Below are 67983 nucleotides of genomic sequence, written 5' to 3'. Positions count from 1 at the left end.
CTGCGTACTCTTGTGCCGGATGGTCTGAATGAGCAGCAGAATTATTGCTGCTTCCTATGATGCAGTGGTCTATTATCACTAGCCAGTCTATGTATTTGGATATGTTTATCCGCTATTTATCATTATTATTATTTATCTGCTTTATTTATATTTTGTTTGTAGTACCTGGTTGGGTCTCCATATGGTATTTTTATTAGCTATATGTTGTTGTGTGTGAGCAATACTATTGGGATGTTTGGTGTAGGAGCCTGTTTATCTATGTATGGCGTATTAGCGTTTGTTTCCCATCGGCCCTCTAATTGGTGTTGCTATGTGTGGGTAATTTGTGTGGCGCTACAGCGTTCATTGAGTCTTTGCGCCTGCGCATGAGATACACCGCTTTTGAGGTCTTTTGGCCTCTGCTGTTTGGCGCTTGCGTATTCGTCCGCCGCCTGTCAGCGTTACCATTTGGTATGCACTTGCGCACTAGCCTTTTATCGGCCTCTATACCTACTGCTTTTCAGCGCGTGCGCCGTGGTGGGTGGGGGTGTGTTCTACCCCATCTCGGACGCCTGCGTACTCTGTATTTGCTGCTCCACTTTCTATCTAGCCCACAGCGCATGCGCCGTTTCGGGTGGTTTCTCTGTCGTAGCTTCCGCTTTATTCGGCGGCTAGAGCGTGAGAGTGTGTTCTCTGGTATATGGGGGCCTCCTTGTCCTCCTCTTTTATGGAGGCGCGATGTAAGTCCTCATGCGCCTGTGGCCTTATGGTCTGTCTGCGGTGCTTTCATTTTGGTATACCATGAAACAGGAAACCATCATGCTAGGGCGGATGTTTAAAAACGGGACCCACAGGTAATTTACTGCAGCCCTATCTTTTCAATCAATCACTGCCATGTTGTTATCTGGTCTCTCCTGATGAACCCAGTTCTGTTTGGGGGAAACGCGTCGAGAGGTTTTTTGGAGATGTTGTCAGCGCGGTTATCGTTATTCTGGCCACTGCATCTGGATTGATCTTCAGCTGTGGACTATTTAATACAGTAGATGAGTATATCATTTTTGTCTTTACTATGTTGTACATTAGCTGTATTGTTCACACTGTCGAAAGTATCTAGGTGTCATGTATCTAGATGTATGTGGTAGCGCGACTCTATTTATCTATATGGTATACATGTATTATTTTTAATCAGTCCTGAGCATTTACTGTGTATCTGGTATTACAGCATTTGCTATGTATTATGAATTATAGCACTGGTAGATTTATTTTGTTTCTTCTATAGTATTTGCGCTTAATGTGTGTATAGTTCTATCCCTTGGTCTCACATCACATTTGAGGGGAGGGCCTGTATTATTGGGATCACATATCTCCACAAGTTATTTACAGCCATCTGGCCTTCTGTTTCTATACCTATCTCTTATAGGGAGTAGATAGGAGACCAGGGATAGTCATCGTACGAGCGGGGGCGCCATTCTCGATATTTCTTAGGGTGCCAACCTCCGCACCTAGGTAGGATCAGCGCGTAGATATTCTGTATAGCCTGTAGGGACATTTTCACCTACATCTATTCACCCTTACAGTTGCTTCTTTATATCACAAATTGCTGCGTTACACATCTATTAGGCTATTTGTATTCTACCAGTGTATATTTAGGTTATCTGTAGGGCATTATAGTCCTTTTCTTTTGAGGACTGTATATATTGGATAGGGGTTTTTTGTAGGTTTTTATACTTACTTTTTCTATTTTTGGTAATTTAATAAAGTATATATCTTTTTATGGGGGTTTTTTCTAGTTGTTAAACTACGTTATTCTGCACCAGCAAAATGGTAGAAAATTTGTAACGAACACTCAAAATTTGCTCGACTTTGCATTTTGTATTCAAATGAGCCATGTAAAAAAGTGCAAAGGTAAACTCTATCCATAGTTTACTAAAAATGTAGCTGTTTCCAATTTCCTTTTAAAGGTTCATTTTTGGCGAATGGTGTTTCACATCTGGTGAGATTTACAGTTGACATTTGTTTGACGCTAGGTAAATACTGTATTCCTGGAAGCACAGAGCATCACTGATCATAAGTGATTCTTTCTAGGGGTGGTGCCACGAGTTTACCGCAACAGAGAGGAGCCAGAAGACCGCAGCATCTGATTTCTCCTACTTCTGCACTGAATAGATGTACTTCACTTTCATATTAAATGTTGTAAATTTCTTTTGGCAGTGCAGGGGTTAATCTGCTCTGTTGAGAACTCCTGGATGTTTAGGTTCTCAGCTGTGCATTGTTGGCCATTTCCTATATCATCTGGGCCGTGGCTAGCACTCATTGTCAGAGTTAGCTTATGCTGCATGGCTGAAGGTTGTTTTTGTTTATTTTTGGAGAAGGCGTTTGGCGGATTTATCTGTGACTGTTGCTAGGTTTTGAGAGTGTGATAATTCCCTCTCTTCTCCACCCTCCACTCCCCGATGTTTACCCGATGTTGTATGTGTGTATATTTGCATGATTGGTATTTTCCTTTATCCCTGTTCGTATTACCTTGTTAAGTCTGGTTGTTGTATTACGGTACACTACTACTCCCCTCTTCCCTGGGTGGGGGGGAAGGGTACAGACTGAGGGCGGATTCACAAGCTAAGTCAATGTACGTGGCCCTGGCGTCTTCACCATTAGAAGTAATCTGTGGAGCAAGGCAAGCTAGGGCGCTCCCTAGCATTAGGGACAGAAAAGGAACCCATGGTCCCGGGACACCCAACAACATAGTCATGACAGCTGGCATATACCATAAGAGGCACTCCTTACCTCTTATATCTACCTCTTCTACCGTCTCTTGGGAATCAGTGAGTTCGGTGCTCTTGTGATCAGTGGGACTCCCAAGTTATCACTTATACAGGTCCTTCTCAAAAAATTAGCATATAGTGTTAAATTTCATTATTTACCATAATGTAATGATTACAATTAAACTTTCATATATTATAGATTCATTATCCACCAACTGAAATTTGTCAGGTCTTTTATTGTTTTAATACTGATGATTTTGGCATACAACTCCTGATAACCCAAAAAACCTGTCTCAATAAATTAGCATATCAAGAAAAGGTTCTCTAAACGACCTATTACCCTAATCTTCTGAATCAACTAATTAACTCTAAACACATGCAAAAGATACCTGAGGCTTTTATAAACTCCCTGCCTGGTTCATTACTCAAAACCCCCATCATGGGTAAGACTAGCGACCTGACAGATGTCAAGAAGGCCATCATTGACACCCTCAAGCAAGAGGGTAAGACCCAGAAAGAAATTTCTCAACAAATAGGCTGTTCCCAGAGTGCTGTATCAAGGCACCTCAATGGTAAGTCTGTTGGAAGGAAACAATGTGGCAGAAAACGCTGTACAACGAGAAGAGGAGACCGGACCCTGAGGAAGATTGTGGAGAAGGAGCGATTCCAGACCTTGGGGAACCTGAGGAAGCAGTGGACTGAGTCTGGTGTGGAAACATCCAGAGCCACCGTGCACAGGCGTGTGCAGGAAATGGGCTACAGGTGCCGCATTCCCCAGGTAAAGCCACTTTTGAACCATAAACAGCGGCAGAGGCGCCTGACCTGGGCTACAGAGAAGCAGCACTGGACTGTTGCTAAGTGGTCCCAAGTACTTTTTTCTGATGAAAGCAAATTTTGCATGTCATTCGGAAATCAAGGTGCCAGAGTCTGGAGGAAGACTGGGGAGAAGGAAATGCCAAAATGCCTGAAGTCCAGTGTCAAGTACCCACAGTCAGTGATGGTGTGGGGTGCTGTTATGTCTGCTAATGAAAGGTGTAATGAAGGCAATCCAGAGACACAGTGTGCCTAGCGATCAGAGCGCACACAGTGATCTGACAAATACCCAAAAACAAAAGAACGAGCTCTGAGACGTGGAAACTCTGTAGACTGCACACCTGATCCTATCCTAAACACAACTAAAAGTGGCTGTGGATTGCGCCTAACCACTACCTATGCAACTCGGCACAGCCTAAGAAACTAGCTAGCCTGAAGATAGAAAAATAGGCCTGACTTGCCCCCAGAGAAATACCCCAAAGGAAAAGGCAGCCCCCCACATATAATGACTGTGAGTAAGATGAAAAGACAAAACGTAGGGATGAAATAGATTCAGCAAAGTGGGGCCCGATATTCTTAGACAGAGCGAGGACAGTAAAGCGAACTTTGTAGTCTACAAAAAACCCTAAAGCAAAACCCACGCAAAGGGGGCAAAAAAGACCCACCGTGCCGGACTAACGGCACGGCGGTACACCCTTTGCGTCTCAGAGCTTCCAGCAAAACAAAAGACAAGCTGGACAGAAAAAAGGCAACAAAATAGCAAAAAAGCACTTAGCTATACAGAGCAGCAGGTCACAGGAACAATCAGGAGAAGCTCAGATCCAACACTGGAACATTGACTAGGAGCAAGGATAGCAGCATCAGGTGGAGTTAAGTAACGAAGCAGCTAATGAGCTCACCAGAACACCTGAGGAAGGAAGCTCAGAAGCTGCAGTACCACTTGTGACCACAGGAGTGAATTCAGCCACAGAATTCACAACAGTACCCCCCCCTTGAGGAGGGGTCACCGAACCCTCACCAGAGCCCCCAGGCCTACCAGGATGAGCCGCATGAAAGGCACGAACAAGATCGGGAGCATGAACATCAGAGGCAAAAACCCAGGAATTATCTTCCTGAGCATAACCCTTCCATTTTACCAGATACTGAAGTTTCCGTCTAGAAACACGAGAATCCAAAATCTTCTCCACAATATACTCCAATTCCCCCTCCACCAAAACCGGGGCAGGAGGCTCAACAGATGGAACCATAGGTGCCATGTATCTCCGCAACAATGACCTATGGAATACATTATGTATGGAAAAGGAGTCTGGGAGGGTCAGACGAAAAGACACAGGATTGAGAACCTCAGAAATCCTATACGGACCAATAAAACGAGGTTTAAATTTAGGAGAGGAAACCTTCATAGGAATATGACGAGAAGATAACCAAACCAGATCCCCAACACGAAGTCGGGGACCCACACGGCGTCTGCGATTAGCGAAAAGTTGAGCCTTCTCCTGGGACAAGGTCAAATTGTCCACTACCTGAGTCCAGATCTGCTGCAACCTATCCACCACAGAATCCACACCAGGACAGTCCGAAGACTCAACCTGTCCTGAAGAGAAACGAGGATGGAACCCAGAATTGAAGAAAAATGGAGAAACCAAGGTAGCCGAGCTGGCCCGATTATTAAGGGCGAACTCAGCCAACGGCAAAAAGGACACCCAGTCATCCTGATCGGCAGAAACAAAACATCTCAGATATGTTTCCAAGGTCTGATTGGTTCGTTCGGTCTGGCCATTAGTCTGAGGATGGAAAGCCGAGGAAAAGGATAGGTCAATGCCCATCCTACCACAAAAGGCTCGCCAGAACCTTGAAACAAACTGGGAACCTCTGTCAGAAACAATATTCTCAGGAATGCCATGCAACCGAACCACATGCTGAAAGAACAAAGGTACCAAATTAGAGGAGGAAGGCAATTTAGCCAAGGGCACCAGATGGACCATTTTAGAAAAGCGATCACAGACCACCCAAATGACTGACATCTTTTGAGAAACGGGAAGGTCAGAAATGAAATCCATCGAAATATGTGTCCAAGGCCTCTTTGGGACCGGCAAGGGCAAAAGCAACCCACTGGCACGAGAACAGGAGGGCTTAGCCCTAGCACAAATCCCACAGGACTGCACAAAAGTACGTACATCCCGTGACAGAGATGGCCACCAGAAGGATCTAGCCACTAACTCTCTGGTACCAAAGATTCCAGGATGACCAGCCAACACCGAACAATGAAGTTCAGAGATAAGTTTATTAGTCCACCTATCAGGGACGAACAGTTTCTCCGCTGGACAACGATCAGGTTTATTCGCCTGAAATTTTTGCAGCACCCGCCGCAAATCAGGGGAGATGGCAGACACAATGACTCCTTCCTTGAGGATACCCGCTGGCTCAGATAAACCCGGAGAGTCGGGCACAAAACTCCTAGACAGAGCATCCGCCTTCACATTTTTAGAGCCCGGAAGGTACGAAATCACAAAGTCGAAGCGGGCAAAAAATAACGACCAACGGGCCTGTCTAGGATTCAAGCGCTTGGCAGACTCGAGATAAGTCAAGTTCTTATGATCAGTTAATACCACCACGCGATGCTTAGCTCCTTCAAGCCAATGACGCCACTCCTCGAATACCCACTTCATGGCCAGCAACTCTCGGTTGCCCACATCATAATTACGCTCAGCGGGCGAAAACTTCCTGGAAAAGAAAGCACATGGTTTCATCACTGAGCAATCAGAACCTCTCTGTGACAAAACCGCCCCTGCTCCAATCTCAGAAGCATCAACCTCGACCTGGAACGGAAGAGAAACATCTGGCTGACACAACACAGGGGCAGAACAAAAACGACGCTTCAACTCCTGAAAAGCTTCCACAGCAGCAGAAGACCAATTGACCAAATCAGCACCCTTCTTGGTCAAATCGGTCAATGGTTTGGCAATGCTAGAAAAATTACAGATGAAGCGACGATAAAAATTAGCAAAGCCCAGGAACTTTTGCAGACTTTTCAGAGATGTCGGCTGAATCCAATCCTGGATGGCTTGGACCTTAACTGGATCCATCTCGATAGTAGAAGGGGAAAAGATGAACCCCAAAAATGAAACTTTCTGCACACCGAAGAGACACTTTGATCCCTTCACAAACAAAGAGTTAGCACGCAGGACCTGAAAAACCATTCTGACCTGCTTCACATGAGACTCCCAATCATCTGAGAAGATCAAAATGTCATCCAAGTAAACAATCAGGAATTTATCCAGATACTCACGGAAGATGTCATGCATAAAGGATTGAAACACTGATGGAGCATTGGCAAGTCCGAACGGCATCACTAGATACTCAAAATGACCCTCGGGCGTATTGAATGCAGTTTTCCATTCATCTCCTTGCCTGATTCTCACCAGATTATACGCACCACGAAGATCTATCTTAGTGAACCAACTAGCCCCCTTAATCCGAGCAAACAAGTCAGATAACAATGGCAAGGGATACTGAAATTTAACAGTGATCTTATTAAGAAGGCGGTAATCAATACACGGTCTCAGCGAACCATCCTTCTTGGCTACAAAGAAGAACCCTGCTCCCAGTGGTGATGACGATGGGCGAATATGTCCCTTCTCCAGGGATTCCTTCACATAACTGCGCATAGCGGCGTGTTCAGGCACGGATAAATTAAATAATCGACCTTTAGGGAATTTACTACCAGGAATCAAATTGATAGCACAATCACAATCCCTATGCGGAGGTAGGGCATCGGACTTGGGCTCTTCAAATACATCCTGATAATCAGACAAGAACTCTGGGACCTCAGAAGGGGTGGATGACGAAATCGACAAAAATGGAACATCACCATGTACCCCCTGACAACCCCAGCTGGATACCGACATGAAATTCCAATCCAATACTGGATTATGGGTTTGTAGCCATGGCAACCCCAACACGACCACATCATGCAGATTATGCAACACCAGAAAGCGAATAACTTCCTGATGTGCAGGAGCCATGCACATGGTCAGCTGGGCCCAGTACTGAGGTTTATTCTTGGCCAAAGGTGTAGCATCAATTCCTCTCAATGGAATAGGACACCGCAAAGGCTCCAAGAAAAACCCACAACGTTTAGCATAATCCAAATCCATCAGATTTAGGGCAGCGCCTGAATCCACAAACGCCATGACAGAAAACGACGACAAAGAGCATATCAAGGTAATGGACAGAAGGAATTTGGACTGTACAGTACCAATGACGGCAGACCTAGCGGACCGCTTAGTGCGCTTAGGACAATCAGAAATAGCATGAGTGGAATCACCACAGTAGAAACACAGCCCATTCAGACGTCTGTATTCCTGCCGTTCCACTCTGGTCATAGTCCTATCGCACTGCATAGGCTCAGGTTTAACCTCAGGCAATACCGCCAAATGGTGCACAGATTTACGCTCGCGCAAGCGTCTACCGATCTGAATGGCTAAAGACAAAGACTCATTCAAACCAGCAGGCATAGGAAATCCCACCATGACATCCTTAAGAGCCTCAGAGAGACCCTTTCTGAACAAAGCTGCCAGCGCAGATTCATTCCACTGAGTGAGTACTGACCATTTCCTAAATTTCTGACAATATACTTCTATATCATCCTGACCCTAGCACAAAGCCAGCAAATTTTTCTCAGCCTGATCCACTGAATTAGGCTCATCGTACAGTAATCCGAGTGCCAGGAAAAACGCATCGACACTACTCAATGCAGGGTCTCCTGGCGCAAGAGAAAATGCCCAGTCTTGAGGGTCGCCGCGCAAAAAAGAAATAATAATCAAAACCTGTTGAATAGGATTACCAGAAGAATGAGGTTTCAAGGCCAGAAATAGCTTACAATTATTTTTGAAACTTGGAAACTTAGTTCTATCTCCAAAAAAAACAAATCAGGAATAGGAATTCTTGGTTCTAACATAGATTTCTGATCAATAGTATCTTGAATCTTTTGTACATTTATAACGAGATTATCCATTGAAGAGCACAGACCCTGAAAATCCATGTCCACACCTGTGTCCAGAAACACCCAAATGTCTAGGGGAAAAAAAAAAAAAAAGTGAACACAGAGCAGAGAAAAAAAAAAAAATGATGTCAGAACTTTTTCTTTCCCTCTATTGAGAATCATTAGTTGGCTCCTAGTACTGTTATGTCTGCTAATGAAAGGTGTAATGAAGGCAATCCAGAAACACAGTGTGCTTAGCGATCAGAGCGCACACAGTGATCTGACAAATACCCAAAAATACAAGAACGAGCTCTGAGACGTGGAAACTCTGTAGACTGCACACCTGATCCTATCCTAAACACAACTAAAAGTGGCTGTGGATTGCGCCTAACCACTACCTATGCAACTCGGCACAGCCTAAGAAACTAGCTAGCCTGAAGATAGAAAAATAGGCCTGACTTGCCCCCAGAGAAATACCCCAAAGGAAAAGGCAGCCCCCCACATATAATGACTGTGAGTAAGATGAAAAGACAAAACGTAGGGATGAAATAGATTCAGCAAAGTGGGGCCCGATATTCTTAGACAGAGCGAGGACAGTAAAGCGAACTTTGCAGTCTACAAAAAACCCTAAAGCAAAACCCACGCAAAGGGGGCAAAAAAGACCCACCGTGCCGGACTAACGGCACGGCGGTACACCCTTTGCGTCTCAGAGCTTCCAGCAAAACAAAAGACAAGCTGGACAGAAAAAAGGCAACAAAATAGCAAAAAAGCACTTAGCTATACAGAGCAGCAGGTCACAGGAACAATCAGGAGAAGCTCAGATCCAACACTGGAACATTGACTAGGAGCAAGGATAGCAGCATCAGGCGGAGTTAAGTAACGAAGCAGCTAATGAGCTCACCAGAACACCTGAGGAAGGAAGCTCAGAAGCTGCAGTACCACTTGTGACCACAGGAGTGAATTCAGCCACAGAATTCACAACAGGGTGCCATGCCAGCTGCTGGTGTTGGTCCACTGTGTTTCATCAAGGGCAGGGTCAATGCAGCTAGCTATCAGGAGATTTTGGAGCACTTCATGCTTCCATCGGCTGAAATGCTTTATGGAGATGAAGATTTCATTATTCAGCACGACCTGGCACCTGCTCACAGTGCCAAAACCACTGGTAAATGGATTACTGACCATGGTATTACTGTGCTCAATTGGCCTGCCAACTCTCCTGACCTGAACCCCATAGAGAATCTGTGGGATATTGTGAAGAGAAAGTTGAGAGACGCAAGACCCAACACTCTGGATGAGCTTAAGGCCGCTATTGAAGCATCCTGGGCCTCCATAACATCTCAGCAGTGTCACAGGCTGATTGCCTCCATGCCACGCCGCATTGAAGCAGTCATTTCTGCCAAAGGATTCCCGACCAAGTATTGAGTGCATAACTGAACATTATTATTTGATTGTTTTTTTGTTTGTTATTAAAAAACACTTTTATTTGATTGGATGGGTGAAATATGCTAATTTATTGAGACAGGTTTTTTGGGTTATCAGGAGTTGTATGCCAAAATCATCAGTATTAAAACAATAAAAGACCTGACAAATTTCAGTTGGTGGATAATGAATCTATAATATATGAAAGTTTAATTGTAATCATTACATTATGGTAAATAATGAAATTTAACACTATATGCTAATTTTTTGAGAAGGACCTGTACAAACTTTTTACAACCTCCTTTAACCTTCATATACTGAAAAGTTTTACAACTTCCTAATGTTTTTCATTTTTCATTTTTTCGCATTTTTCAACATCTATGCTTCCAATCAGTGAATGCCAAGATTTTTGCCGCTACTTTCTTACGTACCCCTTAAATTTCATATGTTCTTACACCATCGTTTTAGGTTACCATTGCTGAAAGGATATTGAAGCTGAGGTTTGATATTCCTGACCCCTCCTGGGCTTCTCATTGAGGCCCGACCGAAAATACTTCCCTGGTTCATAGACCATTGAAGGCCGATATTCACAATGACGTACAAATGGAAATCACACTGACCTAAAATCAATAACATATACTAAATATAATCACATTCCCTACCCTGGTCGTCTAAATATATATTTATTCTTATACCGTCCATCACTATATTTTTAAGAATTAAATCATTCTGTGCAGCTGTATTTCACCGTTGGGTTTCCAATGTAATGCATTGGTATATCCAACAGGTGGCGATGTTGTTGGCTGCAAATTGCTTAGTCCGTGAAAAAGTCTCTTGGTATTTATGCCATTAATATTTTTATTTTTTCACCCCAGGACAGGAGGGATTTTTTTTTTTAAATACTTGTGATGAGTAATTTTTTTAAGGGGTGGGCTGATTGTCGATTGCGATTGGGCTAGACTTTACCTTTCTTTACAAATTCACTGACGATGATCATTTTTAGCTTGTACGTGTGACCTAGGACTGATGTGTCGTGATTGTAAAACTAAAACTACGCTGATCAACATTCAATTTGCAACGCCAAGAAAGAAATGTGGAGTTATTGAAATCACAGTAGGGAGATGCGTTACTGATCTGCAAGTTATGGAAGAATGGAAGCAAAAGGTTCAAAACCTCTGGATTTATTCAATCTGGAGTATGAGCCGAATGCACTTAAAACATCGGCCGCTATAACTGAGGTTATTAATGGTCATCCGAGGAAGGTTCTGCCGCCCTGAATGAACTTGGAAAAATCATCAAGATCCCCTGCAGGCATCAACTTTTGCAGATGTGCTCTATGGAGACAAGTCTGGAGATGCGGCAGCCATGAATCATAGAATGTTAGAGTTGGAAGGGACCTCTGGGGTCATTGTGTCCAACCCCCCTGCTCAATGCAGGATTCACTAAACTGTCCCAGACAGATGACTGTCCAGACTCTGTTTGAAGACTTCCATTGAAGGAGAACTCACCACCTCTCGTGGCCGCCTGTTCCACTCATTGATCGCTTTCACTGTCAAAACGTTTTTTTCCTAATATCTAATCTGTATCTTCTCCCTTTTAGTTTCATCCCATTGCTTCTCGTGTTTCCATGTGCAAATGAGGATAATGATGATCCCTCTACACTGTGACAGCCCTTCAGATATTTGTAGACCGCTATTACGTCTCCTCTTAGCCTCCCTTTTTGCCAGCTAAACATTCACAGATCCTTTACCTTTTCCTCGTAGGACATGAGATGATGCTGAGGCCAGGCAGACTGCTCCCGAGACACTTTGGAGAAAAGGCTGCTCCTCCGGTTCCACCACCAAATCAATATAATGCTGACCTGTTAGTGGGCTGGAATGAAGACTAGAGAGGTCTGGCCACTGCCCTATGTGCCACCCCACACCATAATACCATGAGTAGGACCAGTGTGCCATTTCCTTGTGAAGGACACTTCATGACGTTGTCCACGAGGTCTACAGACCAATCTCCGGCTATCATTGCATCCAATACAAAAGTGGACTCCTAGCTAAAGAGGACAGACCTCCATTCCAGCCTCCATTGCGCCGTCTGGCCACTGCTCTATGTGCCACCCCACACCATAATACCATGATGAGTAGGACCGGTGTGCCATTTCCTTGTGAAGGCCACTTCATGACGTTGTCCACGAGGTCTACAGACCAATCTCCGGCTATCATTGCATCCAATACAAAAGTGGACTCCTAGCTAAAGAGGACAGACCTCCATTCCAGCCTCCATTGCGCCGTCTGGCCACTGCCCTATGTGCCACCCCATACCATAATACCATGAGTAGGACCGGTGTGCCATTCCCTTGTGAAGGCCACTTCATGACGTTGTCCACGAGGTCTACAGACCAATCTCCGGCTATCATTGCACCCAAGACAAAAGTGGACTCCTAGCTAAAGAGGACAGACCTCCATTCCAGCCTCCATTGCGCCATTTCTACTTCTGGTCTCAATTAGGAAATGTACCGTAATCACTGACTGGAGCACATTCTTGTGGGGTAAATTATGATGACTTTGCTGGGCAGCACGTCATGTCCTTTCTCACTAAGCTCCACTCACTTTTCAAAAAATCTGGCCACAAAAATGGCAAAAGTCGTTGCATACAAATACTATTTAATTTAAAAACTATAACACCAGTTTTTTACTTTGATACTTTTAGTTCCATTTAGTCTTAAAAAAAATCTAGGATCCCCTTTATAAAAATCACAGGTCCAATCTGGCTGGATGTAAAAGGAAATGCTAGAAAAAAAAAGTTCAGTATTCAAAGGGCGAGAAGAGGAAATTCACAGGTCTGTGGACCAGCAGCCATAAAGTACAAAAGTGGATCCGGGTCCCGTGAATCTTGTTCTCGGCTCCTGTGCGACTTCATTTACCGTATTTTTCGGACTATAAGACGCACCAAACCATAAGGCGCACCCCAAATTTGGGGTGAAAATTGCAGAAAAAAAGATTTTTTATAAGATTGGGGTCCGTCTTATTGTCCGAATTTACAGTATCTTACCTGAGGGCTGGCGGTGGCAGAGCAGGGTCACAGGACGCATGGTGTCGGCAGAGGTGGGGAGGTGCTGGGATGAGGAGGTGCTGGGATGAGGAGGTGCAGTGAGAGGTATGGTGTGAGAGAGGTCCCTTTCCCCGGTATGGTGATGCAGCAGCCCGGTAAGCAGCAGAGCCGGTTGAATCCTGCGGTGGCAGAGGTGCGGCGGCAGAGGAGGCGCAGTAAGCGGGGTCCCTTTCTCCGGTGAGGTGATGCAGCAGCCCGGTAAGCAGCAGAGCCGGGTGAATCCTGTTGTTATCGGTGGGGGCGGCCATCTTCCTGAGGCCGCGCGTGTGCAGATGAATCGCTCTGCTTCCTGGGGCTTCAGGAAAATGGCCGCGGAAGGCCGCGCGTGCGCAGATGGAGATCGCGGCGGCCATTTTCCTGAAGCCCCGGGAAGCAGAGCGCTCCATCTGCGCACGCGCGGCCTCGGGAAAATGGCCGCCACCACCGATAACAACAGGATTCACCCGGCTCTGCTGCTTACCCGGCTGCTGCATCACCTCACCGGAGAAAGGGACCCCGCTTACTGCGCCTCCTCTGCCGCCACACCTCTGCCGCCACACCTCTGCCACCGCACCTCTGCCACCGCACCTCTGCCGCCACGGTAAGCCTGCATTGCGACTATTAGACGCACCCCCCATTTTCCCCCCTTTTTTTGGGGGGGAAAAGTGCGTCTTGTAGTCCGAAAAATACGGTAGTAACACTGGCTACAAATGGTATATTAGTTATGTAATCCAAAAAGTTCTTTTTTTTCCCCCTATTTTCTTATAATGTTCCTGTAGTGGAAGAAAAAAAATCTCTTAATAAATAGACAAATCCGCTTTGTTGAAAACATCTGTGTGTTTTGTCACGACGCAGTCCTGTGGTGTCTGGGAACACATGGTGGAGAACGCAGGGTGTCGAGCGGATGGGGGTGGGCGGCAAGACTTTGCTTTTACAGCATGTGCAATGAATTCTCAGTAAAGATTAGAGACAGATGGAAGTTTTTGGGAAAAAAAATGAATTGTACGGGTAATGTTCTAGCTGAGAATTCGTGTTTTTTTTTATTTTATTTCAGGGAACTATAATTTGCACACTATATATATATATATATATATATATATATATATATATATATATACATATATATATATATATATGTGTGTGTATATATATATATATATATGTGTGCAAATTATATATATATTGCTCAAAAAAATAAAGGGAACGCTAAAATCCCACATCGCAGATATCAGTGAATGAAATATTCCAGTTGTAAATCTTTATTCTTTACATAGTGAAATGCGTTGAGAACATTAAAACCTAAAAATGATCAATGTAAATCACAACTAATATTCTACGAAGGTCTAGAGTTGGAATGATGCTCAAAATCAAAGTGGAAAATCAAATTACAGGCTGATCCAACTTCAGTGGAAATGCCTCAAGAGAAGGAAAAGATGCTCAGTAGTGTGTGTGGCCTCCATGTGCCTGTATGACCTCCCTACAATGCCTGGGCATGCTCCTGATGAGGCGGCGGATGGTCTCCTGACGGATCTCCTCCCACACCTCGACTAAAGCATCCGCCAACTCCTGGACAGTCTGTGGTGCAACATGACACTGGTGGATGGTGCGAGACATGATGTCCCAGATGTGTTCAATCGGATTCAGGTCTGGGGAACGGGCGGGCCAGTCCATAGCTTCAATGCCTACATCTTGCAGGAACTGCCGACACACTTCAACCACATGAGGTCTGGCATTGTCCTGCATTAGGAGGAACCCAGGGCCAACTGCACCAGCATATGGTCTCACAAGGGGTCTGAGGATCTCATCTCGGTAGCTAATGGCAGTCAGGCTACCTCTGGCGAGCACATGGAGGGCTGTGCTGCCCTCCAAAGAAATGCCACCCTACACCATTACTGACCCACTACGAAACCGGTCATGCTGAAGGATGTTGCAGGCAGCAGATCGCTCTCCATGGCGTCTCCAGACTGTCACGTCTGTCACACGTGCTCAGTGTGAACCTGCTTTCATCTGTGAAGAGCACAGGGCGCCAGTGGCGAATTTGCCAATCCTGGTGTTCTGTGGCAAATGCCAAGCGTCCTGCATGGTCTTGGGCTGTGAGCACAACCTCCATCTGTGGACATCGGGCACTCAGACCATCCTCATGGAGTCAGTTTCTAACCGTTTGTGCAGACACAGGCACATTTGTGGCCTGCTGGAGGTCATTTTGCAGGGCTCTGGCAGTGCTGCTCCTTGCACAAAGGCTGAGGTAGCGGTCCTGCTGCTGGGTTGTTTCCCTCCTACAGCCCCCTCCACGTCTCCTGGCGTACTGGCCTGTCTCTTTGTAGTGCCTCCAGCCTCTGGACACTACATTTACAGACACAGCAAACCTTGCCACAGCTCGCATTGATGTGCCATCCTGGATGAGCTGCACTACCTGAGCCACATGTGTGGGTTGTAGTATCTGTCTCATGCTACCACGAGTGAGAAAGCACAATGAACATTCAAAAGTGACCAAAACATCAGCCAGAAAGCATTGGTACTGAGATGTGGCCTGTGGACCCCACCTGCAGAACCGCTCCTTTATTGAATGTGTCTTGATAATTGCCAATAATTTCCATTTGTTGTCTATTCTATTTGCACAACAGCATGTGAAATTGATTGTCAATCAGTGTTGCTTCCTAAGTGGACAGTTTGATTTCACAGAAGTTTGAAAGTTTGATTTACTTGGAGTTAGATTCTGTTGTTTAAGTGTTCCCTTTATTTTTTTGAGCAGTGTACATATATATACAGTGGGGCAAAAAAGTATTTAGTCAGTCAGCAATAGTGCAAGTTCCACCACTTAAAAAGATGAGAGGCGTCTGTAATTTACATCATAGGTTGACCTCAACTATGGGAGACAAACTGAGAAAAAAAAATCCAGAAAATCACATTGTCTGTTTTTTTAACATTTTATTTGCATATTATGGTGGAAAATAAGTATTTGGTCAGAAACAAAATTTCATCTCAATACTTTGTAATATATCCTTTGTTGGCAATGACAGAGGTCAAACGTTTTCTGTAAGTCTTCACAAGGTTGCCACACACTGTTGTTGGTATGTTGGCCCATTCCTCCATGCAGATCTCCTCTAGAGCAGTGATGTTTTTGGCTTTTCGCTTGGCAACACGGACTTTCAACTCCCTCCAAAGGTTTTCTATAGGGTTGAGATCTGGAGACTGGCTAGGCCACTCCAGGACCTTGAAATGCTTCTTACGAAGCCACTCCTTCGTTGCCCTGGCGGTGTGCTTTGGATCATTGTCATGTTGAAAGACCCAGCCACGTTTCATCTTCAATGCCCTTGCTGATGGAAGGAGGTTTGCACTCAAAATCTCACGATACATGGCCCCATTCATTCTTTCATATACCCGGATCAGTCGTCCTGGCCCCTTTGCAGAGAAACAGCCCCAAAGCATGATGTTTCCACCACCATGCTTTACAGTAGGTATGGTGTTTGATGGATGCAACTCAGTATTCTTTTTCCTCCAAACACGACAAGTTGTGTTTCTACCAAACAGTTCCAGTTTGGTTTCATCAGACCATAGGACATTCTCCCAAAACTCCTCTGGATCATCCAAATGCTCTCTAGCAAACTTCAGACTGGCCCGGACATGTACTGGCTTAAGCAGTGGGACACGTCTGGCACTGCAGGATCTGAGTCTATGGTGGCGTAGTGTGTTACTTATGGTAGGCCTTGTTACATTGGTCCCAGCTCTCTGCGGTTCATTCACTAGGTCCCCCCGCGTGGTTCTGGGATTTTTGCTCACCGTTCTTGTGACCATTCTGACCCCACGGGGTGGGATTTTGCCTGGAGCCCCAGATCGAGGGAGATTATCAGTGGTCTTGTATGTCTTCCATTTTCTAATTATTGCTCCCACTGTTGATTTCTTCACTCCAAGCTGGTTGGCTATTGCAGATTCAGTCTTCCCAGCCTGGTGCAGGGCTAAAATTTTGTTTCTGGTGTCCTTTGACAGCTCTTTGGTCTTCACCATAGTGGAGTTTGGAGTCAGACTGTTTGAGGGTGTGCACAGGTGTCTTTTTATACTGATAACAAGTTTAAACAGGTGCCATTACTACAGGTAATGAGTGGAGGAAAGAGGAGACTCTTAAAGAAGAAGTTACAGGTCTGTGAGAGCCAGAAATCTTGATTGTTTGTTTCTGACCAAATACTTATTTTCCACCATAATATGCAAAACAAATGATAAAAAAACAGACAATGTGATTTTCTGGATTTTTTTTCTCAGTTTGTCTCCCATAGTTGAGGTCTACCTATGATGTAAATTACAGATGCCTCTCATCTTTTTAAGTGGTAGAACTTGCACTATTGCTGACTGACTAAATACGTCCTAGATTCAGCAGAACTGTCCTGATTTGAGGGCTCAGTCCTGCATTCTGTCACATCAGTTCTTTTTTCCCGGCTTCTGCAACCCCTGGCAAAAATTATGGAATCACCGGCCTTGGAGGATACTCATTCAGTTGTTTAATTTTGTAGAAAAAAAAGCAGATCACAGACATGACACAAAACTAACGTCATTTCAAATGACAACTTTCTGGCTTTAATAAACACTAAAAGAAATGAAGAACAAAAAATGTTGTAGTCAGTAATGGTTACTTTTTAAGAACAAGCTGAGAGGAAAAATTCAATTATGTGCGAAAAAATTATGGAATCATGAAAAACAAAAAAACCCTCCAACACATCACTTGTATTTTGTTGCACCACCTCTGGCTTTTATTACAGCTTGCTGTCTCTGAGGCCTGGACTTAATGAGTGTCACACAGGACTCTCCATCAATCTGGCTCCAACTTTCTCTGATTGCTGTGGCCAGATCAGCTTTGCAGGTTGGATTCTTGTCATCGACCATTTTCTTCAACTTCCACCAAAGATTTTCAATTGGATTGAGATCTGGACTATTTGCAGCCCATGACATTGACCTTGTGTGATTTTTTTCAAGGAATGTTTGCACAGTTTTTGCTCTATGGCAGGATGCATTATCATCTTGAAAAATGATTTCATCATCCCAAAACATCCTTTTAATTGATGGGATAAGAAAAGTGTCCAAAATATCAACATAAACTTGTGCATTTATTGAAGATGTAATGACAGCCTTCTCCCCAGTGTCTTTACCTGACATGCAGCCCCATATCATCAATGACTGTGGAAATTTGCATGCTCTCTTCAGGCAGTCATCTTTATAAATCTCATTGGAACGGCCCCAAAGTTCTAGTATCATCACCTTGCCCAATGCAGATTCGCGATTCATCACTGAATATGACTTTCATCCAGTCATCCACAGTCCACGATTGCTTTTCCTTAGCCCATTGTAACCTTGTTTTTTTCTGTTTAGGTGTTAATGATGGCTGTCGTTTAGCTTATCTGTATGTAAATCCCATTTCCTTTAGGCAGTTTCTTACAGTTCGGTCACAGACGTTGACTCCAGTTTCCTCCCTTTCGTTCCTCAATTGTTTTGTTGTGCATTTCCTGTTTTGGAGACATATTGCTTTACGTTTCCGGTCTTGACACTTTGATGTCTTCCTTGGTCTACCAGTATGTTTGCCTTTAACAACCTTCCCATGTTGTTTGTATTTGGTGCAGATTTTAGACACAGCTGACTGTGAACAACCAACATCTTTTGCAACATTGCGTGATGATTTACCCTCATTTAAGAGTTTGATAATCCTCTCCTTTGTGCCAATTGACATCTCTGGTGCTGGAGCCATGATTCATGTCAGTCCACTTGGTGCAACAGCTCTCCAAGGTGTGATCACTCCTTTTCAGATGCAGAATAACGTGCAGATCTAATTTGATGCAGGTATTAGTTTTGGGAATTGAAATTTAGAGGGTGATTCCATAATTTTTTCCCACATAATTGAGTGAGTCCATAATTTTTTCCGTCTGCCTGTTCTAAAAAAGTCACCATTACTGTCTAAAACATTTTTTGTTCTTCATTTCTTTTAGTGTTTCTTAAAGCCAGAAAGTTGCCATTTGAAATGACTTTAGCTTTGTGTCATGTCGGTGAGCTGCTTTTTTTTTTTTTTTAAATTAAACAACTGAATGAACATCCTCCAAGGCCAGTGATTCCATAATTTTTGCCAGGGGTTGTATACTTGCTCTCTTCTGTCAGATGTCTTCATTGTTCTGTAACTCCTCCTCAGGGAGTGGGCCGCATCTCTCTGCTTAGTGCATAAATTAAAAAAAATATTCACTGCTTCCCCCTCCTGTCTTTCGGTCACCCCAGACCCGAACTCGCATCTCCATGTTTTCATGCTTTTTCTCTATCTAGGTGCCATAGCCCACAATGCTTTAGAGTGGAGAATTTGGTAATGTTATCTTCTATTGCAGGCAGTGAACCCAGAAGCAGATTATACATATTCATAGAGATATATTGTGTATAACAATGTATTTCTATGGTCCCTGTATGCTGAGGAGAACAAAAATATATTTTTTGCTTCTTTAAGGCCCCGTTCACACGTTCAGTGTTTGGTGAGTTTTTCACCTCAGTATTTGTAAAGCCAAAATCCAGAGTGGAACAGTCAGAGGAAACTTTTAATAGAAACAAGTCACCGCTTCTGCATTTTTCACCCACTCCTTTTCTTTTTTTATATGAATCTCCCCAGTATTTGAACCCATTCCCTTAACATTACAGATAGGAGGTTAAACTACCGAGCCACAAACTCTGCTTATGTAATGGGGAGAATTTTGTGTACCTGATCTGTGCTGCAGGCTCTGACTCCACAGGCAGATTATAAAGATACATTGTACTCGGCTCACCTGCGTTGTATACTAGGTTACAAGCACAGTGGATGTGGTTTCTAGAAATCTCATTCCCACTGTGCTTCTATTTGAGCTGCGTAAACTCACCCGCGGTGCGGGATTACGAGCTGTGTCATGTCAAGTGGAGATGCTAGTGTCCAATGTGTAGTCTCACACATAGCCAATCATTAGAAGTGGTGAATCTGCATGGTTTACTAAACACATGCAGATTTACCTACCTGATTAGAACGCAGCATAATACAGGATGTAACACAGGATCAGTAATGTAATGTATGTACATAGTGACTGCACCAGCAGAATAGTGAGTGCAGCTCTGGGGTATAATACAGGATGTAACACAGGATCAGTAATGTAATGTATGTACACAGTGACTGCACCAGCAGAATAGTGAGTGCAGCTCTGGGGTATAATACAGGATGTAACTCAGGATCAGTAATGTAATGTATGTACATAGTGACTGCACCAGCAGAATAGTGAGTGCAGCTCTGGAGTATAATACAGGATGTAAATCAGGATCAGTAATGTAATGTTTGTACATAGTGACTGCACCAGCAGAATAGTGAGTGCAGCTCTGGGGTATAATACAGGATGTAACTCAGGATCAGTAATGTAATGTTTGTACATAGTGACTGCACCAGCAGAATAGTGAGTGCAGCTCTGGAGTATAATACAGGATGTAAATCAGGATCAGTAATGTAATGTTTGTACATAGTGACTGCACCAGCAGAATAGTGAGTGCAGCTCTGGGGTATAATACAGGATGTAACTCAGGATCAGTAATGTAATGTTTGTATACAGTGACTGCACCAGCAGAATAGTGAGTGAAGCTCTGGAGTATAATACAGGATGTAAATCAGGATCAGTAATGTAATGTATGTACACAGTGACTGCACCAGCAGAATAGTGAGTGAAGCTCTGGAGTATAATACAGGATGTAACTCAGGATCAGTAATGTATGTACATAGTGACTGCACCAGCAGAATAGTGAGTGCAGCTCTGGAGTATAATACAGGATGTAACTCAGGATCAGTAATGTAATGTATGTACACAGTGACTGCACCAGCAGAATAGTGAGTGCAGCTCTGGAGTATAATACAGTATGTAACTCAGGATCAGTAATGTAATGTATGTACATAGTGACTGCACCAGCAGAATAGTGAGTGCAGCTCTGGAGTATAATACAGGATGTAACACAGAATCATTAATGCAATGTATGTACATAGTGACTCCACCAGCAGAATAGTGAGTGCAGCTCTGGAGGATAATACAGGATGTAACTCAGTATCAGTAATGTATGTACACAGTGACTGCACCAGCAGAATAGTGAGTGCAGCTCCGGAGTATAATACAGGATGTAACTCAGGATCAGTAATGTAATGTATGTACACAGTGACTGCATCAGCAGGATAGTGAGTGCAGCTCTGGGGTATAATACAGGATGTAACTCAGGATCAGTAATGTAATGTATGTACACAGTGACTGCACCAGCAGAATAGTGAGTGTAGCTCTGGAGTATAGTACAGGATGTAACTCAGGATATGTAATGTAATGTATGTAGACAGTGATTGCACCAGCAGAATAGTGAGTGCAGCTCTGGGGTATAATACAGGATGTAACTCAGGATCAGTAATGTAATGTATGTACATAGTGACTGCACCAGCAGAATAGTGAGTGCAGCTCTGGAGTATAATACAGGATGTAACTCAGGATCAGTAATGTAATGTATGTACATAGTGACTGCACCAGCAGAATAGTGAGTGCAGCTCTGGAGTATAACACAGGATGTAACTCTGGATCAGTAATGTAATGTATGTACACAGTGATTGCACCAGCAGAATAGTGAGTGCAGCTCTGGAGTATAATACAGGATGTAACACAGGATCAGTAATGTAATGTATGTACATAGTGACTGCACCAGCAGAATAGTGAGTGCAGCTCTGGGGTATAATACAATATGTAACTCAGGATCAGTAATGTAATGTATGTACACAGTGACTGCACCAGCAGAATAGTGAGTGCAGCTCTGGAGTATAACACAGGATGTAACTCTGGATCAGTAATGTAATGTATGTACACAGTGATTGCACCAGCAGAATAGTGAGTGCAGCTCTGGGGTATAATACAGGATGTAACACAGGATCAGTAATGTAATGTATGTACACAGTGACTGCACCAGCAGAATAGTGAGTGCAGCTCTGGAGTATAATACAGGATGTAACTCAGGATCAGTAATGTAATGTATGTACATAGTGACTGCACCAGCAGAATAGTGAGTACAGCTGTGGAGTATAATACAGGATGTAACTCAGGATCAGTAATGTAATGTATGTACACAGTGACTCCACCAGCAGAATAGTGAGTGCAGCTCTGGGGTATAATACAGGATGTAACTCAGGATCAGTAATGTAATGTATGTACACAGTGACTGCACCAGCAGAATAGTGAGTGCAGCTCTCGAGTATAACACAGGATGTAACTCTGGATCAGTAATGTATGTACACAGTGATTGCACCAGCAGAATAGTGAGTGCAGCTCTGGAGTATAATACAGGATGTAACACAGGATCAGTAATGTAATGTATGTACATAGTGACTGCACCAGCAGAATAGTGAGTGCAGCTGTGGGGTATAATACAATATGAAACTCAGGATCAGTAATGTAATGTATGTACACAGTGACTGCACCAGCAGAATAGTGAGTGCAGCTCTGGAGTATAACACAGGATGTAACTCTGGATCAGTAATGTAATGTATGTACACAGTGATTGCACCAGCAGAAAAGTGAGTGTAGCTCTGGGGTATAATACAGGATGTAACACAGGATCAGTAATGTAATGTATGTACATAGTGACTGCGCCAGCAGAATAGTGAGTGCAGCTCTGGAGTATAACACAGGATGTAACTCTGGATCAGTAATGTAATGTATGTACACAGTGACTGCACCAGCAGAATAGTGAGTGCAGCTCTGGAGTATAATACAGGATGTAACTCAGGATCAGTAATGTAATGTATGTGCATAGTGACTGCACCAACAGAATAGTGAGTGCAGCTCTGGAGTATAATACAGGATGTAACTCAGGATCAGTAATGTAATGTATGTACATAGTGACTGCACCAGCAGAATAGTGAGTGCAGCTCTGGGGTATAATACAATATGTAACTCAGGATCAGTAATGTAATGTATGTACACAGTGACTGCACCAGCAGAATAGTGAGTGCAGCTCTGGAGTATAACACAGGATGTAACTCTGGATCAGTAATGTAATGTATGTACACAGTGATTGCACCAGCAGAATAGTGAGTGCAGCTCTGGGGTATAATGCAGGATGTAACACAGGATCAGTAATGTAATGTATATACATAGTGACTGCACCAGCAGAATAGTGAGTGCAGCTCTGGAGTATAATACAGGATGTAACTCAGGATCAGTAATGTAATGTATGTACACAGTGACTGCACCAGCAGAATAGTGAGTGCAGCTCTGGAGTATAATACAGGATGTAACTCAGGATCAGTAATGTAATGTATGTACATAGTGACTGCACCAACAGAATAGTGAGTGCAGCTCTGGAGTATAATACCAGATGTAACTCAGGATCAGTAATGTAATGTATGTACATAGTGACTGCACCAGCAGAATAGTGAGTGCAGCTCTGGAGTATAACACAGGATGTAACTCTGGATCAGTAATGTATGTACACAGTGATTGCACCAGCAGAATAGTGAGTGCAGCTCTGGAGTATAATACAGGATGTAACTCAGGATAAGTAATGTAATGTATGTACATAGTGACTGCACCAGCAGAATAGTGAGTGCAGCTCTGGAGTATAATACAGGATGTAACTCAGGATAAGTAATGTAATGTATGTACATAGTGACTGCACCAGCAGAATAGTGAGTGCAGCTCTGGAGTATAACACAGGATGTAACTCTGGATCAGTAATGTATGTACACAGTGATTGCACCAGCAGAATAGTGAGTGCAGCTCTGGAGTATAATACAGGATGTAACACAGGATCAGTAATGTAATGTATGTACATAGTGACTGCACCAGCAGAATAGTGAGTGCAGCTGTGGGGTATAATACAATATGAAACTCAGGATCAGTAATGTAATGTATGTACACAGTGACTGCACCAGCAGAATAGTGAGTGCAGCTCTGGAGTATAACACAGGATGTAACTCTGGATCAGTAATGTAATGTATGTACACAGTGATTGCACCAGCAGAATAGTGAGTGTAGCTCTGGGGTATAATACAGGATGTAACACAGGATCAGTAATGTAATGTATGTACATAGTGACTGCGCCAGCAGAATAGTGAGTGCAGCTCTGGAGTATAACACAGGATGTAACTCTGGATCAGTAATGTAATGTATGTACACAGTGACTGCACCAACAGAATAGTGAGTGCAGCTCTGGAGTATAATACAGGATGTAACTCAGGATCAGTAATGTAATGTATGTGCATAGTGACTGCACCAACAGAATAGTGAGTGCAGCTCTGGAGTATAATACAGGATGTAACTCAGGATCAGTAATGTAATGTATGTACATAGTGACTGCACCAGCAGAATAGTGAGTGCAGCTCTGGGGTATAATACAATATGTAACTCAGGATCAGTAATGTAATGTATGTACACAGTGACTGCACCAGCAGAATAGTGAGTGCAGCTCTGGAGTATAACACAGGATGTAACTCTGGATCAGTAATGTAATGTATGTACACAGTGATTGCACCAGCAGAATAGTGAGTGCAGCTCTGGGGTATAATGCAGGATGTAACACAGGATCAGTAATGTAATGTATATACATAGTGACTGCACCAGCAGAATAGTGAGTGCAGCTCTGGAGTATAATACAGGATGTAACTCAGGATCAGTAATGTAATGTATGTACACAGTGACTGCACCAGCAGAATAGTGAGTGCAGCTCTGGAGTATAATACAGGATGTAACTCAGGATCAGTAATGTAATGTATGTGCATAGTGACTGCACCAACAGAATAGTGAGTGCAGCTCTGGAGTATAATACCAGATGTAACTCAGGATCAGTAATGTAATGTATGTACATAGTGACTGCAGCAGCAGAATAGTGAGTGCAGCTCTGGGGTATAATACAATATGTAACTCAGGATCAGTAATGTAATGTATGTACACAGTGACTGCACCAGCAGAATAGTGAGTGCAGCTCTGGAGTATAACACAGGATGTAACTCTGGATCAGTAATGTAATGTATGTACACAGTGATTGCACCAGCAGAATAGTGAGTGCAGCTCTGGGGTATAATGCAGGATGTAACACAGGATCAGTAATGTAATGTATGTACATAGTGACTGCACCAGCAGAATAGTGAGTGCAGCTCTGGAGTATAATACAGGATGTAACTCAGGATCAGTAATGTAATGTATGTACACAGTGACTGCACCAGCAGAATAGTGAGTGCAGCTCTGGAGTATAATACAGGATGTAACTCAGGATCAGTAATGTAATGTATGTACATAGTGACTGCACCAGCAGAATAGTGAGTGCAGCTCTGGAGTATAATACAGGATGTAACTCAGGATCAGTAATGTAATGTATGTACATAGTGACTGCACCAGCAGAATAGTGAGTGCAGCTCTGGGGTATAACACAGGATGTAACTCTGGATCAGTAATGTAATGTATGTACACAGTGATTGCACCAGCAGAATAGTGAGTGCAGCTCTGGGGTATAATACAGGATGTAACACAGGATCAGTAATGTAATGTATGTACATAGTGACTGCACCAGCAGAATAGTGAGTGCAGCTCTGGAGTATAACACAGGATGTAACTCTGGATCAGTAATGTAATGTATGTACACAGTGATTGCACCAGCAGAATAGTGAGTGCAGCTCTGGGGTATAATACAGGATGTAACACAGGATCAGTAATGTAATGTATGTACATAGTGACTGCACCAGCAGAATAGTGAGTGCAGCTCTGGGGTATAATACAATCTGTAACTCAGGATCAGTAATGTAATGTATGTACACAGTGACTGCATCAGCAGAATAGTGAGTGCAGCTCTGGGGTATAATACAGGATGTAACACAGGATCAGTAATGTAATGTATGTACATAGTGACTGCACCAGCAGAATAGTGAGTGCAGCTCTGGGGTATAATACAATCTGTAACTCAGGATCAGTAATGTAATGTATGTACACAGTGACTTCATCGGCAGAATAGTGAGTGCAGCTCTGGAGTATAATACAGGATGTAACTCAGGATCAGTAATGTAATGTATGTACACAGTGACTTCATCGGCAGAATAGTGAGTGCAGCTCTGGGGTATAATACAATCTGTAACTCAGGATCAGTAATGTAATGTATGTACACAGTGACTTCATCGGCAGAATAGTGAGTGCAGCTCTGGAGTATAATACAGGATGTAACTCAGGATCAGTAATGTAATGTATGTACACAGTGACTGCACCACCAGAATAGTGAGTGCAGCTCTGGGGTATAATACAATCTGTAACTCAGGATCAGTAATGTAATGTATGTACACAGTGACTTCATCGGCAGAATAGTGAGTGCAGCTCTGGAGTATAATACAGGATGTAACTCAGGATCAGTAATGTAATGTATGTACACAGTGACTGCACCACCAGAATAGTGAGTGCAGCTCTGGGGTATAATACAGGATGTAACTCAGGATCAGTAATGTATGTACACAGTGACTGCACCACCAGAATAGTGAGTGCAGCTCTGGGGTATAATACAATCTGTAACTCAGGATCAGTAATGTAATGTATGTACACAGTGACTGCATCAGCAGAATAGTGAGTGCAGCTCTGGGGTATAATACAGGATGTAACTCAGGATCAGTAATGTAATGTATGTACACAGTGATTGCACCAGCAGAATAGTGAGTGCAGCTCTGGAGTATAATACAGGATGTAACTCAGGATCAGTAATGTAATGTATGTACACAGTGACTGCACCAGCAGAATAGTGAGTGCAGCTCTGGGGTATAATACAATCTGTAACTCAGGATCAGTAATGTAATGTATGTACACAGTGACTGCATCAGCAGAATAGTGAGTGCAGCTCTGGGGTATAATACAGGATGTAATACAGGATCAGTAATGTAATGTATGTACATAGTGACTGCACCAGCAGAATAGTGAGTGCAGCTCTGGGGTATAATACAGGATGTAACTCAGGATCAGTAATGTAATGTATGTACACAGTGACTGCACCAGCAGAATAGTGAGTGCAGCTCTGGAGTATAATACAGGATGTAACTCAGGATCAGTAATGTAATGTATGTACACAGTGACTGCACCAGCAGAATAGTGAGTGCAGCTCTGGAGTATAATACAGGATGTAACTCAGGATCAGTAATGTAATGTATGTACACAGTGACTGCACCAGCAGAATAGTGAGTGCAGCTCTGGGGTATAATACAGGATGTAACTCAGGATCAGTAATGTAATGTATGTACACAGTGACTGCACCAGCAGAATAGTGAGTGCAGCTCTGGGGTATAATACAGGATGTAAGTCATTATCAGTAAGTAATGTATTTGTGCTTTGTATGTATATGGTGTTCGGGGAGCTTATGCTGTGGCAGAGTATCAGTGTTGATGCATTATGTTCCCAGTGATTTCTCCCAGCTTTCGGGTTGCGTGTTACTCTAGGTCCAGGACCTGTAACTCTGCAGCATTTGTAGTGTAAATCTTATCTCTGAGTTACTTTATAAGTCGGAACTTCTCTGACCCAGTTTTGACGATTGAATATTAGCATTCATGTCATCGCGTTACTGTTCATGGCAGAAATCATGACTTCGGATAAATGATAGATTCGGCTCTAATGAGAGCGCTCGCTCAGCGCAGGGCGCAGTCATGCTCATGTGTTGTGCCTGGTTTTCTAATGAGTGGCGCTTCCATCATTGTTTCCATGGCAACACTTTTTTTTCCTTTTTTTTTTTTAAAGAAAGTAATCCGTTTATCATTTCCTGCACAATGCATGATACTTTGGAACTATTCTTTTATGCTCCGCCTCATCTAATGACTTAAAGAAACACTGGTAAGTTTTGATATCCTAAATTGCAGATCCTGCGGGGCACGGGCCATTATTCCTATGGGATGCTCCATGCCTTAGGTTGTATGACTGATGTAGGGCCTATCAATCGTGTCTGGATTTTTCCTTAAAAGTAACTATTTTCGATCAATACTTACATATTCTTTAGACCCAGCAAATCAGAAGATTTTTCTTTTTTATCCACTGGATACAATCAGCAAGGACAATCCTCCTTTCTGCTGGAATTTTCTCATTGTTGACAATGTTGAATTCCTGCCGCTTTGGGAGGCGGAAGATGTGAACATGAACAGATCTCTAGTAACTCGCTGCATGAGCGTGGAAACCTCAAGGTTACAAAGATTGGAGCTGATAACATATAAAGTGCATTTGTAGCAGGCCATAGCTTGCTTTTATCCCCAAGAAGTTAAAACTGCATTAAATGCACATACCGGTCTAAAATCTCCAGGAACTCTCTATTCTTTTGCTTTGTAATTTGACATTCACTCTTTTGTAAGTTGTCAGTTCTTCATAAGCATCTTGAGAGCACTATCATACAATGTGTTAAATGGCTGCCCCAGACTCAAAGTCTGCCTTTTGGTTATGCCTGTATGCAATTTTATAGACAAGAGCAGAGAGACAAAGACCCTCCCCCACTTAGTGTAGAGAGACAAAGACCCGCCCCCACTTAGTGTAGAGAGACAAAGACCCGCCCCCACTTACTGTAGAGAGACAAAGACCCTCCCCCACTTAGTGTAGAGAGACAAAGACCCTCCCCCAGTTAGTGTAGAGACAGAGATCCTCCTGCACTTCAGGTAGAGAGACAAAGACCCGCCCCCACTTAGTGTAGAGAGACAAAGACCCTCCCCCACTTAGTGTAGAGAGACAAAGACCTGCCCCCACTTAGTGTAGAGAGACAAAGACCCGCCCCCACTTAGTGTAGAGAGACAAAGACCCGCCCCCACTTAGTGTAGAGAGACAAAGACCCGCCCCCACTTAGTGTAGAGAGACAAAGACCTGCCCCCACTTAGTGTAGAGAGACAAAGACCCGCCCCCACTTAGTGTAGAGAGACAAAGACCCGCCCCCACTTAGTGTAGAGAGACAAAGACCCGCCCCCACTTAGTGTAGAGAGACAAAGACCCGCCCCCACTTCCTGTAGAGAGACAAAGACCCTCCTCCACTTCCTGTAGAGAGCTAAAGATACATCTCTACTTTCTGTAGAGGGATACAAACCTACCCCCACTTCCTGTAGAGATAAATATCCCTCCACTTCCTGTAGCGCTACAAAGACACACCTCCACTTTCTTAGACAAAGACCCACTTCCATATCCTTTAGAGAGTCAAAGACCCACCCCGTCTTACTGTAGTTGCAAAAAGTCTGCATAGCCTTCAAATTTTTAAAGACCAAATACCCACCCCCACTTCCTGTAGCGAGCTAGATCCACCCCCACTTCATGTAGATACAAAGACCACCCCCACTTTATAGACAAACACCCGCTCCCATGTCCTGTAGAGAGATCCCCACCCACTTCCTGTAGCTGCAAATGTCTACATAACTTTCAGTTTTTTTAAAGACCAAAGACCTGCTCCCATTGCTTGTAGAGAAACAATGACCCGCCACCACCTTGCATAGAGAGACAAAGACCCACCTCCAGATCCTGTGGTTGCAAATGTCTACATACCCTTCAATTTTTCATTTTCCATGTAAATCCCTAGATTCATACTAATCATGGCTGGAGCTCCTCCATTCATCATCCCTTCCCCATGGGTGGACATTGAATGTTTGACAATACAATACAGTATAACAAAAGCTCGACGTGTTTTATTTTTGACCATGCAGTAGTTGTCACATGAACGTAGTAGTGCAGCACGTTTATACACTGCAAAGAGAAAAATTACAGATGTGACACACACTTCACAAGATGTGTCCTGTCCACCTTTGGCTTTAAATTCTAGAAAACGTGGAACCCCCCCAAAAATAACATGAAAGATGGTGATTTAACATCCTAAATAACATTCCCACGGACAAAAAACACCATTGGGTGGCCCTTAGTGCATTCAGTGTATAAATGTCTGCAGTAAGCTCGTCAGCTCCCTCTATTGGTGGCTCAGTGTCCTGCGGTACTGAGCAGAGTATCTTTGAATCCAGCTCTCCTTATCCCTCCCATCTCCAAACTCCAAACTTTTGACTCCCTTGTTTTTTTGTCTTGCCCTTTGAGTGAAGAAAAGTGTAAGTGATGGCAAATGGGGTGAGATTGTGCTCGCATTCCTATCTCATACAATAGGTAACACAGTAACACACTGCATCTATTTACATTTTCTACCTAATAACACATCATTTACCAAATAGAGACTCTGTCCGGAAAATATTAAAAAAAATTCCAACACTTCTCTTGTGCTGCACTTATTTTCTGGAATGTTCTACTTCATTCTTTAAAAAGTGTTTTTTTCTTCATAAATTAATACAAAATGTATATAAATTAGTTTGTTTCCCTGCTTTATAAGCTTTAACTTACCTTTTATATAAATATATTCTCCTTCCAAAAATTTAAAGGGTTTATATAATATAATATAGTCTCTGACAGGTGAAGAAGAGTTTTTCATTATAATATATATGTATATATATATATGTACTCTTTTTTCATTATATTACATTTTGTGTGTGTGTATGTGTAATTATATTGATCATATAACATATTATTATAAAATTATATATAAATATACATACACCCACAGTATTTATATAGTACAGTCATGGCCAAAATTTTTGAGAATGACACCAAAATTATATTTTCACATGATCTGCTGCCCTCTGGTTTTTATTAGTGTTTGTCTGATGTTTATATCACATACAGAAATATAATTGCAATCATATTATGAGTACCAATAGGTTATATTGACAGTTAGAATGAGTTAATGCAGCAAGTCAATATTTGCAGTGTTGACCCTTCTTCTTCAAGACCTCTGCAATTCTCCCTGGCATGCTCTCAATCAACTTCTGGACCAAATCATGACTGATAGCCGTCCATTCTTGCATAATCAATGCTTGCATTTTGCCAGAATTTGTTGGTTTTTGTTTGTCCACCCGTCTCTTGATGATTGACCACAAGTTCTCAATGGGATTAAGATCTGGGGAGTTTCCAGGCCATGGACCCAAAATCTCTATGTTTTGTTCCATGAGCCATTTACTTATCACCTTTGCTTTATGGCAAGGTGCTCCATCATGCTGGAAAAGGCATTGTTGGGCGCCAAACTGCTCTTGGACGGTTGGGAGAAGTTGCTCTTGGAGGACATTCTGGTACCATTCTTTATTCATGGCTGTGTTTTTAAGCAAGACTGTGAGTGAGCCGATTCCCTTGGCTGAGAAGCAACCCCACACATGAATGGTTCCAGGATGCTTTACAGTTGGCATGAGACAAGACTGGTGGTATCGCTCACCTCTTCTTCTCCGAATAAGCTGTTTTCCAGATGTCCCAAACAATCGAAAAGGGGATTCATCAGAGAAAATGACTTTGCCCCAGTCCTCAGCAGTCCACTCCCTGTACCTTTTGCAGAATATCAGTCAGTCCCTGATGTTTTTTCTGGAGAGAAGTGGCTTCTTTGCTGCCCTCCTTGAAACCAGGCCTTGCTCAAAGAGTCTCCGCAGTCTCACAGTGCGTGCAGAAGCACTCCCACCAGCCTGCTGCCATTCCTGAGCAAGCTCGGCACTGCTGGTAGTCCGATCCCGCAGCTGAAACAGTTTTAAGATACGGTCCTGGCGCTTGCTGGTCTTTCTTGGGCGCCCTGGAGCCTTTTTGACAACAGTGGAAGCTCTCTCCTTGAAGTTCTTGATGATGCGACAGATTGTTGACTGAGGTGCAATCTTTGTAGCTGCGATACTCTTCCCTGTTAGGCCATTTTTGTGCAGTGCAATGATGGCTGCACGTGTTTCTTTAGAGATAACCATGGTTAACTGAAGAGAAACAATGATACCGAGCACCAGCCTCCTTTTAAAGTGTCCAGTGATGTCATTCTTACTTAATCATGACTGATTGATCGCCAGCACTGTCCTCATCAACACCCACACCTGTGTTAATGGATCAATCACTAAAACGATGTTAGCTGCTCCTTTTAAGGCAGGACTGCAATGATGTTGAAATGTGTTTTGGGGGTTAAAGTTCATTTTCTGGGCAAATATTGACTTTGCAAGTACAGTAATTGCTGTTAAGCTGATCACTCTGACATTCAGGAGTATATGCAAATTGCCATTAGAAAAAATGAAGCAGTAGACTTTGGAAAAATTCATATTTGTCTCATTCTCAAAATTTTTGGCAATGACTGTACATTATGTGATGGAGGTCCAAAAATACCCCAAAATATATGTGTGTACATATATATATATATATATATATATATATATATATATATACGGTGTGTGTGTATATATATATATATATATATATATATATATATATGTGTATATATATATATATATACTGTAATTTATTATATATATATATATAATTTTTAAAATTATAATTTTTATTATACATTTTCAATAATAAATATATAAATAAATTATATATATATATATATATATATATATATATATATATATATATATATATATATATATATATATATATATATATATATATATTGTAAGTATTTGTCTATTTTGGGATCACCATCACATATTAAAGGCTGAAGAGCATCTGTCTCTGGTGGAACCTAGCATGTAAATGCATTACACAGGCGTCCCGCTGCTTTTATTGCACATTGTATAATGCTTAATTTCCCTAGCGGTAGCGCTGCAGGGGAATTAAGCACTTGCTGCTCCACAGCAGATTACTACTGATTGCTGGATATCCTAGCAGCAAATCACACTGTGATCATCTCATTATTGAGGGTTTCATCTAACTAAATGGGACCATAACCTTTATGGACAGTCCATTATAAATATAAACTTTAGATGGCCATTATTCATGGTTAAAAGAATTTTCCAAAAAATAAGGCTTTATATTAATGGTTACTTTGGGGAATATAGTGAGGGATACATAATTGACCTGGAAATGTGTGAGAACGCCTACAAAAGAACACTTATGTGGTCTTATGGCCCCTCCTAGGAGGAACAGCTGGGATTTTTAACATCACAACTAGGCTCAAAGTCCGCACTAAGCAGGACTTGACAAGTGCCCGAGCCTGTTAGTCTTGGCTGAGACCTACCAGTGTGGGTAAAGCTGCCCCTATGTACCTGGACAAAAATGATACATTGTTGCATGGGAACACTTTGTTGACTTTGATGCCTCTTTCTTAACTCCACTTATAACAGATCTTTGCTTTCCTCCTTATTGGTTTCGGTGATGAGACAGCGGGCCAATACCTATAAAGTCATGGCATGTCTGATATGACATCATGGCGTGAACAGGTCCGTGTATAATCTGACGCTGGACGACTTTTATGGGAGCAAACGGTGCCATATTGCTATTTGTCTCCTGGGATTACTTATCATCTCTCGCCAATGACTCTTTCCTGATCCAGTTCGATCTGACCCCAGATAACATGACCCAAGAGCTTGACTTGGTCCCCCGGAAGGCTCCTGACTGAGCATCCCCACCTCCACGCTGACTTCTCCCAGGAGTTCTGGTGGCACCTCGAACATGATCATCTCGTTCCAGACCGGATTGATTTTGTGTTTTGCCCTTTTGCTTTGTTTCCTCTTGAGCCTTTGTGTCTGATGCCACAGAGTGACCTTGACGAACAGATCTACCAAGAGAGAAAAAAAGGTCACGATCGGAATCCTACGTACACACATTAGTCCCTTGGCAGGAAACCCCTCAAATTTACCATAAGGATGGTGGAAAGTTCCTACAGAGAGGTTCTCCAGGAAAAAAAAGAAAATTGATACATGAAAAAATGCAATGATACGTTATTTTATTTATTAATGCTCGTCTTGTCTGGGGGGCAATTATAAGGTTTTTCCACAATGACCAGAGTCCAGAGTTTTCCTATGAAGACAAATTATGATAGCGATCAACATAGGACCTAAACATGGAACGGTAGTGGGGTGTGGACCATCCGGAGGTTTGCTTTGGGGCCTCCGATGTCGGCATATGTGAGGCTTTATTACATTTGGCACTTTGGTTTGTTTGGTGTTTGCTTAGTGACTTGTAGGACTGTATAACGAAGGTACACACAGAGAAGAAACATGCCAAGTCCATCACCCACACAGAAGAAACATGCCAAGTCCATCACCCACACAGAAGAAACGTGCCAAGTCCATCACCCACACAGAAGAAACGTGCCAAGTCCATCACCCACACAGAAGAAACGTGCCAAGTCCATCACCCACACAAGAAACGTGCCAAGTCCATCACCCACACAGAAGAAACGTGCCAAGTCCACCACCCACACAGAAGAAACGTGCCAAGTCCATCACCCACACAAGAAACGTGCCAAGTCCATCACCCACACAAGAAACGTGCCAAGTCCATCACCCACACAGAAGAAACGTGCCAAGTCCATCACCCACACAGAAGAAACGTGCCAAGTCCATCACCCACACAGAAGAAACGTGCCAAGTCCATCACCCACACAGAAGAAACGTGCCAAGTCCATCACCCACACAGAAGAAACGTGCCAAGTCCATCACCCACACAGAAGAAACGTGCCAAGTCCACCACCCACACAGAAGAAACGTGCCAAGTCCATCACCCACACAAGAAACGTGCCAAGTCCATCACCCACACAAGAAACGTGCCAAGTCCATCACCCACACAGAAGAAACGTGCCAAGTCCATCACCCACACAGAAGAAACGTGCCAAGTCCATCACCCACACAGAAGAAACGTGCCAAGTCCATCACCCACACAAGAAACGTGCCAAGTCCATCACCCACACAAGAAACGTGCCAAGTCCATCACCCACACAAGAAACGTGCCAAGTCCATCACCCACACAAGAAACGTGCCAAGTCCATCACCCACACAAGAAACGTGCCAAGTCCATCACCCACACAGAAGAAACGTGCCAAGTCCATCACCCACACAGAAGAAACTTGCCAAGTCCATCACCCACACAGAAGAAACGTGCCAAGTCCATCACCCACACAGAAGAAATGTGCCAAGTCCATCACCCACACAGAAGAAACGTGCCAAGTCCATCACCCACACAGAAGAAACTTGCCAAGTCCATCACCCACACAGAAGAAACTTGCCAAGTCCATCACCCACACAGAAGAAACGGGCCAAGTCCATCACCCACACAGAAGAAACGTGCCAAGTCCATCACCCACACAGAAGAAACGTGCCAAGTCCATCACCCACACAAGAAACGTGCCAAGTCCATCACCCACACAGAAGAAACGTGCCAAGTCCATCACCCACACAGAAGAAATGTGCCAAGTCCATCACCCACACAGAAGAAACGTGCCAAGTCCATCACCCACACAGAAGAAACTTGCCAAGTCCATCACCCACACAGAAGAAACGTGCCAAGTCCATCACCCACACAGAAGAAACGTGCCAAGTCCATCACCCACACAGAAGAAACGTGCCAAGTCCATCACCCACACAAGAAACGTGCCAAGTCCATCACCCACACAAGAAACGTGCCAAGTCCATCACCCACACAGAAGAAACGTGCCAAGTCCATCACCCACACAGAAGAAACTTGCCAAGTCCATCACCCACACAGAAGAAACTTGCCAAGTCCATCACCCACACAGAAGAAACGTGCCAAGTCCATCACCCACACAGAAGAAACGTACCAAGTCCATCACCCACACAAGAAACGTGCCAAGTCCATCACCCACACAGAAGAAACGTGCCAAGTCCATCACCATAATCAGTCCTGTGTTTCAGGACAAAGTTTTACTAAATTTTTGGGACAAGGTGATATGCTCTTCATCGACTAGAAGTTGTATCTCATTCCTACAACTTCCAGTCGATGAAGACCTTATCACCTTGTCCCCAAAATTTAGTAAAACTCTGTCCTGAAACACAGGACTGATCATAGTTACATTAATTAGCTGAGGACCCTTGTGTCCATCAGACGACCCGGACTCATTTGTATCCCCTGGAAGAAAACAATGATGGTTCTTATTGGTTGACGGCAATCGAAGCTCTACAAAATGAGCAGAAACTGATACAGCAAGAACATTGAAAAACTTTAGCTTATAGTATCCAATAACTTAGATTCAATTTATATAACACATCCTAGGCTGTGAGAAGTGGGAGCTAACACTGCAGATTTAAATATATAAATAGCCTCTTGAGGAGGAAGGAAACTTTATCTCTGGAGCCACTTATTGGATGTAGCAATCCTACAAGTCAATATTGACCCTTTAATTAGCCTTGCCACGTAAATTAGGATCAGAAGCCAAACCAGAAAATTAATTTGCAGACACATGTTTCAGAGTTTCGCCCCTCCTCAGTGCAAAGCAAGAGATCTGATTTGGCTAGGCACAAGGCCCCTGTCTAGGGGTCTAAGGAGGAACGTTTCTCCTTGCGGAGAGTGCCAAGCCATGTTAAGGAGACTTATAGGCCATGCAATGCTTCTCTGGGAATTTAGATATACAGTTAACCTTGTCAGAAGGAAAAGGGATTTGGATGCATGCCGGGTTGGCACTCCCCACAAAGACTTCTTACCTAGCCAAATCAGATCTTGTGCTTTGCACTGAAGAGGGGCAACACCCCTAAACACGTGTCTGCAAATGGAGTTTCTGTTTTGGATAAGTCATGTGGCAAGGCTCGTTAACGGATCAATATTGACTTATAGGATAGCTACATGGTGTTAGAGATACAGTCCTCTTCCTTCTGATGAGGCTATTTCCATATTTAAATTCCAAGAGGAGTATTGCATGGCCTATAAGTCTCCTTACTCCAGCTTGGCACTCCGTGCAAGGAGCAGCATTCCCACAGAAGATATAATCATATGTTTTCAGGCTGTGAGCATCATTTATTACAAGAATGGACCCCATTATAAAAAATTGCCTTTTGCTTCCAAAACAGCGCCACTTTCATTCATGATTTTGCCTGGTATTACAGCTAGTTCCTATTACGCGCAGTTAGAAATGTCCACGTAGAGCCCAACAGTGAGCAGCTATCCCCTCACCTTTGCCCACGAGATTGTTGCTCTGATCAGAATGTATATTTCGGGCTTTAATCAGCACCACAATGAGACGATTGGCAGCTGGAAGATAACTCATAGACAGGAGGACTTCACCGGACGAGTCCGCGTTCTGAGGATGAGAAGAACATACCGTGAGCTGCGCAGGGGAGAACGTCTCCTCTGCTTTATCACATCACTAGACATTCTGTAATTAGTCTGGATGCTCCTCCAATCACACCGAGAGCTGCACTCACAATTCTGCCAATACAATACGGAAACAGTCAGCGTTGTATCTAGTCGAAATATGAGCTAGCAAGTTACCGGCGCTAACTCCAAATCTGCAGGATAGGATGGAATTATTGCACAATGGCTAAAAATGGTAAATTGTGCAAACTCCAATCCTTTTCTTGGTGCCCAAACTTAGTTGCGCAGGATGTTGCTACATTTCCTAGTTTATTGATTACGCAGAGTTGTTTAGGCAACGTATGGTTGTATTATCCTGACACTGTATGATGGTATTATTTATGCGCTGTTTGTATTATTTGGGCTGTGTAACATTGTATTCTGTTTGCACCATATGGTAATATTATTTAGGCATTGTATGACTGACACTTAGTTTGTACACTGTCTACTTGTATTATTCCCTTTCTTGGGCAATGAATGATTGTATTATATGTATACTGTATTATATTATTTATTTAGGCATTGTATGACTGTATTCTTTGCAGACACTGTAACGATGCGATATCCCGACACCGAATGATTGTATTATTAGTACGTTGTATGGTAGTATCCTTTTTGCACTGTGTAGTTGTATTATATCAGCACTGTATAGTTGTTTTATTATTACACTGTTTGGTATTTCTTGGACACTGTATGACTGTATTATTTGGGCACTCCCTGGTTATTTAATATGGATATTGTATGACTGTATTATGTGGGCACTATTTAGTTGCACTATTTGCACACAGTAAGGTTGTATTATTTGGACACTGTATGACTGTATTATTTGGGCACTCTTGGTTGTAATATTTGGACACTGTATGGCTGTATTATTTGGGCACACTCTGGTTATATAATTTGGACGCTGTATCCCTGTATTATTTGGACACTCTTTAGTTGCACTATTTGCACACAGTAAGGTCTTATTATTTGGACACTTTATGATTGTATTATTTGGGCACACTCTAGTTATATAATTTTGACACTGTGTAACTATTATAAAGCACTCTTTGGTTGTACTTTTTAGACATTATATGATTGTATTACTTGGGCACCCCCTGGTTATTTAATATGGATATTGTATGGCTGTATTATGATGGCACTCTTTGGTTGTACTATTTGCACACAGTATGGTTGTATTATTTGGCCACACCCTGGTTATATAATATGGACAGTGTATGACTGTATTATGTGAGCACTCTTTGTTTTTGTTTTTTTGGACACGATATGACTATTATTTGGGCACTGCCTGGTTATTTAATATGGATATTGTATGACTGTATTATGTGGGCACACTTTAGTTGTACTATTTGAACAGAGTAAGGTTGTATTATTTGGACACTATGATTGTATTACTTGGCCACACCGTGGTTATATAATATGGACACTGTATGACTGTATTATGTGGTCCTCTTTGTTTTTGTTTTTTGGACACGGTATGACTATTATTTGGGCACACTCTGGTTATTTAATATGGACACTGTATGATTGTATCATGTGAGCACTATTTAGTTGCACTATTTGCACACAGTAAGGTTGTATTATTTGGACACTGTATGACTGTATTATTTGGGCACACTCAGGTTATATAATTTGGACACTGTATGATTGTATTATTTGGACACTCTTTAGTTGCACTATTTGCACACAGTAAGGTTGTATTATTTGGACACTCTTTGGTTGTGTTTTTGGACACTATATGATTGTATTACTTGGCCACACCCTGGTTATTTAATATGGATATTGTATGGCTGTATTATGTGGGCACTGTTTAGCTGCACTATTTGCACACAGTAAGGTTGTATTATTTGGACACTGTATGACTGTATTATGTGGGCACTCTTTGTTTATATAATTTGGACACTGTATGGCTGTATTATTTGGACACTCTTTAGTTGCACTATTTGCACACAGTAAGGTTGTATTATTTGGACACTCTTTGGTTGTATTTTTGGACACTATATGATTGTATTACTTGGCCACACCCTGGTTATTTAATATGGATATTGTATGGCTGTATTATGATGGCACTCTTTGGTTGCACTATTTGCACACAGTATGGTTGTATTATTTAGACCAGGGGTGTCAAACTGCATTCCTGGAGGGCTGCAAACAGGTCATGTTTTCAGGATTTCCTTGTACTGCACAGGTGATAATTTAATCACCAACTCATTATTTGTGTAGGTGATTAAATTATCACCTGTGCGGTACAAGGAAATCCTGAAAACATGACCTGTTTGCAGCCCTCGAGGAATGCAGTTTGACACCCCTGATTTAGACACTGCATTTTTGAACACCTAATGGTTGTATTCTTTGGGAACACTTTGGTTATATAATTTGGCCACTGCATGACTGTATTATGTGGGCGCTGTATGACTGTATGATCATATAAAACTTAATGCTGGCCCTGGGTATACTCCTAATCAGGGTCACAAAAGCCAATGCATGCCGTCGCACCCCACACTCCGGGTGTAAGGCATCCTGTCCTTTTCTTCATGCAGACAATATTTCGTTATTTTTGGTTAGCGCCAAATGGTTTTACTGCCTGCAAACATCTACAGTAATTCATACGGTAAAAATAGGAATAAGCGGCTGTAAATGCCGCACCTCTGATCATCACACAGGTGCACGAAGCCGATCTGAGCATTTCTCTTTGTCTACTTTCCATAATTTCCCTGACACCAGGAGGATATTAAGGTGAGGATGGGGGGAGCGTATGAGCGGTGCTAAGAATAGCTGCTGGAACCGTCTCCCCTCCCCCCATACAAGTGAATCAGTGGGGGGACCACTCCAGCAGATCTTCCATGACGCAGGAAGATGCCTCATCTGTAAACTAGGGCATGCACGGCGCATTCAGGGCCCAGTGCAGACCGCATGCAGCTCTACCGCGGCGGACGGGACTCATTATTTGCTGCGTTTCTTAATGAGCTGCTGTATTTCATAGATTTATTGTTTTATGAGCCATCGCCCGGGAGCGGATCTGCTGACGTCTTCTGCCTCAGTAATGAGATCTGCTGATTAATTCACTGCTGTACCTGTTATTACTCACAGATGTAGCAGAGCCGAGATTGCGATTTGGGTCAGCCAGTGGCTAGGCTAAACCTGTTGTGTCATCAAAATATTGTTTAAATCAGGTTTTTGTGTTACATTAATTTAAAAAAATGTCAGTTTTATATTTTACACATGACAATCTGTATTTCAAATAAAAAGTAGAATTAAAATCTTTACTCTAACCCAATATTTTGTATTGGAGCATCTAATCAGCGTGTGCAAAAGTCAATGTGAAGGCAAGGGAGCAGGGGGTGGTTTTATCAGTCATTGTGGATCCTGTCTTATCTACTGTATATAGAAGTATGACTGATAACACCTCTATATACAGTAGATAACACAGGATCCACCAATCACCATAGGTGATGTCACAGCTCACCTCCTCCTCCTGTACAATGACTGATAACATCTCTATATACAGTAGATAACACAGGATCCACCATTCACAATAGGTGATGTCACAGCTCACCTCCTCCTCCTGTACAATGACTGATAACACCTCTATATACAGTAGATAACACAGGATCCACCATTCACAATAGGTGATGTCACAGCTCACCTCCTCATCCTGTACAATGACTGATAACACCTCTATATAGAGTAGATAACACAGGATCCACCATTCACAATAGGTGATGTCACAGCTCACCTCCTCCTCCTGTACAATGACTGATAACACCTCTATATACAGTAGATAACACAGGATCCACCATTCACAATAGGTGATATCACAGCTCACCTCCTCCTCCTGTACAATGACTGATAACACCTCTATATACAGTAGATAACACAGAATCCACCATTCACAATAGGTGATGTCGCAGCTCACCTCCTCCTCCTGTACAATGACTGATAACACCTCTATATACAGTAGATAACACAGGATCCACCATTCACAATAGGTGATGTCACAGCTCACCTCCTCCTCCTGTACAATGGCTGATAACACCTCTATATAGAGTAGATAACACAGGATCCACCATTCACAATAGGTGATGTCACAGCTCACCTCCTCCTCCTGTACAATGACTGATAACACCTCTATATACAGTAGATAGCACAGGATCCACCATTCACAATAGGTGATGTCGCAGCTCACCTCCTCCTCCTGTACAATGACTGATAACACCTCTATATACAGTAGATAACACAGGATCCACCATTCACAATAGGTGATGTCACAGCTCACCTCCTCCTCCTGTACAATGGCTGATAACACCTCTATATAGAGTAGATAACACAGGATCCACCATTCACAATAGGTGATGTCACAGCTCACCTCCTCCTCCTGTACAATGCCTGATAACACCTCTATATACTGTAGATAACACAGGATCCTCCATTCACAATAGATGATGTCACAGCTCACCTCCTCCTCCTGTACAATGACTGATAACACCTCTATTTACAGTAGATAACACAGGATCCACCATTCACAATAGGTGATGTCACAGCTCACCTCCTCCTGTACAATGACTGATAACACCTATTTACAGTAGATAACACAGGATCCACCATTCACAATAGGTGATGTCACAGCTCACCTCCTCCTCCTGTACAATGACTGATAACACCTCTATTTACAGTAGATAACACAGGATCCACCATTCACAATAGGTGATGTCACAGCTCACCTCCTCCTCCTGTACAATGACTGATAATTCCTCTATATACTGTAGATAACACAGGATCCACCATTCACAATAGGTGATGTCACAGCTCACCTCCTCCTCCTGTACAATGACTGATAACACCTCTATTTACAGTAGATAACACAGGATCCACCATTCACAATAGGTGATGTCACAGCTCACCTCCTCCTCCTGTACAATGACTGATAATTCCTCTATATACAGTAGATAACACAGGATCCACCATTCACAATAGGTGATGTCACAGCTCACCTCCTCCTCTTGTACAATGACTGATAACACCTCTATTTACAGTAGATAACACAGGATCCACCATTCACAATAGGTGATGTCACAGCTCACCTCCTCCTCTTGTACAATGACTGATAACAGCTCTATATACAGTAGATAACACAAGATCCACCATTCACAATAGGTGATGTCACAGCTCACCTCCTCCTCCTGTATAATGACTGATAACAGCTCTATATTCAGTAGATAACACAGGATCCACCATTCACTATAGGTGATGTCACAGCTCACCTCCTCCTCCTGTACAATGACTGATAACACCTCTATATATAGCCATTGTATAGGAGGAGGAGGAGGTGAGCTGTGACATCACCTATTGTGAATGGTGGATCCTGTGCTATCTACTGTATATAGAGGTGTTATCAGTCATTGTACAGGAGGAGGAGGTGAGCTGTGATATCACCTATTGTGAATGGTGGATTCTGTGTTATCTACTGTATATACAGGTGTTATCAGTCATTGTACAGGAGGATGAGAAAAGTCCAGGTGATGTAAATGCAGCGCCCCAGAGTCCTGGTTCGTTGCAGTAATGTTATTCTTCCACCAGGGGGAGTGATGTTACGTCTGGAGGCAATGAAGGAGATCTTCTGTTCAGGTATTACAGTCACACATTACACTTCACATGCCAGTCCACCAGGGTCAGCTAAGGGTTCTGTCTATTAGGCCACTCCTCACATTAGGGTAAAACTGAGGGGTTGGTTACGAAGTTAGTCAGAGTCAGAACGAGACGTCGAAGGAGAGTTCCTGGCTGGGGACTAACGAGGAAAGGTCTCCAGGTCGAGCTGGCTGGGGTGATCCCTGGTCAGATCCAGACTGAAGTCTGAGGAGGGAGAAGGACACAGAGCTGCGCCTGCAATCCATGCGGCAGCATTCTAAGAAAGGACATGAAAGGAATTGTGCTGTAGTGAGTGAGAAAAGAAGTCATAGCAACAGGAGTGAAACATCAGTGGGAGACCAGCTAGAAGCAGGCTGCCTCCAGCTGAAGCGCAGGACTGGTAGCCAGAACACCGAGGGAGTAAAGATCTCTATGCCGTTACTTCAGAGACTGGCAGGTCAGTTAATTCCAAGTTGGCTGTCCGACCTTTATACCTAAGAAGACACAGTGGCAACTTGTGGGGGCCGAGGCGTCTCTAGGGTCCCTATAAACAAGCCTCAGGCCATCAGTCATACGGGTTTTGTCCTATCCGCACCACCTGGAGGACAGAGAGGAGTAACAACAGTGAGGACATTATTGGAGCTTATGTAAGTAGGGACCTACTGTGTTACTGTGCGCAAGGGGAAAGCTATTGAATTCCTCCCGGACAAGGGGACTCTGGATTTGCCTTCAGACCGGACGGACTCTGCCTGCCCTGTGGTCCCTACCCTGGACTGTGGATGCTGAAGACTTCAGTAAAGGTAAAGAGACTGCAACCTTGTGTCCTCGTTCTTCACTGCGCCTTGCACCATCCACCATCTAAACTCTGAGAAGCCCTGGAGACATACTTCACCTGTGGGAAGGTATACCATCTAGCTGCCATAACATCACCCCAGCGGACCCCTAAGCAGCGTCGGTCATCCTGACCGAATACCACAGGTGGCGTCACGAATACTATCCCTTTAAAGACATTCCCCCCATTTTTCCAACGGACACCCCAAGGGCCACGGAGCGGGCCAGCCACCGTGACATCCCCACTGTGTACAGAAGTAGGGCCCGGATCCGAGTACCCCACGGCCCTACGGGGACGCTCCACAACTTTCCCAGCTTTAAAAAACCCAGCATCCTATAATTTTGTGCCAAAAAAACAAAAGCCATGGGTTCTGCTAAGCAGCTACCCAACATTCTGAAAATGAAAATGGCGAAAGCCGCAAAGCAGTAGAAGGCTGCAAGAAGATAGAAAAGCGTTTTCAAGTTGCCCTTTCCTCAGTTCTAAATGTAATTAAGAAATGTCCGTTATCAGAAACAGTGGAGGTCAAGATAAAGTCTGGAAAACCAAGCAAAACTTTTGTTACAGCTGCTCATAGGTTTGCTAGAGAGGCAAATCAGAACCACCATATGACTGTAAAAGACCTTCAGAAAGATTTATCAGACCCTGGAGTTGTGGTACATTGTTCTACTGTTCAGAAACACCTGCACAAATATAGCCTTCATAAACGAGTCATCAGAAGAAAACCTCTCCCCTGAACTGAAAGACTCTTGTCTGGCTACAAAAAGCGTCTACAAGCTGTGATACTTGGAAACGGGGGTGCTACTAGGTACTAACCATGCGCAGTGCCAAAACTTTTGCATCAGACCATTTTCTTTTTTGTAATTTTTAAAGTGTAAAAGATGAAAATATGTATATTTTTGCCTAAAATACAAAGGAAATATGTCACCTGTAATCTTAGGCCTTTTAGAGATCATTTCATCTTCAACTTGCTTAACCGTTCACAGTAACAGTAATTTTGGCCAGCAGTGCCCAAGCTTTTACATACCACTGTAGATAGATGTGTTATCAGTCATTAATCCTGCCTCTGATGATAACGAAACTGCTGAAAACTCTTCCAGAAATTATAGGAAGTAGGAATATAAAATAGCAACAGTGTGAAAATGGCAAGATTACTATTTTTTTTTATACAGATTGTTACATGAAAAAATAATATTGCTAATATATGTAACCAAAAACCTGATTTAAACAAAAGGTCACTTTCTAATGATAGTTCCCCTTTAAAATATGTTTCCATCATTAACATTTATCTCATCTATCTCTGTGACGTCCCCAGTCCTACTGAGATCAACCAGCTCACGCGATGACATTGCTATTCTAAAGCTGGCCATATCTAGCTCTCAGGACTTGTCATTCTGCTATTAACCCTGTTTTGTCTCGGTATAGCCAGGGGACCACATTCAGTTTTACTGCAGGCTGTAAAGTGAATTTTTTTTTCTTTTAGTAGGCTGCAATATCGTGTTTAGCCACTAGATGTCAGCATATGTGAAAACTGCAATATTTCATATTCTAACATAAAGGTAAGAAATATCCGTCACTTTCTCCACCTTTTCTGGGACCCTGAGGTTCACCAATTGTGCTGTGACCACATCCAGTTTTACTGCAGGCTGTAAAGTGAGATTTTTTTGTTTTACATACTGCAATTACGTGTTTGGCCACTAGGTGTCAGCACATTTAAACTGCAATATTTCATATTTTAACATAAACATCAGGAATATCCGTCACTTTCTCCCCCTTTTCTGGGACCCTGAGGTTCACCAATAGTGCTGTGACCACATCCAGTTTTACTGCAGGCTGTAAAGTGAGATTTTTTGTTTTAAATACTGCAATAACGTGTTAGGCCACTAGGTGTCAGCACATGTGAAAACTGCAATATTTCATATTCTAACATAAAGGTAAGAAATATCCGACATTTTCTCCACCTTTTCCGGGGCCCTGAGATCCACCCATCGTGCTGTGACCACATCCAGTTTTAGTGCAGGCTGTAAAGTGAGATTTTTTGTTTTAAATACTGCAATAACGTGTTAGGCCACTAGGTGTCAGCACATTTAAACTGCAATTTTTTCTTATTTTAACATAAACGTCAGGAATATCCGACATTTTCTCCACCTTTTCCGGGGCCCTGAGATCCACCCATCGTGCTGTGACCACATCCAGTTTTACTGCAGGCTGTAAAGTGAGATTTTTCGTTTTAAATACTGCAATAACGTGTTAGGCCACTAGATGTCAGCACATTTAAACTACAATTTTTTCATATTTTAACATAAACGTCAGGAATATCCGACATTTTCTCCACCTTTTCCGGGGCTCTGAGGTCCACCCATCGTGCTGTGCCAAAAGGAATGCCCACGTTAGCCAGGCTCAGGGTGATTTCTCCAGCCACCTGATGTCGAGAGAAGCGATCGCAATTTCTCAGGGTGAGGGTCAACGTGGCATCGGCTCTGTCCTCCTCCTTCAAAGGAAAGAGCAGAGCTTCTTCCCACACCGTGTGGGCCTTTCTTTTTACAAGGGCTGTTTGCGCCTCCGTCTGGCCATCATGGGTATTTAATGCGCCCAGGACGTAGCAGTGACTCCCACAATCCTCCTCTCCTGACAGCAACACACCTACAGCTGCAATATATCAACATAGGGTTAATTTTTTTTTAATTTTTTTACCAATATTTAGAAAAAATTTTTTTTTGTTTAATTAAAAAATGGATTTTTGCAAAATTAATCACACCATGTAAAAATTGCTCTCTGATGGTTATGGGCTAACTCTTTTTTTTTTTGCTTCACCTTACATTATGTGAACTTCTTCTGGGCAATTCACATTTTTTTCACTTAAATGCCATGTACGTAGAGCTGAAAACAATTATTTGCAATTGGTTTTCATTAAAATGTTTGGCTCCTGGATATTGCTTTATTCAGAATGAGTGTAATGAGGATCGATCAGTGAGCTTCTTTTGACAGGGAGTTTATAACTCTCTTATGTGTCTTTTTTATGCTCCTTTCATTTTATTTATGACCACATCAAAGTTCAGTTCAACTTTGATGTGGTCTGAAGTACATAGGAGTTCAGAAAAAGACATAAAAGAGTTAAAGGGGTTGTTTTACCCTGCGCCGGCTCCTGCTGCTCATTTAGCTTCTCCACATCAACAGAGCAGCTCTTCTCCTTTCAAGCTGTTTTGTTGACAGGGCATAACTGCTGATGTCATGCTGATGGATAGCCAGCTCCCCATAGTTAATTGGCTGTCAATCACCATGACGTCAGCAGTCATGCCCCGTCAATACAGCAGCTCTTCTCGTTTCCAGCTGTTCTGTCGACAGGGCATAACTGCTGATGTCATGCTGATTGACAGCCAGCTCCCCATAGTTAGTTGGCTGTCAATCACCATGACGTCAGCAGTCATGCCCCATCAATTCAGCAGCTCTTCTGTTTTCCAGCTGTTCTGTTGACAGGGCATAACTGTAGATGTCATGCTGATTGACAGCCAGCTCCCCATAGTTAGTTAGCTGTCAATCACCATGATGTCAGCAGTCACGCCCTGTCTACAGAGCAGCTCTTCTGTTTTCCAGCTGTTGTGTCGACAGGGCGTGACTGCTGATGTCATGCTGATTGACAGCCAACTAACTATGGGGAGTTGGCTGTCAATCAGCATGATATCAGCACTCATGCCCCATCGACAGAACAGCTGGAAAACAGAAGAGCTGCTCTGTTGATGGGGCATGACTGCTGACGTCATGGTGATTGACAGCCAACTAACTATGGGGAGCTGGCTGTCAATCAGCATGACAGCAGCAATCACGCCCTGTCAACAGAACAGCTGGAAAGGAGAAGAGCTGCTCTGTTGACAGGGCGTGACTGCTGATGTCATGCTGATTGACAGCCAACCAACTATGGGGAGCTGGCTGTCAATCAGCATGACATCAGCAGTCACGCCCCATCGACAGAGCAAAGTAGCAGAGAAGCCACTGTTCTGTTTATGTAATTTCAGTGTAACTCGCTGAATTACCGACAGTAGAGGTCTGTGATGGCAGAGACCAGTGCTTGGGACAACACGCAGCTTGTTAGCTTAGTTCTTAAGCCAGTAGTAAAAAATTAATTAGTTCTCAATAACCCAGAGCAAGCTCACTGACAGATTCTCAGTTAACTCAATCTGCAGTCAACAATGTGCAGGGAAACTAAGAGTTAAGAAAAGCCAAAGCGACACAACATTTTTTTTAATGAAACAATAGAAAAATTAATTTTCTCCCGCAAAGCATGCACTTTGTCCATATTCATAACTGCAGTGGACACAGAACCGACGAACGTGTGCGGCGGCATTGTTTAACATATTTTTCAGATCCAGAGGAACTTTCTAATATGGCGTCCACAAGAAAATGTGTCTGACACATCGGCTGCCATAAACCTGCAGGCTGGAGTAGTTTCCTGTGTTACCGCCACGAATGTACAGCTGTGAAGAACTAGACCCCTGGGGGGCATCGCTGAATATTAATACGCAGCATCCGCACGCGTCTATACTCTTACTTGGGTCTCCTTATCTCCATATAATGAAAATTCATCATCGCATGTCATGAATAGATATATTTACCTTCAAGGAAAGACACACACAACTCTGCCGTCTGACGGTCGTACCCCAGAGAATAGCGCAGTTTTGGTGCGTGAAGAAAAGGGCTCAGCTTCTCATCATCCTCATGATCAGGAGAGTTACGGGGGATCTGGTCTGAAGATTATAAGTATAAGGTATTAATGGATGGATAGATGATAGATAGATAATAGATGATAGATAATAGATATAGTAGATGATAGATAATAGATAGATAATAGATGATAGATAGATAATAAATAGATAATCGATACATGATAGATAAATAGATAATAGATGATGATAATAGATAGATAGATAATAGATTATAGATAATGGATAGATAAAAGATAGATAATAGATAAATAATAGATGATAGATAGATAGATAGATACTAGAAGGTGGCCCGATTCTAATGCATCGGGTATTCTAGAATATGTATAGTAGTATATAGCACAGGACACGCAGTATATAACACAGCCCACGTAGTATATAACACAGCCCACGTAGTATATTGCCCAGCCACTCAGTATATTGCACAGCCACATAGTATATTGCACAGCCCACGTAGTATATAGCACAGCCCATGTAGTATATACAGTGCCTACAAGTAGTATTCAACCCCCTGCAGATATAGCAGGTTTAATAAGATGCAAATAAGTTAGAGCCTTCAAACTTCAAACAAGAGCAGGATTTATTAACAGATGCATAAATCTTACAAACCAAAAAGTTTTGTTGCTCAGTTAAATTTTTATAAATTTTAAACATAAAAGTGTGGGTCAATTATTATTCAACCCCTAGGTTTAATATTTTGTGGAATAACCTTTGTTTGCAATTACAGCTAATAATCATCTTTTATAAGACCTGATCAGGCCGGCACAGGTCTCTGGAGTTATCTTGGCCCACTCCTCCATGCAGATCTTCTTCAAGTTATCTAGGTTCTTTGGGTGTCTCATGTGGACTTTAATCTTGAGCTCCTTCCACAAGTTTTCAATTGGGTTAAGGTCAGGAGACTGACTAGGCCACTGCAACACCTTGATTTTTTGCCTCTTGAACCAGGCCTTGGTTTTCTTGGCTGTGTGCTTTGGGTCGTTGTCTTGTTGGAAGATGAAATGACGACCCATCTGAAGATCCTTGATGGAGGAGCGGAGGTTCTTGGCCAAAATGTCCAGGTAGGCCGTGCTATCCATCTTCCCATGGATGCGGACCAGATGGCCAGGCCCCTTGGCTGAGAAACAGCCCCACAGCATGATGCTGCCACCACCATGCTTGACTGTAGGGATGGTATTCTTGGGGTCGTATGCAGTGCCATCCAGTCTCCAAACGTCACGTGTGTGGTTGGCACCAAAGATCTCGATCTTGGTCTCATCAGACCAGAGAACCTTGAACCAGTCAGTCTCAGAGTCCTCCAAGTGATCATGAGCAAACTGTAGACGAGCCTTGACATGACGCTTTGAAAGTAAAGGTACCTTACGGGCTCGTCTGGAACGGAGACCATTGCGGTGGAGTACGTTACTTATGGTATTGACTGAAACCAATGTCCCCACTGCCATGAGATCTTCCCGGAGCTCCTTCCTTGTTGTCCTTGGGTTAGCCTTGACTCTTCGGACAAGCCTGGCCTCGGCACGGGAGGAAACTTTCAAAGGCTGTCCAGGCCGTGGAAGGCTAACAGTAGTTCCATAAGCCTTCCACTTCCGGATGATGCTCCCAACAGTGGAGACAGGTAGGCCCAACTCCTTGGAAAGGGTTTTGTACCCCTTGCCAGCCTTGTGACCCTCCACGATCTTATCTCTGATGGCCTTGGAATGCTCCTTTGTCTTTCCCTTGTTGACCATGTATGAGTGCTGTTCACAAGTTTGGGGAGGGTCTTAAATAGTCAGAAAAGGCTGGAAAAAGAGATAATTAATCCAAACATGTGAAGCTCATTGTTCTTTGTGCCTGAACTACTTCCTAATACTTTAGGGGAACCAAACAGAATTCTGGTGGGTTGAGGGGTTGAATAATAAATGACCCTCTGAAAAGACTTTTCACAATTTAAAAAAAAAATAAACCAAGAAATAACATTCTTTTTTGCTGCAGTGCATTTCACACTTCCAGGCTGATCTACAGTCCAAATGTCACAATGCCAAGTTAATTCCAAATGTGTAAACCTGCTAAATCTGCAGGGGGTTGAATACTACTTGTAGGCACTGTAGCACAGCCCACGCAGTATATAACACAGCCCACGTAGTATATTGCCCAACCACTCAGTATATTGCACAGCCCACGTAGTATATAGCACAGCCCACGCAGTATATAACACAGCCCACGTAGTATATAACACAGCCACGTAGTATATTGCCCAGCCTATTTAAGGCTTAATGATCACTCATAACCGCTACGTCATCTTCGGTCATTGCCAAAATGCATTCTTGGGACCGGAGCATCGCGAGGAGCGGGAAAGATGCTGGAAGGTGAGAGTATAATGTTTTTTTTATTTTTTTAAATTATTTTTAACATTATATGTTTTTACTATTAATGCTGCATAGGCAGCATCAAGAGTAAAAAGTTGGTCACACAGGGTTAATAGCAGCGTTAACGGAGTGCTACACCGCTATGTCGGCGCTGACTGGAGGGGAGTATGGAGGGGTCAATTCGCAGCCGGACTGTGCCTGTCGCTGACAGACAGACGAACAGACAGACGGAAGTACCCCTTAGGCAATTATATATATAGATATAATAGATAAAGATGGATAGATAGATAATAGATACCAGATAATAGATAGATATATAATAGATACAAAGATAATAGATAATATAGATAATAGATAGATGATAGATAGATTATAGATAATATATAGATAGATAATAGATGGATAATAGATAGACAGCTATATATAATAGATAAAGATGGATAGATAGATAATCTATAAATAATTGATAGATGATAGATAATAGATAACAGATAGATATATCTATATATAATAGATAATTAGATCGATAGGCACTGTAGCTGCAGATGATGCGTCCTGTCATCCTCCTGTGTGTGTACGGCTCATCACTGTATACAGACTACTACTACTTCTCTCCACAATGACTCCCATCATCCTGTATTACACACGGGCTGAGATCGCTTCTCTCTGTGAATATTGGATGTCGCGGAGTCCTCAGATCCGCAGTCATTACCCCCAGACTTTGTTCTCTCCTGGAACATCAATCATTCTTCCTGCCTGATAATGGAGATCAGTCACAGCTGTATTTTTCCAAACTTTCGGTCGTCATCCCTTTAATATTGCAGATCAAACATACAAAAACGTGGTTCCCCTTTAAGGATGTGCCATAGTAATGGAGATTCTTTGTAAGCTGAAGTATCATCACATTGATACAAAGTATCCCCGAGTGCTGTTGATGTCAGGGGGCTCTCCAGTGTAAGTGCTGGGCCGCAGGAAGCCCCAAATCCACCGCACCAGCCGCCAGGAAATCTTATCCTTCAGCGGATGAATTAGGATCACGAATATATCTCCATAAACATCTTTGTCACATGTGCATCATTACCTTTCTTCCACTTTTTTTTTCTTTCTGGGATAGTAAAATATTCTGGCAACCATTGACAAGCTGAGGTTGATTGATTTTTTTTTTTTTTTAAATTGTCTCTATTTACTACACTTTTCTTGAGCAGGCTGTGGCCTTGATTGGCTCGTTACAAACTTCTTCAACCCCTTTTTTTTAGGTGAATTTACTTATTTAGCTTCAGGACCCCTATTTAAGGCTGAATGATCAATCGTAACATGTTGCCTGCCTGTAGCCACCACTAGGGGGAGCTCACAGCCTACATGGCTCCTATTGCACTATATAAACCCATCTACGTTGAGCTCCCCCTAGTGGTGGCTGCAGGCGGACAGAATTTTATCATCTAGCTGTAGTTTTATTTGGTGCTCAGACTTCTATAATAATATTTTATACTTAAAATTCATTACTTAGCTTCCAAATAATATGTTTTCTGATAGTAATAGATGCACACAGTTCCTGTTTTACAATGGATTATCCACCTGCTAACCTGCAAGTTGGAGGAAACTAAAGCATGCCCCCAGCGCAGTACATGCTAACTATATCCTGTTTTACAAACAACAGGTATTTCCAGTTTTTTGCTAGAAGACGTCTTATTGTACATCTCCCCTGGGCACACTCTGGTCACAAGTTTTAATATTTGTATTAGGTGCCTTGGGGTTTCCACCATAGAAAGTCCTAGAAATAAAAACTAGACATGAAATTAAAGGGATTGTGTCATCGAGTGAGGACCCTCTCTCCCCATCATCGATGACGTCCCAACGATCTCACACCCACATAGAAAAGAATGAAGACACAAGACACAATCCCTTTAACGTTTACCAACATGGTTAATATCACTTTAAGAACTTCCATGTCCCCATTCTCGCACCTGAGACTAAGCCTCCTGAGATAGTTTCCACTGGTTTGTTCTCATCCTTCGCATCTTGCTGGTCGTTCCCTGCAACCTTCAAAGCTTGGTCTTTGCAATTAACCATCTCCGGGGACGTTTCCTTGCTGGAAATGAAGTGCGGGAAGCGAAGCTTTGCCTGTGGCTGAACCGGCTCAGTGCATCTGTAGACATTCATCTGATGGGAGAGATGGAAGGAAGAGAGATGAGCGGCGGAAGAGAGAGGAAGATGAAAGAGAAGGAAAGTTCCGAAATGTTCCGATTACAAAATATATATGCGATAGAATGTAACTATGAGGGCAGCCCAATGGCTCAGTGGTTAGCACTGTATGGTGGCTCAATGGTCTGCACAGTATTATTATTATTATTATTTATTATTATAGCGCCATTTATTCCATGGCGCTTTACATGTGAGGAGGGGTGTACATAATAAAAACAGGTACAATAATCTTGAACAATACAAGTCACAGCTGGTACATGAGGAGAGAGGACCCTGCCCGCGAGGGCTCACAATCTACAAGGGATGGGTGAGGATACAGTAGCAGAGAGGACCCTGCCCGCGAAGGCTCACAATCTACAAGGGATGGGTGAGAATACAGGAGGAGAGAGGACCCTGCCCGCGAAGGCTCACAATCTACAAGGGATGGGTGAGAATACAGGAGGAGAGAGGACCCTGCCCGCGAGGGCTCACAATCTACAAGGGATGGGTGAGGATACAGTAGGTGAGGGTAGAGCTGGTCATGCAGCGGTTTGGTCTATCGGTGGTTACTGCAGGTTGTAGGCTTGTCGGAAGAGGTGGGTCTTCAGGTTCTTTTTGAAGGTTTCGATGGTAGGTGAGAGTCTGATGTGTTGTGGTAGAGAGTTCCAGAATAGGGGGGATGCGCGAGAGAAATCTTGTATACGATTGTGGGAAGAGGAGATAAGAGGGGAGTAGAGAAGGACGTCTTGTGAGGATCGGAGGTTGCGTGTAGGTAAGTACCGGGAGACGAGGTCACAGATGTATGGAGGACACAGGTTGTGGATGGCTTTGTACGTCATGGTTAGGGTTTTGTAATGGAGTCTCTGGGTAATGGGGAGCCAGTGCAGGGATTGACAGAGGGGAGAGGCCGGGGAATAGCGGGGGGACAGGTGGATTAGTCGGGCAGCAGAGTTTAGAATAGATTGGAGGGGTGCGAGAGTGTTAGAGGGAAGGCCACAGAGCAGGAGGTTACAGTAGTCAAGGCGGGAGATGATCAGGGCATGGACTAGGGTTTTTGCAGATTCTTGGTTAAGGAACGTACGGATCCAGGAGATATCTTAGAGTTGGAGTTAGCAGGTGGTGGAAAGGGCTTGGATATGTAGTTTGAAGGAGAGATCAGCGTCAAGGATTACCCCGAGGCAGCGAGCTTGTGGGACAGGGGAGAGTGGGCAGCCGTTTACTGTAATGGATAGGTTCGTTGGGGGGTCTTGTGAGATGGGGGAAAGATGATGAATTCTGTTTTGTCCATGTTAAGTTTGAGAAATCTAGCGGAGAAGGATGAAATAGCGGACAGACGTTGAGGGATTCTGGTTAGTAGGGAGGTGATATCTGGTCCAGAGATGTAGATCTGTGTGTCGTCAGCATAGAGGTGATACTGAAAGCCGTGGGATTCTATGAGCTGTCCCAGGCCAGAGGTGTAGATGGAGAAGAGCAGGGGCCCTAGAACAGAACCTTGCGGGACTCCGACAGATAGGGGGCGAGGTGAGGAGGTGGTGTGTGAGTGGGAGACGCTGAATGTCCGGTCTGTTAGGTATGATGAGATCCAGGATAGGGCCAAGTCTGTGATGCCAAGGGATGAGAGAGTCTGTAATAATAGGGAATGGTCCACTGTGTCAACGGCAGAGGACAAGTCCAGGAGGAGGAGGACAGAGTAATATAAAAGGCAGCCGCCAGGTCCAGGAGGAGGAGGATAGAGTAGTGTAGAAGGCAGATGACAGGTCCATGAGGAGGACAGAGTAGTGTAGAAGGCATAGGACAAGTCCAGGAGGAGGACAGAGTAGTGTAGAAGCAGAGGACAGGTCCAGGAGGAGGAGGACAGAGTAATGTAGAAGGCGTAGGACATGTCCAGGAGGAGGACAAAGTAGTGTAGAAGCAGGGCAGGTCCAGGAGGAGGAGGACAGAGTTGTGTAGAAGCAGAGGACAGGTCAAGGAGGAGGAGGACAGAGTATTGTAGAACGCAGATGACAGGTCCATGATGAGGAGGACAGAATAGTGTAGAAGGAATAGGACAAGTCCAGGAGAAGGACATAGTAGTGTAGAAGCAGGGGAGGTCCAGGAGGAGGAGGGCAGAGTATTGTAGAAGGCTGAGGACAGGTCCAGGAGGAGGAGGACTGAGTTGTGTAGAAGAAGAGGACAGGTCCATGAGGAGGAGGACAGAGTAGTGTAGAAGGCATAGGACACGTCAGGAGAAGGACATAGTAGTGTAGAAGCAGGACAGGTCCAGGAGGAGGAGGACAGAGTAGTGTAGAACGCAGATGACAGGTCCACGATGAAGTGGACAGAGTAGTGTATAAGGCAGAGGATGAGTCCAGGAGGAGGACAGAGTAGTGTAGAAGCAGGGCAGGTTCAGGAGGAGGAGGACAGAGTAGTGTAGAACGCAGATGACAGGTCCATGATGAGGAGGACAGAGTAGTGTAGAACGCAGATGACAGGTCCATGATGAGGAGGACAGAGTAGTGTAGAAGGCAGATGACAGGTCCATGATGAGGAGGACAGAGTAGTGTAGAACGCAGATGACAGGTCCATGATGAGGAGGACAGAGTAGTGTAGAAGGCAGAGGACAGGTCCAGGAGGAGGAGGACAGAGTAGTGTAGAACACAGATGACAGGTCCATGATGAGGAGGACAGAGTAGTGTAGAAGGCAGAGGACAGGTCCAGGAGGAGGAGGACAGAGTAGTGCAGAAGGCAGAGGACAGGTCCAGGAGGAGTAGGACAGAATTGTGCAGAAGCAGAGGACAGGTCCAAGAGGAGGAGGACAGAGTAATGCAGAAGGCAGAGGACAGGTCCAGGAGGAGTAGGACAGAGTTGTGCAGAAGCAGAGGACAGGTCCAAGAGGAGGAGGACAGAGTAGTGCAGAAGGCAGAGGACAGGTCCAGGAGGAGGAGGACAGAGTTGTGTAGAAGCAGAGAACAGGTTCAGGAGGAGGAGGACAGAGTAGTGTCGCTTTCCGTTTATCTGTTCTATTTAGGACATGCACCCAGAACTTTTTCTTCTGACCTGATAATAAACAACAAACAGAAACCTGACGGACCCCTTATAAATCAATGCAGACCACTGGGACCCACAGATCCTAGAAGGATAAGGTCCTTGAGCTGAGGTAAAGAGCTAAGGTTCCAGTCTCTATATTGTTAAATTAGAACTGTACTTTCAACAAATGCTGCATTCATCAGTAGCAAAGGCAAATATAAGTAATTTTGCAATTTATCTTATCAGACAAAATCTGCTTCTTTCTCCACTTATAAGCCACTTCTTCCACTCTCTCCTGCCTCCCGAACTCATCATTCATTCTGAAAAAGCTGCTCAACTCTGGCAAGATGCCCTGTCTGGTCACACCTGCTCTATGGAAAGGGGAGGGGATGGGAGCAGGGAGTAACAAAGTGAGAAAACAAGCAGGTGGAGACACATAAAGATTGTGCTGAGCTTTCTAACAAGTTTTTTACCTCTCTCAATAGCTGAATTCACATCTGCATTGCTCAGTACTGCTGTATAATTACCTCCATGCTGTTCCTGGGTGCTAACTGTGGAATGAAGAGCAGGGATATATGTCTGTGCTTGGTGCTATGTATTGGAGACGTCATAGGAGCCAGTCTGCTCCCTCCAGTTTAAAGTCAATTGAAAATTAAAAGAGAAAGGAGCTGCTGAAAAGGGGAAAACTAATGAACATGCAGACTACAAGTCATATAATGGCCAGACGTAGTGTTTTTTCCTTATGTACACAGGACAGCTTATTCTGAAAAGTTACTAGAAAGTATGGCACCCCTTTAACTTTAATGTGATGTGTATACTTCTTTATGTAGTGAGCTCCCCCTAGTGGTGGGTTATTGACGTCACAATAAGGAAAATGTCATATAAGATACTAGGAGACTAGGAGAGTCTCTTCATAATCTGAAAATACTAAAATGTGACACCCCCTGTATGTATAGACTGCAAAATACTTCCACATACTTTACTTGACAATGGAAACATAGAATCGATAGATTATATTCTTGTAGATAATTGACCAGAACATCTCGTAGGTATATGGACAACAGTGCAATCACTGGAAATATTGTCTGCCATCACTATCATGATACAAGAGACTCTAGCGCTGAATTTATCTCGCTGCCTTCTTTACATTAATCTTATTATAGGCTAAATTCCAGTATATACAGTTAGGTCCATATATATTTGGACAGAGACAACATTTTTCTAATTTTGGTTACAGACATTACCACAATTAATTTTAAACAAAACAATTCAGATGCAGTTGAAGTTCAGGCTTTCAGCTTTCATTTGAGGGTATCCACATTAAAATTGGATGAAGGGTTTAGGAGTTTCAGCTCCTTAACATGTGCCAGCCGGTTTTTAAAGGGACCAAAAGTAATTGGACAATTGACTCCAAGGCTATTTCATGGACAGGTGTGGGCAATCCCTTCGTTATGTCATTCTCAATTAAGCAGATAAAAGGCCTGGAGTTGATTTGAGGTGTGGTGTTTGCATTTGGAAGGTTTTGCTGTGAAGTAAACATGCGGTCAGAGGAGCTCTCCATGCAGGTGAAACAAGCCATCCTTACCTGCGAAAACAGAAAAAACCCATCCGAGAAATTGCTACAATATTAGGAGTGGCAAAATCTATAGTTTGGTCCATCCTGAGAAAGAAAGAAAGCACTGGTGAACTCATCAATGCAAAAAGACCTGGGCGTCCACGGAAGACAACAGTGGATGGTCGCAGAATAATCTCCATGGTGAAGAGAAACCCCTTCACAAGAGCCAACCAAGTGAACAACACTCTCCAGGAGGTCGGCGTATCAATATCCAAATCTACCATAAAGAGAAGACTGCATGAAAGTAAATCCAGAGGGGTCACTGCACGGTGCAGCCACTCATAAGCATCAAGAAGAAAAAGGCTAGACTGAACTATGCTAAAAAACATATAAAAAAGCCAGCACAGTTCTGGAAGAACATTCTTTGGACAGATGAAACCAACATCAACCTCTACCAGAATGATGGAAAGAGAAAAGTATGGTGAAGGCGCGGTACAGCTCATGATCCAAAGCATAGCACATCATCTGTAAAACACGGTGGAGGCAGTGTGATGGCGCGGGCATGCATGGCTGCCAGTGGCACTGGGTCACTAGTGTTTATTGATGATGTGACACAGGACAGAAGCAGCCGAATGATTTCTGAGGTATTCAGAGCCGCCATACTGAGTGCTCAGATCCAGCCAAATGCAGCCAAACTGATTGGTCGTCGTTTCATACTACAGATGGACAATGACCGAAAACATAAAGCCAAAGCAACCCAGGAGTTTATTAAAGCAAAGAAGTGGAATATTCTTGAATGGCCAAGTCAGTCACCTGATCTCAACCCAATTGAGCAGCATTTCACTTGTTAAAGACTAAACTTCAGACAGAAAGGCCCACGAACAAACAGCAACTGAAAACCACCGCAGTGAAGGACTGGCAGAGGATCAAAAAGGAGGAAACACAGGGTCTGGTGATGTCCATGAGTTCAAGACTTCAGGAAGTCATTGCCAACAAAGAGTTTTCAACCAAGTACTAGAAATGAACATTTTATTTAAAATTATTTAATCTGTCCAATTACTTTTGGTCCCTTTAAAAACAGGGTGGCGCATGTTAAGGAGCTGAAACTCCTAAACCCTTCATCCAATTTTAATGTGGATACCCTCAAATGAAAGCTGAAAGTCTGAACTTCAACTGCATCTGAATTGTTTTGTTTAAAATTCATTGTGGTGATGTCTATAACCAAAATTAGAAAAATGTTGTCTCTGTCCAAATATATATGGACCTAACTGTATGTAGCCACCACTAGGGGGAGCTACTTGTATACAGATTGATATGGCTTCAAAGAGTTCAATGTGATACAGTTACAATGAGCTCCCCCTAGTGGTGGCTGCAAGAAACATTTCATATTTTACTTCTTTAACTTTCTGTATGTAAAATACGAAATTAAAGTATATGAATATGTAAAGAAAATCAAATATCCCAGATTATTGAATGAGCATAGAAAATAATACAAATCTGAAATGGATATTTCATTTCTGAGGCCTGAAGATATCAGGCAGAAGGAGAAGTATCATGGCGTCCATGACCCGGGGAGACCCTGCGCTCGGCTCCTCTCTGAATCCACGTACGCATGTGGTGCTGACGTCTCTTCCCCACGTTGCTTGGTTACTTTATGGCCGATATCTGTGCAGAGCTTTATGGTAACGTGACGCGTCGTCCTGGGCTCACGGAGAAAGTCACCAGAAGACCCTAATGTAAGATGTCAGATTTATATGTATAATTTATAGTTAATGATAAACTTACCTGGAGCAGCCAGTGCCAGGCAGCAGCTGCCAAGGCAAACAGGATCATGGGGTGCATTAAAAGAGGTCTGGATACACATGATGAGAGCATTATACTGCCTCTGTACAAATCCCTAGTTAGACCGCACATGGAGTACTGTGTCCAGTTTTGGGCACCGGTGCTCAGGAAGGATATAATGGAACTAGAGAGAGTACAAAGGAGGGCAACAAAATTAATAAAGGGGATGGGAGAACTACAATACCCAGATAGATTAGCGAAATTAGGATTATTTAGTCTAGAAAAAAGACGACTGAGGGGCGATCTAATAACCATGTATAAGTATATAAGGGGACAATACAAATATCTCGCTGAGGATCTGTTTATACCAAGGAAGGTGACGGGCACAAGGGGGCATTCTTTGCGTCTGGAGGAGAGAAGGTTTTTCCACCAACATAGAAGAGGATTCTTTACTGTTAGGGCAGTGAGAATCTGGAATTGCTTGCCTGAGGAGGTGGTGATGGCGAACTCAGTCGAGGGGTTCAAGAGAGGCCTGGATGTCTTCCTGGAGCAGAACAATATTGTATCATACAATTATTAGGTTCTGTAGAAGGACGTAGATCTGGGGATTTATTATGATGGAATATAGGCTGAACTGGATGGACAAATGTCTTTTTTCGGCCTTACTAACTGTTACTATGTTACTATGTATGTTACTATGTTACTATGTAATTTATAATGGTTCATACGGGAGAAGCCGAAGGTTTATATCTCCGTGTCTGCGGCCGCGGCCGGGTCCAGAGTGTCGGAAATACCCAGTGATGGGAGAAATAGCTGGAATTACTGCTCCCAGATATCTACAGTATCTATCTAATATCTATCTATCAATTATCTATCTATCTATCTATCTATCTATCTATCTATCTATCTATCTATCTATCTATCTATCTATCTATCATCTATCATCTATCTATCTATCTATCTATCTATTAACTATCTATTATCTATCTATCTATCTATCTATTATCTATCTATTATCTATCATCTATCTATCTATCTATCTATCTATTAACTATCTATTATCTATCTATCTATCTATCTATCTATCTATTATCTATCTATTATCTATCATCTATCTATCTATCTATCTATCTATCTATCTATTATCTATCTATTATCTATCATCTATCTATCTATCTATCTATCTATTAACTATCTATTATCTATCTATCTATCTATCTATCTATCTATCTATCTATCTATCTATTATCTATCTATTATCTATCATCTATCTATCTATCTATCTATCTATTAACTATCTATTATCTATATATTATCTATTATCTATCTATCTATCAAATATCTATTATCTATTATCTATTATCTATCTATTATGAATGTTTTATCTATTATCTATCTATCTATTATCTATCTATCTATTATCTATCATCTATGTATTTATCTATTTATCTATCATCTATCTATCTATCATCTATCTATCATCTATATATTATCTATCTATCTATCAATTATCTATCATCTATCTATCTATCTATCTATCTATCAAATATCTATTATCTATTATCTATCTATTATCTATCTATTATGAATGTTTTATCTATCTATCTATCTATTATCTATCTATTATCTATCTATCTATTATCTATCTATCTATTATCTATCATCTATGTATTTATCTATTTATCTATCATCCATCTATCTATCTATCTATCTATCTATCTATCTATTATCTTTCTATTATCTATCTATCCCATATCTCTCTATCTTTGCTAGGTCCTGGAGTCTGTATCTATCTGTCAGTTTTTCTATTTATAAAGATGTTGAGCAGAAATCTATAAAGTGATTTTATAGAGATATTCCGCTTGCCTTGTCTCCATGTTGCTCCCATATTTATGTAGATGATGGATCTCTTTATCTAGGGTGACACAACCCTTTAATCTCATTCTCTCCTGAGCGCAGCTGCTCATTTCACCCAATAACAATACATTGGATGGACAGATTTCTTAGAAGGAATTTTCCACCTTGCAAGAAGGTCCCACTTGTTTGGCTCAAACATGAAGACCTGAGGATCCGTCCCTTATTATATCTCTGTATCTGGCAGAGTGTTCCTGATAAGAAGCCCCCCGTGTACCCTCCATAGCACAGGGGTAAATGAAGAAATCCTGACTACTTGCAGCGACCACCAGAGGGAGCTGTTAATTCAACAAGATAGTATGCAGGAAGCTCCCAGGCTCCCCCTAGTGGTGACTGCAGGAAGCTGGAATGTAATAACTTCTCTCTGCGCCATTCAGGTCAATTATTATCAGCTGTGAATGGAGCCCCTCAATCTTCAGATCATAGACTGGAGTGGACAGCAGTTTTTTCTTTTAAGGACGTGCAGCACTGACAGTTACTTCCCATTCTTTTTAATGATTGAGTGGGATGATTCAAGATGTTCTAAAGCAGCTGGCACCATTCATTCTGCAGATCATTATAGGATGGCAGTGAGGCCAGGACATGATGATTAACCCCTGCAGTATCACAGCTCTAGATTATTAATTATCTTAACGAGTGCAGATCGTTAATCTTGTGCGGCGATGTCAGGGGTGACGCTATACTAATGTATAAAATGTAAAACTCGCCCCTTCTGTATATTGCTATATCAGCGAGGTGTTATTACGGTATGTGGCGGACCCCCGCACCCATCCAGCCCCCATCACAACAATGAAATAACGTAGCATTGATACATGAGCCCATAGCGTCCCGCAGGTGGCCCCGGCCACTTACCACTTGCCCGGGTTGCAGCACGCTGGCCATGGTCACAGGTGTGCCCTCCCCGCTGTCGGGGGGCTTCTTCTTTTTATGCAAATATTTGCACAAACATATCAGTCCGCACAAAGAAAGGAAGCCCACGGCAGTGCCCAGGGTGGCCCCCATGGCTACTGCAGAGACCGACATCATGAGGGCACTTAGGTGCCTGGAGCAGCGAGGGTCAGGGTGGCACCGTCACTCCATGGCACCGGTCTCGGAGCCGGCAGATGGCTTCCTAGTTCCTGAAGTGTCGAGGATTGCGAGATCAGCGCTGGCTTCTCTCAATGAGCGGGGATGAGGGGCTCTCCAGGGAAGAGGGCGGTCTCGCCTCCCGTACGTCACATAATATCCTGCGCTCCCTGATCTGCCCGAGGGCTCACAACGTGCAACAACGGCAGCCGGCTCCGCAAAGTATTATTATGTGCCGATCTACGGGGCACAAAGACCGCGCTTATCACAGAAGATCTGCGGGAGCTCAAAAAGGGTTCATCCGTAATAATAATAATAATAATAATAATAATAATAGATATCCTTACCTACATATATACACATACCTAAATACATATATGTCTGATATGTATCAAATACTGTAATAGTAATAAAAATAATATTATTACCTACATATATTGTTTATCATCTACATTATTAATCTCTCTCTTCATCTGTAATAAAAAATTATATAATAAAGTTATATTCAACTACATAAACATCTATCTTTTTGTCCATCTACAGTAACATCTCTCCAATAATAAGAATGATGCTATTATAACTATCACCATCCTCCCACCTGTCTGTCCATCCATCCACCCCAGTAGTGTAGATACCTTGGGCAGAGGGGGCCAACCGGAGCTACGCTACTGTAACTGTATCACACGTGCAGTGCTCCGATACAGTTACATTCTGCGGAAGAGCAGGGAGAATTGATCTCCCTGCTCTGCCCCTATGGGGCCAGTGAGCAGGCGGGGGGACCCGGTGCCAGCAGTGGGCCCCCGCCGTCATCGGAAGATCAGCTGTTTCGGCATTTAGCCGATATAGCTGACCACATTGATGAGGGAAGGAGTGCGCTTCTTTTCCCATCATGCCCTGTCAGCGTCTGACGTCGCCGACACTGACAGTGGGCGCAACGACATCACTACCAGGCGCCCGCTGTCAGGAGATGAGTGAGACTCAGAGCTCGGAGCACCGCGGGAACAAGGAAGAAGAGGCATGAGTATTTATTGTTTTTTTTTTTTATGGGGGCTGCCTTATACTACAGGGTCTGCCTATGGGGGTGCTGCCTTATACTACAGGGTCTGCCTATAGCGGTACTGTCTTATACTACAGGGTCTACCTATGGGCGTGCTGTCTTATACTACAGGGTCTGCCTATGGGGGTGCTGCCTTATACTACAGGGTCTGCCTATAGGCATGCTGCCTTATACTACAGGGTCTACCCATGGGAGTGCTGCCTTATACTACAGGGTCTGCCTATAGCGGTACTGTCTTATACTACAGGGTCTACCTATGGGCGTGCTGTCTTATACTACAGGATCTGCCTATGGGGGTGCGGTGCTGCCTTATACTACAGGGTCTGCCTATAGGCGTGCTGCCTTATACTGCAGGGTCTGCCTATAGGGGTACTGCCTTATACTACAGGGTATACCCATGGGAGTGCTGCCTTATACTACAGGGTCTGCCTATAGGCGTGCTGCCTTATACTACAAGGTCTACCTATGGGAGTGCTGCCTTATACTACAGGGTCTGCCTATAGGCGTGCTGCCTTATACTACAAGGTCTACCTATGGGAGTGCTGCCTTATTCTACAGGGTCTGCCTATGGGGGTGCTGCCTTATACTACAGGGTCTGCCTATAGGCGTGCTGCCTTATACTACAAGGGCTACCTATGGGAGTGCTGCCTTATATTACAGGGTCTGCCTATGGGGGTGCTGCCTTATACTACAGGGTCTGCCTATGGGGGTGCTGCCTTATACAACAGGATCTGCCTATGAGGGTGCTGCCTTATACTACAGGGTCTGCCTATAGCGGTACTGTCTTATACTACAGGGTCTACCTATGGGCATGCTGTCTTATACTACAGGGTCTGCCTATGGGGGTGCTGCCTTATACTACAGGGTCTGCCTATAGGCATGCTGCCTTATACTACAGGGTCTACCCATGGGAGTGCTGCCTTATACTACAGGGTCTGCCTATAGCGGTACTGTCTTATACTACAGGGTCTACCTATGGGCGTGCTGTCTTATACTACAGGATCTGCCTATGGGGGTGCGGTGCTGCCTTATACTACAGGGTCTGCCTATAGGCGTGCTGCCTTATACTGCAGGGTCTGCCTATAGGGGTACTGCCTTATACTACAGGGTATACCCATGGGAGTGCTGCCTTATACTACAGGGTCTGCCTATAGGCGTGCTGCCTTATACTACAAGGTCTACCTATGGGAGTGCTGCCTTATACTACAGGGTCTGCCTATAGGCGTGCTGCCTTATACTACAAGGTCTACCTATGGGAGTGCTGCCTTATTCTACAGGGTCTGCCTATGGGGGTGCTGCCTTATACTACAGGGTCTGCCTATAGGCGTGCTGCCTTATACTACAAGGTCTACCTATGGGAGTGCTGCCTTATATTACAGGGTCTGCCTATGGGGGTGCTGCCTTATACTACAGGGTCTGCCTATAGGGGTGCTGCCTGATACTACAGGGTCTGCCTATGGGGGTGCTGCCTTGTGCTATAGAGTCTGCCTATGGGATATCAGCAGGATGAGGAGTTTGTGCAGGTTGGGTATAGATGGTTGTGAAGAAACCAGATTGTATGTTAACCCCTTTCGGCGGTGAGCCCGCATCAAAGCCGGGACATGTCAGCTGTTTTGAACAGCTGACATGTGCCCGCAATAGCGTCGAGTGGAATCGCGATCCACCCGTCGCTATTAACTAGTTAAATGCCACTGTCAAATGCTGACAACGGCATTTAACCGGCATGCACGCATCGCCGACCCCGTCACATGATCGGGGGTCAGCGATGCGTCAGGCTGGTAACCATAGAGGTCCTTGAGACCTCTATGGTTACTGATGCCGGCCTGCTGTGAGCGCTACCCTGTGGTCGGCGCTCATAGTAAGCCTGGAATTAAGCTACACAGGAGCGATCTGATGATCACTGCTATGTAGCTGAGCCGATCCAGTTGTGCCACCTTCCAGCCTCCCATGGAGGCTATTGAAGCATGGCAAAAGTAAAAAAAAATGTATAAAAAAATCTGAAAAAAAAAATAAAAAAAATATAAAAGTTTAAGTCATACCCCTTTCGCCCCATTCAAAATAAAACAATAAAAAAAAAATCAAGCCTACACATATTTGGTATCTCCACGTTCAGAATTGCCCGATCTATCAATGAAAAAAGGATTAACCTGATCGCTAAACAGCGTAGCGAGAAATAAATTTAAAACGCCAGAATTAAAATTTTTTAGGCACCGCAACATTGCATTAAAATGCAATAACGGGCGATCAAAAGAACATATCTGCACCAAAATGGTAACATTAAAAACATCAGCTCGGCGCGCAAAAAATAAGTCCTCAACCGACCCCAGATCATGAAAAATGGAGACGCTACGGGTAACGGAAAATTGTGCATTTTTGTTTAACAAAGTTTGGAATTTATTTTTACCACTTAGATAAAAACGTAACCTAAACATCTTTGGTGTCTATGAACTCGTTATGACCTGGAGAATTATATTGGCAGGTCAGTATTAGCATTTAGTAAACCTAGCAAAAAAAGCCAAACAAAAAAACAAGTGTGGGATTGCACTTTTTTTGCAATTTCACCGCACTTGGAATTTTTTTCCTGTTTTCTAGTACACAACATGCTAAAACCAATGATGTTGTTCAAAAGTGCAACTTGTCCTGCAAAAAAACAAGCCCTCATATGGCCAAATTGACAGAGAAAAAAAAGTTATGGCTCTGGGAAGGAGGGGAGCAAAAAACGAGAACGCAAAAACGGAAAAGGGCAAGGTCTTGAAGGGGTTAATTTCCCAGAAAACCATGTTTTTGTAAACCAAAAAGAACTGACTTTTTATCTGTATATTGGCTTGTGAATTTAAGTGTTTATGGCTGGTGGGTCAAGAAGACAGACTTGCCAACTGATATACTATCTAACACACTGTGTAAGTCTGCAATAGTGACTGTACATAAGGTGTGTTAAGCTTTGTTTATTGATGTGTGCTGATATGCTAATCGTGCATTATATTCTGGAACCTGCTTGGTGACTTCGAAAGCAGAGAGTTGAATTGTGTGTTGTGGTTCAATAAAGTACTGCCACACTGTTTTACCTTAACCCTGTGTTGTCTGTGTAGTGTATTGCCCACCGGGAGATAGAGCGGGCGTTCAGTGGTATGAGCATTGGTCCATGCAGTCTTGCTAAAGACAGCCGGGCCAGCGGACGAGAGCACCCACTGACCCCGTTTCTCCACAATGGTGATGAGGCTGGAATATGAGAAGTGAAACGTGTCTGTGCTGTAATCTCTACAGTCGAGTCCTGGCTGGAAGAAGTTGTCATGTCGGTCTGGGCCAGATGGAAAAGATGTGAAAAGTGAAAGATTCCATCCGAAAGGACATCAGTGGTAAGTCGTTATCTGTAACTGTGCTGTGATCCGTTATATGTTCTGTAGGGCTGGCTCTCCTCGAGTATTATGGTGCGTCAGCCAGTTGTAATCAAGGTTACCTGGTTAGGGGCCCACTCAGAAGCTTCGCCCCTCCTGAACCAAAACCCTAGCTACGCCTCTGATCCACCCATTCATCTGTCCATCCATGCTCCCATCCATCCAACCATCCTCCTATCCATCTATCCATTCATTCTCCCATCCATCCGTCTGTTTGTCCATCCATCCAATTATCCTCCCATCCATCTATCCATCCATCCATCCATAGCTATTGTGCACAAAATACCCCTGTCGGGGCTAATTTGCATTTGGCGCCAATACTGGATTTCTCGGCGCTATCAGATCACTTTTTCAAGCAGGTAAGGTATTACTGTTGCATTTAGCCCTATACAGCCGCCACCAGTTTCAGTAGTAAAATTGTCTGTAATGTGACTGTAATATTATGTAAGGAATTAGAAGGGAGAGAAGGAAGCCACCAAAGAGCATGAAATAATTGTGCAGGTGCTCAGTGCTCACCTGTCTGGTTCTGCACAGTGGGTGAAATGATGGGTGCTCCTGAGAGCTGCTGAGAGTCCAGGTATGAGATAAAAGAAGGAGGATTTTCAGGTGATCTGCTCAGTGCTGCCTGCAATCGTCCAGCCACAATAAAGACATTACTTCTGCATTCTGCATTGTGACAGGACGCTCAGCACTGAGCAGATCACCTGAGAATCCTCCTATTCCTTATGTAAGGAATGTCAGCCGCACGCTCCTTGTCCCAGTAGAACACCGCCACCTTGTGGTTTCGTTTTGAGATTGCATTTACATTATTTTCCCCAAGAATAAAACACATGGATGCAAGATCTAATGTCCAACACTAAGAATATTCATCAAGTCAGTGTAATCTCACATTTTAAGAAACTGACCGTCACATCCAAACATAAACTAAGTGGGAACAGGTGCTGAACCTAGAGTCACCAACTCATAAACACTCAAACAAAAAAGGCAGCACACTGTAGCGCCATAGCATGCAAACATGAAATATGAAGATCAAATTGCATTGCTGCACTAGAAATATGAAAAATTGAGAAAGCTTAGCGCATAAATTGGCCAATTCATGTGTACCTGGTAGCCACGATAAGGCGTTTCTCGTTTCCAGGACCTAACAATGCCTTTCCTCTCTTAGAATAAAGTCTTCATCTGTATGGGAACATGAATCCTCTCTTAGACTAAAATATATATATCTGTGGAGGGGTGGTGGTCCTGCTGTAATTAAAAACACCTGAGGCTAAAAGGCGGAGTGCTCAGTCAGAAGGCTGAGTACAAACTTCAAAAAACTGACCGTCACATCCAAATGTAAACTAAGTGTGAACAGGTGCTGAACCTAGAGTCA

General features: G+C 43.3%; 1 protein-coding gene across 4 annotated transcripts; it reads right to left on the bottom strand.

Moving 5' to 3' along the window:
• Positions 1-32519: 32519 nt before the first annotated feature.
• Positions 32520-67264, bottom strand: SYT13 (synaptotagmin 13). 4 transcript variants are annotated; one of them, XM_069738763.1, is made up of 6 exons: positions 67128-67264; positions 52621-52816; positions 48210-48341; positions 45935-46248; positions 36966-37092; positions 32520-33618 (listed from the first exon to the last, which is right to left on the bottom strand). In XM_069738763.1, the coding sequence occupies exons 2-6, from the start codon at positions 52814-52816 to the stop codon at positions 33311-33313; spliced, it is 1077 nt and encodes a 358-aa protein (XP_069594864.1). In that variant the 5' UTR covers positions 67128-67264; the 3' UTR covers positions 32520-33310. The 4 variants fall into 4 exon arrangements, with proteins under 4 accessions (XP_069594864.1, XP_069594862.1, XP_069594863.1 ...); XM_069738761.1 differs by lacking the exon at positions 67128-67264 and adding an exon at positions 61947-62278; XM_069738762.1 differs by lacking the exon at positions 67128-67264 and adding an exon at positions 61947-62262 and having other exon boundaries at positions 46022-46248.
• Between the last annotated feature and the right edge of the window lie 719 nt (positions 67265-67983).

The sequence above is a fragment of the Ranitomeya imitator genome, chromosome 9 (assembly GCF_032444005.1).
Source record: "Ranitomeya imitator isolate aRanImi1 chromosome 9, aRanImi1.pri, whole genome shotgun sequence".
NCBI classification, from domain to species: Eukaryota; Metazoa; Chordata; class Amphibia; order Anura; family Dendrobatidae; genus Ranitomeya; species Ranitomeya imitator.
This window is presented reverse-complemented; position numbering and strand designations above follow the sequence as displayed.

What these genes read in the sequence shown, in the direction of transcription:
- SYT13 (XM_069738761.1), bottom strand. Translation starts at nt 62,120, where the DNA reads ATGATGTCGGTCTCTGCAGTAGCCATGGGGGCCACCCTGGGCACTGCC. An exon ending in CTCAGGAGGCTTAGTCTCAG is followed by an intron (nt 48,342 to 52,620) that starts GTGCGAGAATGG and finishes TATAATCTTCAG; the next exon opens with ACCAGATCCCCCGTAACTCT. An exon ending in GTGTGTGTCTTTCCTTGAAG is followed by an intron (nt 46,249 to 48,209) that starts GTAAATATATCT and finishes GATATATTGCAG; the next exon opens with CTGTAGGTGTGTTGCTGTCA.